This window comes from Xiphophorus hellerii, chromosome 4 (assembly GCF_003331165.1).
Source record: "Xiphophorus hellerii strain 12219 chromosome 4, Xiphophorus_hellerii-4.1, whole genome shotgun sequence".
Classification (NCBI taxonomy): domain Eukaryota; kingdom Metazoa; phylum Chordata; class Actinopteri; order Cyprinodontiformes; family Poeciliidae; genus Xiphophorus; species Xiphophorus hellerii.
The window spans coordinates 5,359,038-5,431,126 of record NC_045675.1 but is presented as its reverse complement, the minus strand read 5'-3'; the positions used below and the strand labels follow the sequence as shown (position 1 = coordinate 5,431,126).

At 35.2% G+C, this 72,089-nt stretch overlaps 1 protein-coding gene across 1 annotated transcript; it reads left to right on the top strand.

Annotated features, from left to right (window-relative positions):
• The first annotated feature begins 24,555 nt into the window (after positions 1-24,555).
• Positions 24,556-71,398, top strand: kcnq1.1 (potassium voltage-gated channel, KQT-like subfamily, member 1.1). Its single transcript, XM_032560104.1, has 17 exons — positions 24,556-25,024; positions 33,128-33,218; positions 40,641-40,767; positions 41,213-41,291; positions 42,776-42,872; positions 48,368-48,508; positions 53,323-53,433; positions 56,728-56,823; positions 57,010-57,126; positions 58,536-58,674; positions 61,160-61,216; positions 63,386-63,503; positions 67,029-67,104; positions 68,821-68,915; positions 69,126-69,172; positions 69,303-69,364; positions 70,241-71,398. The coding sequence occupies exons 1-17, from the start codon at positions 24,669-24,671 to the stop codon at positions 70,505-70,507; spliced, it is 2,076 nt and encodes a 691-aa protein (XP_032415995.1). The 5' UTR covers positions 24,556-24,668; the 3' UTR covers positions 70,508-71,398.
• The last annotated feature ends 691 nt before the right edge of the window (positions 71,399-72,089 follow it).

Genomic DNA, 72,089 nt, shown 5'->3' with positions numbered 1-72,089 from the left:
CAGTGAAAGCATAGCTGCATTGTGAGATGTTACACTTGACTGCACAACATGCATATAAGGCACACACAACTGAGGACCAGATGAGAAAAATGATTAAGTCGATTCAAGGCAACAGATCATATTTTAAAATGAAGATGTCTCTTGTTATATGACTTCCACATTCAACATGAAAAATGTAATTTACTGTGGACATGCATCAAAAGTGTATGTGCACAAGTCATTGTGAAATGAAAAATTAATCTCTGTATTTTGCTTACATGGTTCTTCTATGTTATTGCAGTATATATTCAATATTGTATATTTAGATTTGACTTTGGCACTTCTGTCAACATTGATGATTCCAGAGTTAACATCCACATTACAACAGGCCAACTCTACTATCTATATCTATTATAAAGCCCCAATATAAAACAATTAAAATGAAGAACATTAAAACATTTTAAGACTGGTGGTAATCACTCTGTTCACTTTCAAGAGGAATAGTCAAAGTTACTTCTGAAGTCAATGGAGTTTAGTATTCTTTTTATACCGCTCTACAAAGGAATTTTTCCATTATACCCCAGTAAATTATACCCCCAATCTCCCATGGCCTATTTTCAGAGATGTGGACTCTAGTTTCAGCCACACCTGGGTTCCACTTATTAGTCATAATAATAAAGACTTCAAACTTGATTTAAACTTGAACCCTAAAGACTTAACATAATGTTATCTTCTTTCAAATTAATCATTAGTCATATTAGCAGTCTTTATGTCATTTAGTGAGATAAAGACTAAATGACACTTAAAGAACTGTGGTCTGTAAGTAAGCTACATATAGTATTCATTGAGGCAGTATACTCTGCCTCAGTATGACTGTGTGGTTCGTCAGTCCAGGACAAAAAGAATGTGGCCTTGGTAGTGAAAAGGTCCCAGCGTATCGTAGAGAGTTCGCTACCTCATCTGGACTCATCCGCTGGCAGACTGTAAAGGAAGGCCAGTCATATTGCTGCTGATCCCACCCACTCAGAACAGAAACTGCTCATACCACTGCTATTCAGGAAATGTTACAGTCATATTAAAACCACAACCACCAGGCTGAGGGACAGCTTCTTTCCAAGAGCTGTGAGAGCCATCCGTCCACCCCACCTTCCTGCTGCTTCAACTCTGCTCCCACTCGGCTCCCCTGCAGACACACTCACACAGACTCATGGACCCCCTGCTCTCACATTCATACCCATTCATTGCACCTCAAAGACTGCTAGAGAGTTTTTACACTAACAGATATTCACATTGTTACATGCTCTTGCTGATGTTGTTCCTTCTCACCCTTGGTCATTCCTGTGGAGTAACTACAAATGCAACATTAAAAGTCAGTACAGTTTATGTACTTTAAAGTTATCTGCATATTTGTCTTCATACTTTTTACATTCTTTATATTTTTTCCCTCTTATTTCTATTTTTTCTTAATCACTGAGGACACCACTGCAATTTTGTGATGGTCTAGCAACATAATGACAATTAAAATCCCATGTCTTAATTGGCAACGTTTTACTGTTTATCAATTTAAAAATAATGTAAAGCAGCTCATCATATTAGTTTGTATCTTGAATTAAATGTTGTAAGGTTAGGTAATCATTTTTATTTTTTTTATAGTTGAGTTATGCTCAATTATATCTACTAGGATCCTGTACAAACTACTGTACAGGATCCTAACCCACAGAAGAGGAATGTCTGTTGGTTTTTAGCACTTTGTGAATAAATATACTCCTAAAAATATCTGTGTTATTATTATGGCATTTAGCAAACAGAAATAATTTGGAAACAGAAAAAGTCTCCAAATTATTATCAGATGTGTGAATATTCCCAATGTATGGGAATGTCATGTTTCAACTTTGAGTGATTTACTAATTATTTCCACTCCACTGTTCTACTTCATTCACAATATGGCCATTATGATATAAACTTATTAATATCCCATTTTCTACAAAGATGATTTTAGAGGATTGCTTCCAGTTTCATTGTTTTTTTATAGCTAACCATGATTTCTATGAAAGTTGTAAAATAAATGTTCTTAACTTAGAGAACTGATTGGTATTGAGGGATTACATTTTTAAAAAGATTCATAAAATATAGATTATTCAGTCATTATGTTAATCCATGAATTATTTTTGTCCTCGATAAAGTCCGTAATAATTAACCCTGGATGCCACTTTTATAGTTCAGTTATAACTTCATTTTCATGTTATCAGCAGGGAGCCTGCAGGAAGGATCCCGTCTTATTAAAGGAACTGAAATTTCTCAATTCTTGGATGAAAATATGTGCGCTTGGCAGAAGGAGCTAAGCTTCCTGAAAATAAAGAAGCCTGTGCTAAATTTCAAGCCACATTATGCCACTGCTGTAGCTGTCAGGGTGGTGGAATGTCTTTGGTTAGCTCTGTCCTGCTTCTGTCTCAGTCAGGGTTTCATCTCATATCACTTTAACCTCTCATTTTATGGCAAGCGGAAAAGTGAAGTCAACTCAGAGGAGCAGGAGTGCAACCCTCAAGCGTGCAGCAAAATTCTCAGATGTAGGTATAGTCATATGATGCTGTCACATCCAATCTGGCACTGGAAGAGCACTCAGACTTGAAGGACGACAGATTAGCATATGTATAGACTAAACTGTCATGGTTATTTTAATGAAAGGCAAGTAATTGTTTTGTGTTTTGTTTTCTAAAAGCAAGAATTTGTTTTTTTTTCTCTTCCCAGTCGTGTAACTCTGCCCATGAACGCCTTTTAAGAGAATAAATTAAATATCAACTAAGATATTTGGGGGGAAAATAGATAGTTCTGTCAGCTACAGCTGCTGCCATGACACATAAGAACTGCATTTTGCTCCACTCTCTTGAAAAGGCCATTGTGCCACATTAGTATTCCTCACAAGGTTTTCAAAATTAGGTCTGTCCTCAAGTAACACCACTGTGGTAACGACAAAACAAGCGTAAACCTTGAAAAAAATTCTGAAAATTATGATTCATTGAATAATGCACAACACCAGCTATACTTCAGTTAAGTGTCACCTATATGTCAATATACTTCTTGTCCCAATAGAAATGCCAAAATCGAAGCAGGGTGTGACTTCTATTTTTAATATCCTGTTCACATCATTTATTAATTCATCTCATATCTATGGATTTCTGTCTTTTTAAATAATAATTTTGCTTTGAGGAATTGCTTAAATATTTTCCCATAGTAATAACAAATGTTTTAAATAAAATGTGCACTAAGTTTGACAAAAAACTATTTTCAGAAAATTATTATGGTTAGCATTAATAATTTATGGCCTTCTGGCACCAACTTAGAAAAACTATGGAGGTGATTAATATCAATTCAATTAACCCATTCAGAAAAAAAAAACACAGTAATATTTATTAAATATTTATTTTCCCTACAAACCACACATATTAGAAGAATATGTACAATATACACCCTCTTCATGTACATTGTCCATAAATGTGTACAATGACTCAATGATGATCATAAAATAGGTTTATTTTTAGTACTGAAGGACAATACTGAACTTGAATAGGCTTCAGGCAGATCCTTTTGTAAAAAAAATGATAAAAATAAAAATAACTTAGACAACTTTTTGAATTTCTTTATAAAGCCCTTTTTTTCTAAATTAATTTGTCAAGGCTTTTTGGGGGGAGCCTATAGCAAAATATGTTTTAATAAATTCACATTTATTATACTTCTTAATCTATGTAGAAGACCTATTTAGCTTAATTTATTTATGGAACTAATTTTAATGATACAGAAAAAGAGCTTCACAAAGGCCATGCAAGATGATTACCTTCTAAACAACAACAATTGTGATTAAACTTGCAAATCCTGCATATAAATAAAAAGAACCTGATATAGTTGGATACTTGGAAATGCATAATTTACTATTTTACAGTTTTTCACTCCAGTTTCTAAGTACCAACTGTTCTTCATGTTTTGGTTTCTAACTGCTCCCACACACTTGATTCAAACTATTTAATTATCTCATCATAATGTCAGAAAGTTCAGAACAAGTATGATAATTAGTCAGTTTTAATCAGGTGTGCTGAGATGGGAAAACATCTAAAATATGAAGGACAGAGTGTCCAGAGACCTGGCATGAAAATGAACAGATTTTTGAAACAGTCAAAGAGCTACAGTAGTTAATGTTAGTCAAAGTTGCTCAGAGTTGCTAATAGGTCACTCAAAAACTTGTCACCACAAATTGCCCATCCTGCAGGAAACAGATAAAATATTACAGATTTTTGCAGTACGGTGGATTTATCATGCTGTTCCAAAACCCAGCCTTTGAAGCATCTCCTTTAGCTATGCCTTTCTCTCTATCTTTCTACCAACATTAGGATTCATGTTGAATTTCTTGTCCCAACATTTAAGTGTATCACATGTAATTTATTCCCTTATTTCTCCATACTTGCATGGGAGGATATGCTTCTGTATTTTCTTTCCTTTGAAAAATATTCACACACTCTCTAATAGCAAGTCAGGAGTGCAGGCAAACCAGTTCGATACTCGTGCCCACTTCTGTAGTCGTGCCTTTCTTATCAGCCAGAATGTTATTTTGCAATGTCTTGTTGAATATTGCATGGGTGGCCCTGGAAACCAAAGCGCCTTGAAGGCAACAGTTTTGAGCAAGGAGTCTGACAGACTCTTTTGCCAAGCTATGGAAAATAATAATTAATAATAAATTGAAATTTGGGCCACAAGCAAATATCTATCAAAGAAAAGTAGAAGCTGCTGAGTTGTCAGAAAAAAAACAAAAAAAACCCACTTGTGCTGAACTAAGCTGTACAGATTCTCTTTTGAAGACCGATCAAAACTCCAGGCAGGGCTTTCTGCTGGATTTACCCTGCTCCTCTGCAATATTCCCATTGGAATGCATAGAACATGGTTCTGTTTTATAGTGCTGGAAAATGTATAGCTTTATTTGTAAAACATCTTAGTTTTCTTTTCTAATCAAAAAGTGCTTCACCCAAAGATACATCATTATGAAGTACTTTCTCCTTATTCGACTTCGGAATATTACTTAAACTCCATAAACATCCGTTGGTTTATAACTGTCCTTTACATTTTGTTAAGACCATAGTCTATCTTTCATGTACCCACAGTTAAAGCTTCATTTTTTCAGTTTCTGGCATTGCACTACACACCTACCAATCTGATTCGCTGTCATATCGGAGGAACTAGACTGGACCAAGCTTCAACTGCCAGATTGATTATCATTAACAGGAGGAAATACCCTTGATGCTCTAGATATTTATATACACAACATGAAAATAGACATATTTCTTTTACCTCACTGTGTTAAATCAGAAAAAACTTCTGCTGTTTGATGTCTGTTGGCCAAAATAATTTCTATTTGACAAATGCCAGAATATTGAGAGAAATATATATATATATATATATATATATATATATATATATATATATATATATATATATATATATAAGAAGGTCAAAAACTCTAAGACTACAATGATTTTAAACAATTTGGGAAAACCCAGATAACTGTGTCACCTTGTTGTAAGCTTCTGGTTAGGTTCTAGTCAGCATTATTTCCTGTTATTTTGACTTTTAACTATTTTCTCTTGGTTCTTTCCTCTTTGTAGCTGCTTCATCTGATTTGGCATTATATTTAGTTGTTACACCTTCCTGCTGAGCTAGTGCTGACATCAACTTAATGTTCCCCTTCTCCTGCTGTTACCCTTTTATTTATCTTTAACATAGAAAATACTTCTAGATCAGTGCTTCTTGTTTGTTTGTGCGTATGTTCTGTGTTCTCACACCCCCAGTCGATCATGACAGATGGCTGCTCCCATTGAGTCAGGTTCTACCAGAGGTTTCTTCCTGTTAAAGAGGAGCTTTCCTTTCAACTGTCACTGCATGCAAGCACGGTATGAAGGATTACTACAAAGTCAACGGCACAAGGCAATCAATTGTTCACTCTCGTTGCCTGCATGCTCAGGATAAATGAATGCTGCCAGTCAATGGCTGGATGTATTCGACTAGGTTTCCTGAGATAGAAAACAATTTGAATAATACACTATATTTGACTGTACAGTTTGATATCTAGCATCAAATGGAATGCATAATACTACTGGATTGAATTTACTTTCTTTCTAAAGTGCTTTGAGATCTGATGACATGTTGTGAAATGGTGCTATGAATAAGATGAAATAAATCGAATTACATATGTTTTCCGTTTCAAAAATAAATGTGTCTTGGTTGATATACTTGAAAATCATAGAACAAAAGACAAAGACGTTGTGAAAATTCTCTCTAAGGCTGGTGGGAGAAACATTATCCACAGTGATCTGAGTCCTGTACTAACATGGGCTGAAAGTCTATAGAAAGAGCAAGAAAAAAAGTAACATAAAATGTTCAATTACAGTTCTCAAATGCTCTTGGGACAGATATTTTAATTTCTGGAGACAGGTCCCTTTTTCTGATTAAACTGAAAAAAAAGTCTTTGGTCCTAATCTCAGTCATTTTATCTAGACACCAAACGAGAAGGTTGGAAGCAGTTGTGAGGGTTAAATTGAGTTTTGGGTGCAGGAGGGATAACAAAATACATATTGTCAAGAGAAAAAAACTGTATGTGGAAATACTGTACTAAGTTAAAGTTTAGGTACAAAAGGCTCTTTCAAAATGGAAAATGACCAAAAGCATACCAAAATATGATTACAAAAGGACCAAAAAAAAGACACTATTTGGAGATTACCATCACAAAAAATGTGTGGACCAAGCTGAAAAGATGTGTATGAATACTGTGGCCTATAAGTGATTCAGTTCCATCCCTTCTGTCAGGACTTATGTTCCAAATTGTTAGCAAACTATTTTAAGAAGGTTATGGACGGATATCCAATGTGTATAGGTAAATAAAGACAATCATACCAAATATTTAGAAAATACTGTATCTGTGAACTTCCAAATTTGAAAGGTTTGAAAATTCTGTAATCCCCTCTCTTATTATTTTGGGTTTTAGCAATTTTTTAGTGAGGATAGAGTAAAACCTGTAAAACAGGTTTGCAGCAACCTAAGTGATCCACCCCTAAAAACAAATCAACAAAAATAAGCCCATAACTTTCCTTTACATTTCGTTAAGACTAAATGTAACTACACATAAGAAACTATGTGTAGTTGCTCCTAAAGTTTTTTTTAACTCCCATAGTAGATTATTGGTAAATAAAAAAAAAATGTTCAGGTGTTTAGAATTAACAAATTGAGTATTGTGCAGTTATAGAGCAGAGGGGTCATTTCAATGTATTGTGTTACATGTAGTTTTCATTGAAAATTGCACAATCTAAATCCAGATCTTCTAGAAGCTTTTTGAAAGAAACTGTCTTTATATTTTATTTCTAATTTTTCTGTTACAAATTTTGTGAAGAACACCTGGTCATTGCTGGTTTATGGTGAAATTGTTTTGTCTCCCTTTACAGAACATGGCCCCAAAAGTGAACACTGGAACTTTAGAAGCTCCAGTGGTTCTGAAACCAATACAATCAGTGTGTTTGGATCACTAAGGTTGCTAAAATCTTGAGAGTGTTTTGTTTTTTTCTTTTACCTACCATGAAATACTTCTAATGTGACACCTTGGAAATAAGAAGCTTTTTTATAGACCATCAATTTTATTTAAACAAGTTGATATTAATTTGCACTGACGGGGGGAATGATTGCTTTCTAATTACAAACAGATTTCAGCTATTGTATTGGCTTTGCAAATTTGCACATTTGTTCAACACTCATTCTCTCTATTATTCCACTTTACTACACATACCTTAATTATTGTATTAATTTGTTTAGATTTCTTTGCTTGTGAGAATTACTTGGATTGAGACTGACATCTGCTGTGAATTTTATTCCAACAGGTCCATAATAAATATGTTTGATGATGCATTCAATGCACCATTCTCTGTTGTAAATAGGCTATAATGTATCACATGTGCTGTACCTATTTATGGTTGCACTGTGTCTAATTTGCTGGTGGGACCAGATATTTTTCCAACATTCAACAAATGTGATGCATTATGTTGTTGTCTCAGTATGTCATGAATCAGTTCCTGTAAGTTGAATAATTAATAACATATTTATTTATTTTTTTTCCATTTTACCCCAAAATGCCTATTGGTGAGTTAATATGAGCCATCAGAGCTGCTGATTTATTCATATGATATATCGTTTCTGGGGTAATATATATGACCGTCACTATGACCGAAGACAGAATTTCCATATAGCTTTACATCAGAATAAAAAATGTGAGCGTATTCTAAAGAGCAGGAGCTCTACTCAACGATAAAAGGCCACTGCAGACCATTTTTATGGTAATTACATCCTTGTTTGTGTCTGTACTTTTTACTTGTACTAATGCATGAACAACAAAGCAAACATTAAAGACAAATGAGTATAAATTAGGATCACATATTTTTTGTTAGGGACTGTTGAATCTGAAAATTCTGTGGACAAGATGCATGCTTTCAGCTTCACAAGTCTTAATTTCCTCTGTGACCTTTTCATCTGTCAGACAAACTACTTCCAAGAGGAAAAGTGAACTGTTTCTCAAATAGACGTAGACAACTGAGAAAAGAGCACGGCTGCTTTTCGTCCTCAAAAAATCCTGCATGAAGTGTGATTTAGATATAATAGTATAATTTTAAAGGCATTCTTTTTAAGTTTCAAATTAGACATTTTAAGAAGTCAGTATGGAGAAGTAGATCCTATCAACATTTATCAATGATAAATTCCATCAAAGTAAGTAAAATGCTAGTCTCAACCTATTAATCACTTTATAACTTGATAACGCTTGATAACTTTATTAATCCAAATAAGTTTTGGATGCTTATCTGCTAATAAAAGTCTTCAGGCTCTTTCAGAATTTGTTTTAAAAGACTTGGTCCCAGTCTACTATTTATGAGGTCATAAATTGCTTTAATAAGCATTTTGTATCATCTGGTGCTTTGTCTGACTCTTCAAGAGTAGCCTCTGTGACTCCCTGAACAGTCTCTCCAATGGTTTCTGCAAACTCTTTTCATTTTGTTCCTACATTTGTGCAACAAATACATAAGGCCCTCAAAGCATAAGATCACAGAAACCCCCCAGACCAGACTTGGTAAAGCCATACTTTTTGAAAAAGGCATCTGATTTTGTACCACAGACCCTTACAATTATTTTTAATCTTTCAATCCAAACAAGGAAATCCCATTTGTCTGGAAATCAGCTTTCATTCCTCATGTCACTCTGGGTCACCACCTTAAAAGAAGTTGACTCAGCTGCTTCGGCTAACTACAGGCCAATATCAAATTTGCGTCTTGTCAAAAAAAATTTGAATCTCTGGTTTATGATCAACAATGTTTATAATCAAATGAACTTCTTTCAAATTACTAATACCTGAGTGACAGGCGACAGTGTATAATCTAATGGTCTGTTTTGAATTTGTGAGTGTCCACAAGGGGGTGCCACAGGGTTCAATATTAGGTACCCTCTTGTTGATTATGTCCATTAGCAAGTTAGGACAAAATATGTCAGATGCTAGCATGCATTTTTACGCTGATGAGACAGTTATTTCATTTTTTGGATTAACCCCCACTATGGCTATAAAATCTCTGCAGAAAGGTTTGTGGTACAGCACACACTTCCGCAGCTAAAATTGGTACTCATTGCTGACAAGACTAAATAAATGTATTTCACCAACACCAAGAAGGTGCCTCAAATGACCCCCACTGTGTCCTCTCTTAAGGGATATATTATTGAGGTAGTTCACGTGTACAAATACCATAGAGACTAGTCTTCTGCAGATGAAATATAATCTAGAAAAGTGATCTCAAGCTCCACCCCAGGGTTGGTGTCCTACCATTTTTAGATGTCACCCTGCCTCAGCACACCTGGCTCCAATATTGGCTCATTAGCAGATCTCTGCAGTGCTTGACTGCATGCTAATGACGTATGCAGGTTAGCCATTTAATTCAAGCTTTTAGGACCAGGGAAACATCTGGTCCTACACACTTGTCCTGGCTCACATCAGTGACCTGGCTCTTGAGTAGAGCAGTAAACTAAAGATTTCAAAGCATGGAAGATGTAGTAGGGGGAAAAGAAAAGAGGAAATTAAGAGAGAATGTGGAAGAAAAAAGAATCAGAAAAAATGCGTTCTAAATCGTGTCTTTTAGTTGTAGATATGAATTTTTTTTTCTAATAGTAGTACAATACCATGGGTGGGGGCCCATCTTATATTATCTTATTATATTATCTTGTTCCTTTATAACATGGAGCAGCGCCTCTGTATCTTTGTGTGTGAAGCCCAGTTCCTCTGCTCTGCATCCTCAGTCAACTATTGACAGCTTTATATTTTTAGGTCAATTGTCTTTGCTTTTCTCCCCATCCCTACTTGCAGAGTCTTTGTTTTTCCCAAATCAAAATATACACCAAACTACATTTGAAACACTTTCTCACCTTACTAACATTCACGGGAATCAAACTAAATGGAGCAATGCCATGCCATACATCCTCCTCCTCTGCTTCTGTCTTGATTGTACCATTTCATCATACATTCTCCAAGCCATTCACTGTTCCCTTAGGGCTTATGGGTCGGACTGATTTGTTTTTTAGAATGATGATCACATTTACAGGCAGCTCTTGAACTGAATTGCACAAGCAGAAAAATTGGATTCCCAGAGGGTTTGAAATATTCACAACATTGTATGTAGCTCCTTCTATTATCACAGTCTCACTCAGGGTTTGTCACAGGCGATCCACTTATAGACTGGATCCAATTAGTTTAGCAGATTCACATAAAGGGGTCTTAGTAAAAACACTGTGAGCCACAGTCAGTGTTTGGCTTCAGTGTGAATCTCTGACTGTGACTTACTGCAGTCAGTAAGATAAAGTACTGACTCACCTCAACTAATTTTTTGTCCTGTTTCATTACATGTCATTCTCACATTTATTTGTTTTTGCAGTTTTTTTTCATCTCTTACTTTCCTTTCTTGAGCTTGGAGATACATTTTTGTTCCTACTTATTTCATCTTGAGCAGGGCAGTGCTCTGTGATGTCAGGACAGAGAGGCAGAACTCCAAATCTACAGCACAAGACAAGATATAAAAGAAAAACCTTCCACACAATGCAAAACTCAATGGGCTGAGCATGCTTACAGTGCTCACTTCAGACGGATGCCCTGAGTCATGCTATTTGCTTTGCAAAGTCAATGAGGCATGGCTTATCTAATTTTTAGTTGTGCCAAAACCACAGTGCAATGGAATCTGTGTCATGCTTAGGGTGATGCTTGCAAACAGGATTAGGATTAAAATCTTTGTCATAGTGCATCTTGAATATCTAACATGATACGATAATGCATACTGTGTATTACATTACAGCGTTACTTCTGACGACATGATTTACCACGGATGTCCTCATTAAAATTTCTGCAAAATTTATTTGATCAGATGGGATTAAAATGTAAAAAGTCTTTAGATTTAGGTATTTGTATGTAATGTTTGCCAATAATACATATTATACTATTTTGTCAAAAATCTGGAAAAGTAAATATTGCTGAAACCAGTTATTTAGATGCACTCTTAAAAAAAGACAACATTTCTCCCTCATTGTCTGACATTTACTCAGGAAAAGCTTTTCCTATTTAAGGGCAATTATTGTTACTACTATTATTTCTATTTGCAAAATGAAAAAAAAATGCTCAAATTTCTAGAAAGTGTTTTCAGAATGTTTTAATATTGGGAGAAGCTTGAGGCAGCAAACTTAAAATGATGCATGAATGATCCATAGAATAAGTATCTTTTTTGTATGTAAACATCTGATTTCAGCTGTAACTGTGTCAGCTGCACAGACCATACAATTCAGACTTAGCGTAGCTTTATCAAATAAGGTTGGTGTGCAATGACCCAGTGCTAGGATGCAAACATTTTATTATTTGTGCAGGGATTCACAAACAAGCAACCTTTATATGTGTTTTCTCTCAAGGTGATGCACTTGTACTTGTTTGAGCATTGAAGAGCAGAATCACAAACTAACTCAGCTTTAGAGCCCCCCTCCTACAACGCCTGGGTTGAAAAAGTAAGGGATTTTTACCAAATGAAAAAGATACAATATTTATTCAGACTTCAAAAATCTACTTTCAGCCTATGTTGAAGTCTAGCAGAAGCTTTATTCATGTAAACAAGTCTAACAAGTTAGGGTTTTTGTTTATGGTGCCTAACTCTGTCACCCAAAGTGAATTCTTATTTTAGGATTGTATGGTGATGCTGATATTATAAAATGTCATGCTGAGATGTCTAATTTATGGAAAACTTCACACTGTCAGCACTTATGTCAATTATTTCTGATGTATGGCTGTATAATTGTTCTGTTAAAAATTAATCAAATTTAAGTTCTAAAAAAATTAATTAAGCAAAACAACCGTGCGCCACTGTGGAAATCGATCGACAGTTAACTCAGTATTAGTTGTACCTTTTAAAAATTACAGCACTTTTGTTTTTCTCCCCTCCAGGGGGTCTTTTGTGGGCTGTAGTGTCCCTTATATGAAAGTAGGCTGACAGGAAAGGGGGAAAAAGTAACGGCAAATGTCACCGGGTCCTGGAATCGAACCCGCGACGGCTACGTCGAGGACTCAAGGCCTCCAAACGTGGGTTGCGCTATCCCCTACGCCACCACAGCATGCCTCATTACAGCACATTTAATGTATTTTTGACTTTATTCATTAAAATGCCTTCAGTATGTCACACAGAACTATTAATAACTGCTTATATTTAGAATTTAATTTTCAATTTGACTTAAATAATGTATCTGCATGCTTCTCAGCATGAGTTCTGTCCTTGGTTAAATTGATCAAAAATAAAACGCTGAGCAAATTTTGAATCATCAGAATGAGGTATTATTAAATGTTCAATGTCTTTCTTGACAAATGTAAAATGAATATGAGGCATTAAATCAAGAACTTAGATGGAAGGAGCCCTAGATCCCAAGATCCAGATAATAAGAATTAATAATTTTTGCAGGACTGTTTTGCCCCTGCAGATTAAATAGCTATAACATGTATCCAAACAACATATGCCAGCATAAATACTCTTTTAAATTATGCAGAAGACTTTTTGACAAAGTAATCATTGAACTTGTTTGAAAAAAATTTTTTAATAAATGATGTCAGATTCAGAATCCATTTGATTACAGACAGCAGAAGTTGTTTACATTTATTCCGTTCATCTTTCATGTGTTCAAAATCGCCTGCAATCTTATCAGTTGTACTTGATTAGAAACTTCAGAAAGCTTCTTTGTACTTTACTTTTCAAAAATGTAAAACATTTTCTTACATTGATTTTATTTATGTTTGAAATTAATATAAATATGTCTGGGTGGATCAATGCAATCACAGTGGAAGACACACTGGGATAAAAGCAGGGCAATACATGCAGAAAAATTGGAGAGAGCAAGTATTAAAAAGATCTATAAAGAAGAACAGGGCAATTTTTTATCAGAATTTTAAAAATCAATGTGAGAATGAGAATCAATGTGAGTTTATTAATGGCTGGTAGAGTTAATGGTTCTGCCAGCCATTAACTTTTAACATGAAAATCTACAACTCTACAGTGCAGTAAGCCTAATTTTAAAATGCACCCATCGTGTCTGAAACAGTAAAATTGTAAATTAGCATACATATGTTTTGGTAAATGTGAGTAAATGGGGTAAGACCATGTTTTCAAGCTAATTAGGCCTTGGAACTATATGTTCATGTCAGTACAACGTATTTTTGATTGGTTTAACTCTAGATTAGCCCAACACCATCTTGGTGATGTCCAAAAAACATTTAAACACTTTTCTTCCAGAAATATGCCCTTACTATTAATAGTAACTAACCTGATATTTATATCATATAAGTAAACATAGACATAGTGTGGTGCTGAATCATGTTTGGGACAATCACCAGAGAATCTTTGTCTTAATAATTTGTCTATTTACACATTCCCATTTGTGATGGTAGCCAGTAGTTACTTAGAAACTTTGGACTGCATCAATGAAAAAAAAAAAATCTCTATATATGCATGTGTTTCTTCCAGCATCCACTTTATCTCAGTTCTCTATTTGTTTATCCACACACCTAAGATTGTCTAACATTTTGTAATAACCTCCTCCTGTATAAACTGATTTATGTGTCTTTTGGTTCATTGCCCATTGTCAGATTCTCTGGATTCCTTGGTTATTTCTTGCCTTCTACCGTTTCTTTCATTCTGGTTTGAATCTTATTTCAAGTAATCAAGGTCTATTTGCTTCTAGAAACAGATTTTCTTTTTGCCAGACTGCATTTGGGTCCTGCAGACTACACAGTATAATAATAACTTGAAGAAAGTATGTCATCCGTTGCACATCAATATATATTTTTTAAAAAGATTATATCAGCTGACAAGAGATATTGTCTCAGTTGACTGCACAAGGGGGAAATCCACAACTAACTGAACAGTGGGAAGATGTCGGCCTCATTCTCAGAGATCATAAATTTAAGAAGCCAATTCCTCTTCTACAGATTACTATTCTTTTTATCACACCTTTATCCATTTTTCCAAGTCAACAAACTAATGAAAGGCTTAAAAGTCCCTTTAGAATACGTCTAAGTATATTACAAAAGTCTCCAGCACTCCAAGCCTTTTGTCTCCACTGTGGATGTACATCCTCAATTGTATATTTTATAAGAGCTGAAAAACATCTTGAAACAGGGCTATGCTGTAAGTCTCTGCACATATTAGAAAAACACAAGCAAATATTGCATTTGCTTGGATCTATTCCCAGCCATGAAAAAAACATACTCTACAATACGCCTTATGCGCTTGTGACTTTTTACTGCAGAACTATAGATCTAAGGCTGTGTCAAAATATTCACACCATGGAAACAGAAACTATCCTAACGACTAACCAAAGCCATGCTGCCTGGGTACAAAATTCTGAAAACAAAGCTTTCTAATTTCTCAATGTTTGTTGCTGTTTCTCACACTTGCAGCATGTTTTGCCCTACATAAATATGCTCCCACAGCTTCCGCCTCTCTGTTGTATTGTAAATGAAAGGCTGCCCTCCAAAGGGGCACACGGCATTCGCAGCGTGGGGATCACTAGTGCCCTGAGGACACAACAGCAGCAATTACACTTAACTCCTGGCATTTGAGTGACAAGGGAACCGATTCAGAAATAACCTGTAGCACAGACAAGTGTTAAGTGCTAAAATCTTTGCCTGAGGGAGCTATCAGGGAGCTGGGCCAACACGACGACTGAGTTGAGCTACTATTTTGAAAAGAAACAACTCTCCTTCAAGCTTCTCAGAGGCTGCAACACATACAGCAATGTGCTTGCTGAGAAACAACACCCTAACTAGCTGAGACAACAAATCAGCATGGAGTATAGATTCACCAGTAAATCCCCAGCTGTGAAAGTTTGCTTTTAATGGCAAAGTGTTTCAAAGAGTTCTTTTTAAATTGTATCCTTAATACCTTGATCAAATATTTAGGTCCCTAACTACACAGGGGGTTATGTTCTTTATTGACATGTGCAATGTATAGCTTCTATTTAAAATCAAAGCAAAACACATATTTTAGGACTGGCCTTTAGTAATTCAATAATTACAGAATTCAGTAAGTCTGTTTTGTATTTACTAATATCTCAGTATTGAAAAGATCTGTTTTATTTTTGTTTGACTCTACTAGACGAGACAACAGTGCTATGGAAATTATTCTCTTCATTCAAGATTTTATCACAGTATGAAATCAATAATATTTTAAATGTTGTCACAATTTTTATATCTTTCTGCATCAAATGTTTTGTCAGTACAATTCCAATTCCAATGGATTTCCCTTAGTTCTACATTTTCCATGATATTACAACATGTCAGCTTTTGAGTCTCTGGTGTGACTACTAATTTGGACAAAATGTTTCTTTGTTTTTAGGCTCTGCTAGGGACATTGTGTCACAACTGACCTTATGAAAATAGCTCTACAAATAAAAACATATTTCAGAACTCATGCTAAAGGGGGTTGAGCTTAGGCCTTTCTTTAGTTTGCTGGCAGTGAAGCCCTTCTGTCAGATGTATTAGTTGTTTTATGTCTCAAAGAAGAAACTAATGTTTGGTAGTACAAATAATACTATGCTCATTAGCTGTAGATTGATTGTAGTGTTACCAGGCTTGGATATTAAACATATGTGTGTCCACAAAGCCTTGTGAAAGTATGTAGACCTGGTATTACAAACACTAACTTCAGTGTATTCTATTGGGATTTGATACAGCTATGCCCTCTAATTGCACCCAAGCAAGCACATCATCCTTAGAGTCAGATCTCACCTCGTCTGTTGAAGCCATGGCTCAGGATGCACAATTCTAGCTTTCTACAACATAACATTTCAAAAGTAGGCAAATGTTCAATAAAGAGTTGAGGTTTGAATAATTTTGTAAGGTACTGTAGTTTGAAGAGCTGTCTAAATACACAAATATTAAATCATATTTACACTGTATTCAAAAGAAATGTAATTAAAACACATTTTTAAAGAACTGAATTAAGGATATATGTCACACCAACATAAAGTAAATGTACTTTATCAAAATTGCAAAACATGATTTGAACAACCCTCAAACAGTAGACAGAGTCTTGTCAAATGTTTACAGGTACTCATTACGTCTCTAAGCCCTTTTGTTTCCTCCATACAGTTACAAATGTTGTGTTTGTCACAGCTGCTCCTGTGTCAGCCTCATCCCCAGCTTCCCTTTGTGTGTTTGTTTATGTCTCTTTCAGATGCTGACATTTCCCACCTGTCCACCAGCCACCCTCTCTATGTTTTCTCTGGCGTCTGGCATGATTCACAGCTGGTACTTCTATGCTGCTGTGTCTCAATCACTTATTATGTAGTAATCCTAAATGCGTTTGTAGTAGGGAGTGGCCCTCAAAATACAACAGTGGTAGCTAATAAAATAACTAATAATCTATTGTTGTTATGTCAATGCTATTTCAGAGACACAAAGTGAGCAGAATTTTAAAATTATGTTATTGTAATGAGCTTGTGTTTATGTTTGTATATTTTATTTATTTATTTATTATTAATAACATATGTTGGTTTCTTTGTGTACGTGTATGCAACCTTTTTCTCTTTTTTAAATAACCTTTCTGATCCTGCGAGATTGCTTCATTTCTGAATCTGATCCTTTAGTAATGGAATCATTCAGCATTTGTTGTTGTTTTCAGAGAAAAGAGGAGAAACAGAACAAGGCTATGATAAAGTCATTACAAGTGTAAACCTGACTGAGCCACATGAAATACTCCTGCACAAACAAAGCCTGACTGATGATGGCGGCGGTTGTCTTGCCTTTTTATTAGACATTCTGAAGCTGAATACAACCCCATACCTTAACCTTGTTGCTGACCAGGAGCATCTCCCTCTAGACACAGTTTACCATTTTTCCAAGTGAATACTTTTTTGATGAAAATGTAACATGACACTGACTCATGTTTACTCCAGTGGTCTCTGCAGTTGTTAGGTTTCAGGCCAGGAGGCAAACTTTAGAATGCCACACTTTACATTTTATTGAAGAACATCAACTTGAATGTGTGAACGTATTATGAAGGACAATTAACCCTGCTGTACCTTGAGATAATTTGCAATTCAGATTATCTCAAGGTAAAAACTCAAAGGATGCAATTTTTATTTGAATTGTGAGTATAACCTTATTACTACTATTATTACTGCAGGAAAAGTAATTTAACTGTATAAATGTCTAAGTCAGGGGTCTGCAACCTTTACAAAACAAAGAGACATTTTTGCCCTTGGTCTAGATAAATGAAACTCCTTGACAGCCATAATGTCATATAACATTTTGAGAGACAACTTTTTTTGATAAATTGTTATGCAATTTTTAATTGTGATCATTTTTAAAGAACCAACATTTTACTTCTATGTTTAGATCTTAAAATAAAGAAAAATGTAAACCATTTTCAAAAAGAGGATAGATATGTTTTCTTCTATGGAATGTTGATTCCATAAAATATCTATCTAAATTTTAAAATTTGTTGGTTCTGCAAATGTTTAGCCGAATTATTAAGAGCTATTGTGGAAGGCCCAAAGAGTGGGAGCCATAGGTTGCTGTTAATGATCAATGTAGGAGTGTATGTTTGGTTTCATTTCACAACTCCTATGGAAGCCAAAAAGGTTCCAGTGGCAATTCTTTATACCTACAGTATTTTAAAAAATTTTGGACAAACAGTGTTGGAAAAAAATGATTTTATCCTTGACAATTTTTTTCAGATTTTGCTGTTTTGTTACACTTACATGTTTCAGATAATTAAAAAAAAAAACAACTTTTAGAACACAGACTCCCATCTAAAGCCCTGCAGGCCTCACTTGTCTCAACTAAGATCAGTGGTCAACTATAGGAAAAGAAACTGGGTAAAACGGCCCCCAGGAAAGACTTCCAAGGCCCTTATCAAAAAGAACACATAGACCTGTTTCACATTTGCAAAAGTAAAACAGTCTTCATGACCCCCATGATTTTGGGAAAATATATGGAGTGGTGAAAGAGTACTTGGACTATGCAGCATGTCAGTGATCCAAACCACACCAATAATATGCTGTGAAGTATCATGTAAAGCTAAAGTTCCATAAGATCAGACCAAAAAAAACAAAACAAATTCCCAATTTATTTTGTGTGTTTAAATAAAACATTCCTGCCAAAAAGAGTGGTTTGTAAATCCTCAATGTAAATGGCTCATTATGAGTTATTGCAAATGTCTTATTTTAAATTTTGTTGCCAACTATCAGCTACTTTTTAAGCTGCTATGCATAGTTGTTTTCCCCTGATTTAAAAAAAACAACAAAATTTAAAAACTGACATATCTAACTATTTACTGACCATTTTTTCCTGATAATTTTTTTTTGATTAGCTAAAACATTTATGTAGTGTAACAAACTAAGCAAACACAAAAGTAATTGAGCAAATTCCTTTCCCCAACATGGTGCCACGTTTGTAATGGTAAATCTTTTCTTCTTTCTACATCTAATAGAATTTTAGTTTGTTGAATAAATGAAAAATGGCATGATTAATCAAAAAACTTTTGAAAACACACTAAATTTAATTATTTCAGGCAAAAAGAATTTTTAATTGAAAAAATTGATTGTAATAGAGCTCTGGTTTTAAAATCAGAGTTACATTCAACCTTATATAATTTGTATCACAAACGCCTAAAAAACATCTATGAATAATTCTGACAAAAGAATAGAAACTCTAAAAGAAAAGAGGTTTTCAAACTCTACAGTATCTGTGATTGTCATGATGGAACAGTTTTTTTTATCAGAGTTAGATTTAGATTAGTAGTATTGATAAGCAAGTAGATAAATACTTTTATGCACTGATTCTCTGAACAGTAAGTTTTTTTTGCTAGTGAAGCTAAATCAATAATAATGTGACTTTTTGGAATTACTGCATTGATACATTTTTACTTTATAATCTTTTACAGTATATTACTTTTAATTATTGAATGATGATTGGATATATTCTATTTTATGTACTAAAATGTGTGCCCTCAAGACTGTATATTGTATTCTATAGTTACAAGACTGATGCTGCATTTGCCTTGTGTTGAGGTTTTTGGTTCCCATTTTTTACCCTGACAACAGAAAGAGAGATAAAAAGAGGGACTTTTGTTGCCACTGGCACTTCATGTCTAGTTGGTGAAAAGCAAGCCTATAAATTACAATAATGTGTTATACAGCCTTGAAAAGGGTGTTTCTCATGCATTTAAAGTTTTTGATGGGTGTTATATAAAACAAAATGTAGATACTTTTTAACCTAAGCCAAGTTTTATCTCAAACTTATTTGAAAAATCCAAGTTTAGAAGGAGTTTACACTTTAAATACATACTTGAAATGTTAGAGGATGTTTTTCACATTTCTCAGAAAACAAAGATTGAATAAATTTCAAATATACAAAATATATAATTTGATAAACAATCAAACTGGATTGAAACATCAGTGGAGTACTCAGAACAGTTGTGTTCTTTCAGGACCGGTAGTGACAGGCTGGTCACATGAATGCAACACAGACTAACAGCAGAAAAAAATCATTTCTTAATTTCCAATCTAATGCAGGTCAAAGCAGGATAAAGTTGTACAGTATTGCAATATTGTTTCATCAGGCTCAAATGGAAATCAATGAAGGTTGACTCTTTGTTTTCAGGTTTCTAATGTGTTTTTAGCCTGGGGATTCTGCACACTGAATGAGGGTTGCAAAGGATACAACAGCTCTGCTCTTTAGATTCAAGCAAAAGCGAGAACAGTTTCAAGCTGCATTCAGAAAAGTCTTTGGAAACGAATAGTCTTGTCATTTCTGGTGTAGAAAAGGAGAGTTAAAAGAAAACAGCTACTGAACAAGGCCACTGTAGCACAACAGAGTGAATTTTGTGATGCACATGATTGAGACCCTATCATTATTAACTGGGTTATATGACAAAATAAATAATCTACAGTAAAACCCCATCTTTGCACATCATATACCTCGGCTTTATTAGTTATAGCTTTACATGAATAGGCTTAGTCACTGGTACTTTGTTTGTATGGCCATAGAAAGATAGATCCCATTTCCTTAATGTGTTTCCATTACTCAGAAATACAGGCACAATAAAATTTGAGATCCCATGACTAATTTCTATTGGCTGTACTGAACATTTGGATAGAGACTGTTTAGAAAGACTCTTTACTCTGAATACAATAAAACATTTCTACATGGTACATGTTAGTAAGTGAAAATATTTTTTAAATAGAAATTATTCAAATTAGATAACATAAATAGAAATTGTGCTTTAATATTTGTACTGTTTTTGTTGTTTAAAATGACGCTACTCTTGTTGTTTCTGTGGTTGTTTTCTTCTTTTTTTTTACTTCCTAAACTAAGTTAGGAGCTGCAGTCTCAGCTGGCATATGAAATCCCATAATCTCACCTGAACCACACAGTGTAAATACAAGTTAATATCACATTTACAGCTCCTTGTGTCCTTTAGGAAGGTGGAAAGCATAGCCCATCTCTACTGCAAAGGTGTAGTGCAAACTCAAACAAATAAGAGTGATGGTGTAAACAAAATAAAGCTTAAGAATCTTAAATACAAAAGCATCTTAAGAATGTTACAATCTATCAGAGAGGAAAGAAATAAGAAGAATAGAAAATGTTAGTATAATTATACAAATGGCCCTGGTCGAGGCCAGGCTCCAATGATACCCAAATGCAATTCCCCTCTCGGTGAAGGACAGGACCAATTAGAAGCCTCCTGTTGTCTTTTTAAGCTGAGCCTGGCCATCTCCCAAGAACCAAAGCCCAACCACCAGGTTCTCACTGGCAAGGTCCCACAAATGTCTGACTCTATGATTGTACATGAGTACCTCTATTCAGTACACAAAATGCAGAGGCTGGCTGGTGTAAGCATAAAAAACCTTTCACATCATACTCTTGATTCACTGTATATCTGTGTACTTTATGTCTCACAATCAACTGAAAGGATCAGATACAGAATAAGGGGATCAAAGTGAATCCTCAATAACATATTTTTGTTTCACCACGAGTGGAAGGAAGTTGTTCCACACCCATAATAACTGTGAACTGTAAGGCTAAGACAGGAAGAAGAGGAAAAAGAGTGGTGTAGTGACAAAGCAAAGTCTGCAATAGCAGCACAGCCCATGGGTGCAAACAAGACATGTCAGATGATCATCCAGTGTTCATCTGATCTCATTAATACATTGATCAAAAGATCTTGATGTGGATAAAAAATGGGACCATAAAACAGTGAAATGCCCAACATTTATTGAATATACAGTATATTACTCAGGTGAATGCTGCTCAACTGCAGATTATGACCCTTCGGTTCATCCCATGGGAATGATCTGCAAACACACAGGGCCAGTGATCTCACCAAATCATCTTGTATAATATGAATAAAAAAAGATCTGCAAAAGGGGATTTGTGGCTATGTGTCTTTTTGAGGATGGTATTTCTGAAAAGGACCTCTTCTTTGTCATGCAGGAGGTTTGGCACAGAGCATGAGCTCGTTCTCATCAAAAGGAGTCAGTTGAGGTGTTTCGGGCATTGACTCAGGATATTTCCATTTGGAGGTTTTCCAAGCTTGTCCCACTGAGAAAAGACCTGGAACAGGAAAAACAAATCTTCATCTGTCTCTCGTTTTTGGCTTGGGACGGTGTTTGGATCCCCCAGAATAAGCTGTAACAAGAAAAACTGATATCTGCATTTCTCTCCTGGATGTCAAAACCAAATATTGGATAAAATGTGAATACAAACTGCACAGTTAAAAACATTTATTTTGTGCTCACTATGGCAACGGCCCTACCAAATAACGATGTTTTTAAACCCTGACTCAATATTCTTGTAGAATTTTTTTATTTTAAAAGAAATGTGACACTTTTTACCTTTCAAGTGGGCTTATAGATGATTGGATGAGATTCCAGCTTTTAATCCCTGACCAGATGACCATTGTAGCTTTTCCCTTTTCTCTATCATTTAGCTGTGATAGAAATGGTGACTTTCAAGAGCAATGCCCTTTCTGTACAACAGACAAAATCTCAAATGATAGGGAAGGCATCCTGCTGCAAAAGTCTGTATGTGTGGTGCTTAATACTTACCTGGCAACAGATCCTGTCATCACATAGACGACACTCGACTCCTATTAAAATGTGCTCCGGGGGAGCTTGTTTCCTCTCCGTTAGACTACCTGAGCCAAGGTCACAGTGGGAGAAATCCACACAATAACCTTGATAAAATTACCTCAATGGGTTTTTGCCTATCAATATTGTTACCAGGCAAATAAATCTGCAAACTGGGACAACCAAGGATATATAACATTAACTTAGCTCAAAATAGGATCACATTTTTTAACTTCTCTGATAACTGAAGATTTTCTTTCCGTTTTTGTTTATTTATTTTTTTTGCTTTTGAATGTAAGCCAGGCTAAGAGGAGGAAATGTGATAAAATGATAAGTCATAGCCATGTAGATGGAATTCTTTGTACATTTGTGACCACCATGATCTTCCTGCTTATTTGCAACTTTAGTTGTGAATTCCATGAGTGAAAGATACGGAGATGGAAACTAAATCTACAATAGTCTTTTAATCATGTCAAAAACTTTAACTCAAGAGCTGTTTCATAGTTCTGAAGTTTTTGAGAAAATTTAACTCATAGTTGTTAATCGGAAAACCACTGAACAGAAATTGAAGTTGTAACACTAGACATGTTTTCACTAAATATACAGAACCTACAGTGCATAGGTTCTGTATGCATGCATACTGAACAAATAATGAGTTGTTTTAAACCTGAATACCTGCAGAATATTTTGGTGCAGAGCTACACAGAGAGGACTCCTCGCTATGTCTAAGGACTACTATTTGGGAACATTAAGGATTCTTATAAAACTACAGTGATGATGAGGAAAGAAAGGTTTATCAATAGGATTAAGATATACATGTGGTAGCATGTAGTAGCAAGCCAAATATAAACATCACAGATACTGGTAAAAAATAAATAAATCAGTGGACATCCAGATGTGCTGCCTGCAGTATTCAATTTCCCCAAACTCTAGTACAATCCTAACAATGTATGAAACATTGTTAGGACTTCAGAATGTATCTAGATGAAAGACATTAGTCAGGCCCTATTATTTTCACAACCAATTGGCTACAAATTATCGCTAAAGATCTAATGATGAAGGAAATATAGGCATTCCAGTATCCTCTAGTCTTCTTAAAAAAAAACAAAAAAACATTTCCATGTTATTGCTGCAAAATCTTCATGAAATCCATGACTGGTTCTTAAATGCAGAATGCTTGTTGCAGCCATGGGGTTTAGAACTTAACATATTTGAAGAAGAAATTTGATCAAAAGCATGTGAATAAATAAGAAAAAATAGCAAAAATAAAACAACTTTGGTTAGTTTTATTTTCCCTCTGTGATGTCAGCAGAGGAATGTGTTCCTGAAAGATTAGGTTTAATGATCTACAACTAAATACAACAAATATGAAAGTTGACCATAGCAAGCTGTTGTAGAGGTGACAAATTATATCTAAAGTGAGGTTAAGGGATTTTACAAAAGTCTTGCCAGTTAACTCTACAAAAATCTGAGTTCAATAGCAAATTTGAAATGTTCATTTATTTAGCCTACTACAAACATTGTATAAAAAACGTCTACTCTTTGGGAGGAAAGTGAAGTAATTAATGCTTATTCTTTGGAGAGGTCAGAGTTCATCCTCTGCATTGCTTTTCAACAGTACAGCCATACAGTTGGCAAATGACCGAACAGCTGGCGGCTCATAGCGCACCGCCTGGTGACAGAACTCCGGGCTGATAAGCGCTCTAAAGAGGTAAGGGACACCCATTCAAGTCTGGGACCTGTCATTTCCTGAACAACCCAGAGAACTGGGAAGTTATTTCCAGGAAGAGAAAAAAACGTCCTTGTGATCTAGAGCATTAATAACAGAGTTTATAGCCTCCTCTAGTTTTATGCGTCTTGGTGCGATCAGGCGCGCAACAGAAGGTGTGCGCACATGGGCAAACATTTGTCATTTTAACTCAGTGACCGGAAAAAAAAAACTGTGAAAAAGTTAAGCTATAGAAGAAAGAAAGAAGATCGAGATGTCTACTTCTTCTACTCCCGGGCGGGAGAACACGAAGAACTCCAGGAAGTTTTCAGGAGTGGCACGTGGAAAGAGACCACCGGATTTGGAGCTCTCTGAAACCGCATTCAATGGGCATGAATCAGGAACAGCTGCGGGGAGCAACGACACAATACAAGGAGAAGGCAGCTCCCGTGTTGAAGCTCCCCCTGGTCACCTGGACCCCTACCTGTCTCATCCCCGGATGTCTGTGCGGATGTCGGTGTACAGCACCGGGGTTCGCCCAAATGTTACCCGCGCCTACGTCCAGGGACGAGTGTATAACTTTCTGGAAAGGCCGACTGGCTGGAAGTGCTTCATGTATCACTTCACGGTGTAAGTGTTTTCTTCAAATCTTCTTTATCTATAAGCTTCTGGATCCGCGGGGTATTTCGTGGGATTATTACAAACAGATTCAAATTAAACAGGGAGTTAGTTGCACTTGCAAAGTGTTGCATTGGAAGGTCTTACAACAAAGAGCTGTTAATCTTTTGAATTTAAGGAAGATGGTGATCAGATAGCCATGCATCTCCAGTTTCCACTGGGAAGAATGTAAGGACTAGGCTGAAAATAAATGTGATCCATTAAAATTTATGAAACGTTGGGGGCGCTGAGATGACACTATTACATATATTTTTAATTTGGAAACATGTTTTTTGTCTAAGCACCAATCTGTATTTAATTATCCAGAGATGCATTGAGGATTTACTGCATTGTATTCAGAGATCCTTTAAAAAACACACATAATCTCTCCTGCCAGATGCAATGTTATTTTTTTTCTTTCTGGTTTCTGCACATCAAAGATGAAATATCAAGTAAAATCACTGTTTATGTTTTGAATTGATGCAATCCACTTCCATGAAACTCACAAGCTTTAAACTGGATGCATTTGATGGTAACCAGCCAGAGGTTTTGGAATGTGGGATATGGTTTTCTAGCTCACCCCCATGTGTGCTGTCCATCCCTGCTTGCTGGCACTGATAGCGGGCAGCTAAACTTGGCAGGGCGCATGCTGTGGAGGAGGCAGCGGCCCGGTCTCGCCCTGCTACCCTGTGACCCTCTGGTGTCGGTGGGGACACAGAGGAACGCGGCCTGTCGGAGCGGGTTAGAATCTGAGTGACTCAAAGGGAACATGAGCAAGCGCAATGCAACTCCAGCATATTTAAACGGCAAGTTCACAGAGCATTTCAGTAAGGGAATTATATGGTTAAACACTGTCTTTGTTCAAGAGAGACCTTGAATTACTGGATTTTTAAATGATATTTCTTGAGAAACAATTTTCCCGCTTTTGTTGCGTATAGTTGTTGGTTTTCAATTCTGTGTTTGTTTAATCTGCTTATGTTTAGAAAAACTGTGCTTACTGACTAGTTTAATTACATTATTGGGGTCCAATGTTTTTGTTTGCTGCAGCTCATCTACTTTCTTTATGACAGCATTCTTTGCCATGTTACTGGAAGGTTCTTGTTTCACTAATGTTATGACTTTATTGGCCTAAGGGTTTAATGAAATTGGCCTTTCCCTGCACCCCCTAAAACAAATATGATGTCAATGGCTTTTGTATTGATTGCAGACGCTTAGCAGTGTGAGACACTGTAAAAGGTTGGTGAGAGTGATGCAGCAGGTTGTAGCATGAAATTGCACATTTGTGCTAAAAGTGGTGATGGAAGGTCTACATGGCTGATTTCTACGTCTCATATTTCCAAATGTGTTTGTGTTAGCCGGCTGTGGATAGAAACAAGGTCAGAGTTAAATAAAGGATATATTTCATGGCCCCTTCAATTGACATTACGGGAAAATGCAGCTTTGGTTTGAGGGACAATACAATTGAATTCACATTTTCTGTGGAAACATATGAAACCTCACGTGGGACCTTGCAAAAGCATTTATATATCTTGAACTTTTCCACATTTTGTCAATTTCTCACCTCAAACTTTAATACATCTTTTTGGAATTTTATATGATAGCTCAACACAAAATACTGTATAACTGTAAAATAATAAAATAAATAGATAAAGAAATATGGAGGCACATGGTTCTTAAAAGGTTTTTTATGAATAAAGTATAGCATGCATTTGAATCAATATTATTTAGAGTCCCATTTCAACAATAAAAATTCAAGTCTTTTGACTTATTTTATGAAACTCCCTACTTTGCATAGGTCTAGACTAAATTGTTGCCCTTTCTTCTTTGCAATACAGTTGAAGTTCATTTAAACAGATTTAGAATATCTGGAAACATAAATTTTGAATGGATTCTCAACTGGATGGAGATGTGGACTTTGACTAAGCCATTCTGAATATGAACATGTTCCCATCTAAAGTTATTTGCTGTTATAGTTATATGTTTAAGGTGGTTGTTCTGCTAAAAGGTGAACCTCTGTCCCATTCTAAAGTTATTCCCGTACTTGGACATTTCTCTCAGGATTTCACTGTATTTAGCTTCCTTCATTTTTGTTTTTATTAGTAAAACCATTTTGAGGCATTGCATAACTTTCGATTTACATCCCAATTATAGACTAATTTGCATGTGTATCTTTTAAAATTCCAATAAAATACACTGAAGTTGCATAGAGTCTGGGAATATTTTGTGATAAAAATGTGGTAAAGTTCAAATGGTAAAAACATTTTAGCAAGGCACTGTGCAAATACTTATTATATAAATTGTAGCTAGATCATAATCAGATGTACTGAATATTCTGAGTGTGACTGATCAACATACAGTTTTGTGATATGAAATCTTCCTGCAGGTATCTGGGGCTCAGTACAGAACTTTGTTTTGCAAATATTTGATAGAACAGCAGCTATGAACAACCATGGTCTTGTCATTGACCCAGAACTCAAACATCAAAGTGACCCAAAGCCTTATCAGAGTGTTTCTTGTGTGTTTGCACTTGGATATACAAAGGTTTGGTGATACAGTATACCTTGGGCTTTAGATCTGTTCCATTATGGTAAATATTATGAATAACATGTTTTATGTACAATATATGTACATAAAATATGTAAATATGTACAAGTACATATTTAGCTTCATGGAACAGATAAAATCCATTGCAACACTGCAACATAGAATGATTAAACATATTTTGTTCTCTTTTTGTTTCAGCAAAACTTTTTCTTTGTGTTTCTGTGCGAGTGACAAACAGCTAAATGGGATGTTTTGGTCAGCAGCAGCATGGATGCACCCCACATGCTGGGCGTAGATGCGTCAGCTGGGAGAGTTAAAAGAAAACGGATATCTCAAAGTGTTTTCCAGACTCAGCTCTGTTAAACTAAACCACTTATTCTGACAAACAGTCAGAGGGAGGAAGTTCAGACATGCATCAATGATTTAACAAAAAGACTAAGAGATCACAAAGCGTTATCCGTCTTCATTAAAGACACACTTTGACTTACTGTTAGTATTTTATTTTATTGTTTACTGCAATTGTGTGATTTTCTGTTTTCAAATTCAAGGTGCTCCAGCTGTTCCACACCTTGTCAAACTTAACCCCCAAAATATCTGCAATTTAACTCAACAGATGCTCACATTTTCAGTGAACCACAATAACAACATTCTTTCGCCTATTATTTACATACTGACTGCACTTTGGACTGATAATTTGACAAAGACTTACACCATCTATGTTACAGCCTTAAATCAATTTAGTAATTATTTCTTGATGGAATAAACATAATAGTAGCTAGTGACATGGTCAGTAGGGTAACTCCCAGTTCTTACTTTATGCTTTTCTACACACATAGTACAACAGAGTGCAAGTGAACCTGTCCATCAATAATAGATAGGTGGAATGCTTTGAGCTTTTGTTTAGAGTTCAGTGGAGCCTGTGCTGCTGAGCCAATGTATTATTTTGTCCGTTGCTACACCAAGCTCTTGGGTGCTAAAAAGAGACAGAGGCTGTATTTTCTAAGGGCCTTGAGGTAAAGGAATTGTAGTATGATGGAGCAGTTAGTGGTGAGGTAAAGACAAGTTAGAAAGTCTTTGCTAAATAAATAGTGAAGCAACAATCAAAGCTCAGGATTGTTTTACTGTTTATGTTTATCGTCATTGCAAATGACATAAAATAAATTAGATAGGGCTTCACTGAAAAAATAGCTATTGCCATATCAAAATGACTATTTGGAGATTTCCTTCTGCTGTTGAGTCTCTTTTTTTCCACTGCTTCTGTCACACATATAGTGACATAAACATGCATTGACGAGTGGTTAAATATTTATCACAGCTATTTTACTTTTCACTTTCCAGAAGACAAACAGACTTTCATTTACATATGCAACATCCTGGGGACAGAATTTAGGGGACTCCAGTGTCATTTTTACTGTGTTGTTTTGTCTCCATGTTTAGTCATTTCAGACAGGACCATCTGCTTTAGTGGTGTTATCCAGCAGTCCTGAGCAGATCCCTCCTCGGTCTTTTATCTGTGTTGACGTGTGGTGTGCACGTTTTTGACTGTATGTGTATGTGTTAGCTCAGAGGGGGGGCATTTGGATTCCTGGCTGGACTTCAATAAACGGGAAGCAGTAGCAAGAAGTGATAAGGGTCTTCATGGTGCAAACAAAACTGTTGCTACACATACTTTCCATCAGGTCTACTCGAATAGGATTAACTCTGTGATTCCTTATGATTCTTTAGTAAATGTTGAAATCTTCAAAGACAAGACAAAGGACCAAATTCTTCTTGATGTCATAAAATGTCATGCTTTATTCAAGTATCACTTTTTGGTTTAAGCATACACTATTACAGTTTCAAAGGTTTATGCATTTTCTGAATTTGACATATTGGCAGTGTTTAAATAAAAAAAAAACAGGTAAAAAATTGGTGTTGGGTAAAATTCCTTGACTTTGAAGTATCACCATGTGTCACGAGATGGACACAAAGTTGAATTGTCTACTTCTCCATTGTTCTGCATTGAAGCTTTTCTGAATTGATTGTCTTTTCCATTGTTTTCTTTTATAAGCCTTTCTGTTGCTTTTTCTTATTTGCTGCCAATTTCCAGAAATTTATTTTAGCTATACCTTCAACTAATGGCGTTTCAGACATCTTAAAGCTGTTCCCTTGGTTTGACTCACTGTAATTCACCAGGCATTTTGACATTTGTGACTTTTTACCTTGATATTTCAGTCTTAATTGTGAAGATTCAGTCTGCAGCTGTCACCATTTTAAGGTTCGAACACAGATATCATCCAGGTGCACTGAGAGGATAATGTAAATGTTACAATTTCGATGCTCACAGTTATGTATGGGATCCATGTCCATCTGCTCTGCAGTGATAACACAGAGTGACTCTGCAGTAAATCTAGTTAATGTTATCATTTCCAAACTCAGCAGTGTTTTAACAGCCACATGTTCTCTGCTCTGGAGAGCAGCAACTCATTGAGATGGTGATTATTCTACTTGTTCAGTAAATTACCATTATCTACTGTATGGGTTAACAAGAGTAATGGGGATCAAAGAGACAATCTACATAGTCTCTTTATTAATCCTGAATCTTATAGCAGTATGAGATATTGATCTGAAAGTAACATGATCCACAGAATCTGATAATGTTTCATTAGCTTATAGCTTTTTAGCTATGTCAGGGTGAAACTTGGCTGAGTGTTTCATTTTTTACAATGAAACTCTTCACTGAGTTTCATTCATACAGGATTTATTTTGCCTGAAGATAATGTTAAAAACTGTTACTTCCTAAGACCCCAGTCTGAAGGAGCAACGATTACAAGAGGTCCAACGCTTACTGTAAACACTGAGTAGGGTCAATTTTGACCAAGTATTAAAACAGGCAGCAACTAAAACACTAGCAAAAATTATACATAAAAAATTCACGCTCACGTTCAATTCTGTAAATTTACTTGTCTGTTTCCATATCAACCATAGCTTGGTAATCTCTTTTTTGGGTTTAACACTACCAAGACTGCAGCATGGAGTAAACTCTGGGTTGTGCTACATTTTCTCTGTCGAAACTGGGGTTCATGAAGATTTTGTTTTTATTTTTAGAATTACCTTATCAATTCTTTTGGGGTTTTTCAACACAGCAAGATACTACATCCTCTGTTTTTAAAATGTGATGTTCTTAATTTCTACCCTTGATTCTAAGAGATGATTGCACTAATTATATGCAGATAAGGTGCAATGCAATGCTTAAAATTCCAGCCTTTTTTATTCCACAAACAAAGCAGGTATTGAAATGATCAAAGAGGAAGGGGGTAAGAATAAATTTTAAAAAGTTCTGACCTGTCAAGTAATTGCTGAGTGATGCATGTTTCTAGTTCACTGCTGCAGATTTAAAAAGGCAGGGAAGTCTATTAGATTGCAAATATATTATATAACCACTTTGCAAATATGTACTGCACATATTTGTTTTACTTTGTGAAAAAGAAACCTGCTTGTAATTATGACCTGGTAGTATTACTTACTAATAAATTAATGTTGGGAAATATCTACCTTTGTGTTTAGTTTCAGAATTAGAAGAACACAGTCAATTAACCAAAGAATCAATTCTATAGTTGCATCGATTACTGCAACAGTGTCTTCTTAGGTCTGCCTAAAAAGTCAGACAGATCAGACAATTTTCTAATGACTACTTCCACGTCTAAGCTTATATGGCCTTAAGCCAGCTTCTTGAACATGACAGTGAGTTCACTGTACTCCAATGACATCCACAGTCAACAAATCTCAATCCAATAGAACACCTTAGGAATGTGGTGAAACAGAACATTCCTATCAGGGATATGCAAGCAACCAATCTGCAGTTGCTGCATTTTGCTATCAAGTCAATATGTACTAAAATCTCTGTGGAATGTTTCTGACACTTTGTTGAATCTGTGCCATAAAGGATTCAGGCACTTTTGAAGGCAAAAGAGAGTCTAAGTGAGGTGTATCTAAAAAGTCAGTGTATTTAGCTATGCCACGCGTTGATATGGTAAAGATGATGTCCAAGAAGATCCTGTGTTTATGATAACTCAGAAATATGGGACACACATCATTAAATATTGGATGATTCCACATTTTAAGGGATGTGTGGAAACCCTAAAGCTAGGATAGGCTCCAGCTTCCTTGTGACCTTGACAAATATTAGATGGGTATAAAAAAAGAATTGATGATGTCATTACAGTAATTTCTTTTACACTCTTGTCAATAATAGACGAAGAAAAGCATCTGGCAAATTGTTTCTTGTCGGCTGTTATGCAAATCACATTTACTTCTAATTCCATGTTAACTGCATGCTGCTTTCTATCTAGGTCAATGAATCACAAGTATAAAACAAGCCTTTGGATTTATTCACAATCTCCTATTTCATTCACTTTCGTTCAAGCTTTTATCCTCACATTTCTCACCACCTCTTGCCAGCAGAATAATGAGTTTGTCCTTCCTTCAATGTCAACCTTTCTGCAAAATTTCATAAAAAGTTCATTTCCTATTTTACCTGGTAAATAGCTGAACCGCTGAAACACCTTCATCCAAATTGAGCCGTGATAACAGAGACAAAACTGAAGCAAATGAAATGAAAACAGGAACTCTGGCCCTACTTGATGGGTTGAAACACATGAGAGCAAGGAGATAAGTTGAGATGGGCTCGTGAGTTATATTGCAGTTCACCCTGCTTGCCCGACTTCCTCTTCTTCGATTGAAATTGAAAAGGATCCCTCATATTGACTTTTATGAACAGCTCTGAAAAATGATATACACAGGGTAGCAGACTGTATTCTGACTTTTATTTTGGGTTGCAAGTTACTACATCTGAATTTCAAAAACAAACTGCTCTTTTTATTCAGATCTCATAAACATGTTCATAAAAGACTCGTGAAATCCAGTTCATCCCTAAATTTGTAATCTCTAAGAGTCAGAACTGGATTTATATTGATGCTACTTCTTTCTGTGGTGAAGTGTCAAAGCAGCTTCAAGCCTCTACTTGAAGAATTGCATTTTTTTTTCTTATAAGTAGCTTGAAGGGTTTTGAACATCTTTTTGTTGTCACATTTGAAGCAGTTTTCAACTCGAGAGGGATTTTGGTCAAAGAGTAATTTAGTACTTAGAGATAATGTAAGTGGGTTGTAAAATTCAGCATATTAACATGCGACACATTCTGCATGTTCTTTGCATTTAAATGCATACATTTTCTAAAAGTTCAGTTTTCCTTATAGAGCACAGTTTCCTCAGTTTTTTGTCAGATACTTGAACTAAACACCAAAGTTGAGTTAAGGCTTTTCACTTTTGATCAGAATCTGAAACGTTGACATAAATATGAGCAGGGATTGAGGAGATTCATGTTTGCCTGACAGACTGCAAGCAACATAGAGCTTTGATTTGAGAAGTGTTTTTTATTGGTGTAGAAGGTTCAGTTCAGCTTAATTATAGACTCAGCTCCCACAGGAATATAGAAAGTGACTTCTAACATAAACAACATTTCAATCAAGACATTTTCTGCTTTGATCTATACAGGTTCCTCATAGTTCTGGCCTGTCTGATCCTCAGTGTCCTCTCTACCATCGACCAATTCCAAGCTCTGGCTCACACAACTCTCTTCTGGATGGTAAGTTTAGATTCAAATATTCTGACATTCCTAATAGAAAAATACAGCAAAATGAAACTGCAAGTCAAGTGCCAATGAAACATAAAGGAGGAAGAATATAAGGCTGTAATATAAATGCAATGTCAAAACATGAAGATGCTACTAATAACAACCCATAACCATTAAAAACACAACAGTCATAACATAAAAATATCCCTTTGGTCTTGGCTACAAATCCTTCATGTGCAATCTCCATCTGAGTATTAAACTATTTTTGAAAACATTACAAACTGTGATAAACTCAACTTACATGGAATACTCTAAGTTAAAAATGCCCTAAAAAGCAGTAATCATTGGCATTTAAAACAAAGGTGACAAAAACGTCATATTAAAAACATATTATATTGGCTCAGCAAGTTTATTTTCTCTGGAGGGATGATAGTGCACATAGTAGCTATTTTTGATTCAATCAGTGATAAAAACAAAGAAGGATTTCCTTTCGATCTGCACATCCACCAATATCATCGTTATCATCGAGCTTTGTGAATTTCATCTAGATGATTAGCATCACCTCTAACTAAATGCTATGTAAGGCTGTGTTGTAGAGCAAAGAATAACCCTCCTGAAGCAGAGCTTGAAGGTGAATGTTAAAATCTCTGCAAGGACAGAGATTTTAACATTCTGTGAAAGAACTTGCCTTTCAGTGTGGAGTTTATATCTTTTGTTTGTAAATGTGTGGGCTTTTCTCGAGGTTTTCCGGCTTCCACCCACAATCGAAGACTACTATTTGATTATTCAGATTGCCATTATGCATGTGTTGACGGTTGTTTGTCTTCTCATTGCTTGGAGTTTATCCTGCTTTACACTCTGGATAGGATTAATCAACTAAATAAAAAAATATGTGTGGATGAATATGATGTAAATATGAACACTTCCTCTGGGATTGAATAAAGCTGAATTCCAATGTGGAGTATGCCAGTGGCAGGTAGAAAACTGACTTTTCTTCCTCACAAAAAATAATAATTACCTATTCCTTGGATGTAAATTTCAGTATTAGTTTTTGTAGGTATTATTTGCTCAGTTGAGCTAAGATTAAGTTCATTTTGGACTTCTGTTACTGGGTTGTTAATAGGTAATATTTGAATATTAAATGTTTTTGTTCCCATTAACTGTATGTGGAAAATCATTGTAAATCAATGGAAATAAAGCCATGGAAACATCAGTGTGCAATTAATCTATATGATGTGTTTCATATAGATCAATAAGCTTTGAAATAAATGAACTATTCATAACATTCCATCTTATTGAAATACCATGGCATACAGCAACAAAAAATACACACTTAAAGTGTGAAGGTCTGTCAACTGCACTGCATGAATCAAAATCTAAAGCTAATCTGGAAGGAAGAATATCAACTTACAAATTGTGTTGGTGCAAATTGATTGGGTAATTGTAATAATATAAAATCTGTCAATGAATTGGTTAAATGCTTAATATAAAAAAATCACAAAAGTCAAATCTCATGTCCTTAAAAGTAATATTATTACATACAGGTTCAAAAATGTGACTCAAATAAAACTGTTTAAATGGAACTGCATAACGGATTTTTAAAAACAATTTCAGTGTGTCCTGCTGGCTTAACAGAGCTAACGCAACTCCTCTAAAATCAATATTTAAAGGGATAAACTTAACCCCAATCTTCTCAGCCAGAGAATTGTTGGGTGGTGGCGGAGTCCCTCTAACTCAGATGAAAGAAAACCCATTCAAGGAATAAAAAAGAGCTGAGGATTTGCTGTGTGTAGAAATGAAGAGTGCTGCACGTGACAAGTTCACCTTGGATTGAGAATATTTGGATGAGACGAGAACGAGTGCTTCATGAGCTGTTATATTAGAGTGCCAGATCCTAGAAGTATATTATCAGCTTCATGAGGAAAACAGTAAAACGTGATTGTGTGAATGGGATCTGTAATTAAAATGAAGAATTGTTAATTTTATCATTATCACACAATTGAGAAATAAGACATTTCCTTTGCAAAAATATTTTCCACCTTAGGTTTCCCCTCAGGAGATGTTTAATCTTCCTATTCTTCTTCTCGACTCAGATAATGAATAATTAATATTTACGACTAAACCTCTAGAAATCCCAGACATTCATCTGTTTTGTTCTCTGACCCAGGGGGACTGTTTAGTACTTGGTGCTTTCTAGTTGGGAGATTTTCTCTGACCCCCAACCCCTTTCATTCGTTCCTCCTCTATGACATAAGCCTTTCTTTTTGTCTTCCTTCTTTCTTCCTTCACACTCAAGGTTAACAGAGACCACACTGTCCTGTGCTTTGAGATGCAGCTCTGGCTGATGTGCTGATGTGCCTTTGGTCAGATGCTTGGCAGTCTGCTCCAAAGATTTTTTTTTTCCACTTTTTAGGATGCAAAATATGGGCCATTTAAATAAATTAGTCAAATTTCACAGTGAATTGTAATTCTGAGCTATACTCCCAATGCCTTGGTGAGATATAAGATGTTTCACTTCAAATTTTAATTAGTAATAAAGATATTTTTTTTTTACCCATTGCTGATTTCCTTGTCTTCTAAGAAATTACATTAGTGGGAGTATAAACAAAGTTTTCATGTAAAATGATGATTGATTTGGGTCAAAGATGTTGCCGTGAGGAACCCTGGGACTTAGACTCTGTGTGGGGGAAATGACTTTGGGAGGAATCCTAGATTTATTGTTCTCCTTGTGGCTTCTGTAATGAGAGAAAAGGAAGAGCAGGAGCAGTAAAAGGTGGGCCTGTGATCATTATGTGACTTAGAGGTTAGAAAGATGTATTGGTTTTAGTCTTTTTAATTGTTATATCTTTATTCTCAAATATCTGTCTTTTAATGGAATTCTGAAGAATTCTCTGGCACATTCTAAAACTTTATTTTATGTCCACATTTAGCAAATCACAAACACAAACTTAAATGCACTATATTTGTACTTTAATAAAAAAAGAGAAAAAAATCAATCAGCACATTAGAATGAATTGAAAAGAATATGATACATGACTTTGAGATTTTTTTAATTGCATGACTTATTCCAACTTGATCACTACAGTGAAATCACTAGCATGGCTGTATATTTTGCCATGGATGAACATCAGACTATGATTTGCCCAAGATACAAAGGAACACACAACACATCCCTGATGGTATGGTGATTAAAACGAGGTCAGAAAATCTACTAGACTCCTTGCAGCAAACATGTGCAGTGACTTCCGCTCCAACTTCCTCGATTATCTATGAAACTGGCTTCACAAGGCATTAGTGTAGCTTGGGCACCAGTGTTGTATATCTGTCAAATAGATTTCCACTGAAATCATATAAATGGGTCAGTCTTCACAGTCTTTTCAGCAAGATGTCCCCTCAAGCTGACTTTTTTCACACAGCTGTAAAATAATTTCAATTTAAACACAATGTGAGTTGAAATTCAGTCATTACAAAAGTTAGCCGCATAGCTTAGATCAGTGTTTCCCAACCCTGGTCCTCAAGGCACACTGTCCTGCATGTTTTAGGTATTTCCTTGCTTCAGTCCAGCTGATTTCAATTGATGACTGATTAACAGGCGTTTGTTGAGCTGCAATCAGCAGGGAAACCTCTAAAACATGTAGGACAGTGTGCCTTGAGGGCCAGGGTTGGGAAACACTGGCTTAGATCACCTATTTCTCAGTTTGTGTGGAGATTAAGTTTGTTACTTTAACACACTTGAAGACAATTTCATATCGACATCTTAATTTATGATTTTGGAAAACAGACATGTCTTTATGCAACATAGTTCCCCATATATCTATAAAACTGCCATAAAATAAGACGGGGAACTTTAATGATGTAGGTTCCTATGGCAACTATTAGGATGTTAAATACACAGGAAGCCTAAAATAAACTTCAAAACAATCTGAAGTAACTTACATTATTAAAATATACAATTTGACTTTCAATTATGACTAAATGATGTTGTATGTGTTTTGATTATATCTAAAATCTTGTCACTAATTTAATAAATGGGTTTTAGATTTTTGAGTTGCTAACCTTTTTTTTTTTATTAAAGTACAAATATAGTGCATTTAAGTTTTTTTCAAAAACAGTTGCTGCTTTTAAGTCGTAACTTGCAAAGAAAGCAAAGAAAATATTTGGCCTTTGTCTTTCTTCTGCTGTAAGCAACATTTCCAGTTCAAAGGTATTCCTCTATATTGCTCATCACACACTTGCAGAACATTTTCCTTCTGTACCTTCTGTGTTAAATTATGTAAAAGACCTAATAAAATACAGATGAAGATACAGCTAAAATGTCACTGTTTGGTCTGACTAATTTGGCAATTTGTGATTACACATTAGTTTCCTTTGACTCACTTAAATCTGTAAGATTTAATTATATTTGTACTTTAACTAATAAAAAAAGAGAAAAAATCAATCAGCACATTAGAATGAATTGAAAAGAAGATGATGCATGACTTTAACACTTAAATGGTTTGTTCATATTTTTTATCCCTTGCTGTTGGTTTGTTGCTTTTTCTTTGGAAAGGCAGCTTATTTTTCAACCGCGAAGTAAAAACCACCAGTGACTAAATTAGAAAATGAAGCAGTAGGTTGAACATTAGCTTCCGGGATTACAATTAAACATATTATTCATCCAATTTTCTTTTCAAACGGTGCTATTTTATATTCATTGACTCTGATAAAGAAAGCACTACTAAGAACACTGCTGAGAAAAATGTGCAGTTCAACATGGAAACATCATTTGTCAGAACCCTTTAGTGTTCTCCCATCATTCACGCTGTAGATAGTGTCATCATAAAAAAGAAATCGAAGAGGCTATTGACTTTCTCTCAGTTCTTTTTCCTTGTGGCTGTCAAATATTAAGACATAGCTGGATGAAACTGCATTTTACAAAAGATCATTAATTTCTACTCACTGGACTCATCTCTTGGTCCTTCTTTATTGTAAGGTGGCGATAAACTGGGATGAAAATAAAATAGTTGCAGACCGTTGTGTTGAATGTATTCAATCACCATGAATTTAAAAAAAAATGAACAGGTGGAATTACATTGAAGTATAGAAGTAATATCTGTAAGTGACACAAACATGTTTTCCAAACTTTGTGGGTTAAGTTTTTAGACTGTGTAGAATGGTTAGATTCATGTTCATTCTATGCAAGATTAAAAAAAAAAAAAATCATAACATTGCTATTGAATAAAAAGGACAGACTACCTATATTTTTCCATTACTGAAAAGACCTTCCAATCTAATTAGGGAAAGATATGCAGGGGTTTGTCTTTTAATTTTTGTCATTTTCAATCATCCTTTTATTTTAGCTATGCTTAGGAAAAAAATGAAAATCTGCCGTTTTTGCACCAAATTGTTCTAATATATGACAGGAATGTTGCAAAGAATATTTCCTTGAAAGAAACAGTTCCTAGAAATATCAAAATGTTCAACATCAGATGTTAAATTGCAGTAGGGAAAGGGCTTAAGATTTTAAGTGTCCATCAAACAGAATAATTAATTTCCACCTGAGGAGGGCACTAATGAATCATGTTTCCACCAACGCAGAGCTTACTCAGCACTGGCAGCAGGTGGAGCTGTGTGCATCAGCAAGGTGAAGACTTTTGGACAATAGTTTTGAGAGAAGACCAGCGATTAGAAAGTTACTTCTATCCAATAAAGTCATCTGGGAAGGACTTGAAATATGCAGTTAGTAAGATTGTACAACAGAAAGCCGCTGTAATCTTAATTTCTCAGATAAATTATCCACCTGAATGTTTAGGACATCTTGTTAATCATTTGCCTACAGAAGAAAAAAACCTATATATTCTACTTCAAGTCCAAGAGTAATGTGTGGTCAGGCCTAGATACTAACATATCGTAGCGTTGCTTAGACCAATAGGACCAACCAGAGATAGCTGGTTAGAGCAGCTCCAAAACTAAAACACATTCTAAAACAAGAAGGTAAATCTTGTGAGGTGTTTCCAGTCTGTAGCGTCCAGTATCAAATGTAGCTCAACAAAGATACAGTGATGACCTGACAAAGTCAAAGTTCACTGAGGCACATGGGGAGAGAAAGCTGGCCCATGTGATCTGATCCAACACGTTAGCTTCTGCAGCTTAAATCACCAAATAAGTTAATCATATAAGGGCATCACAATTTTTGCATATGTTTCTGCACAGCTAGAGACCTGCCCGGGTCTTAACACTGAAAGAGATTTTCATGGATTTTTGAGCAGAATAGTGCTCTCTAACGTATCGCAAAAATGAAGAAATTGGGTCTGAGGAGCGTAACTTTAAGTTTGAAGTCTTAGTGAGAGAACCATCTTGTTTTAGAATGTGAATGTGTTCTCCTTACCTTGAATGTGCAGGTTACTATCTATAAGGTGCAATTACTACAAGTATTATTTTGTCCCCAGTGCAATAAAAGCTCTTAATCAACTATGGCCAAGATTAAGATATTTTATAAAGTTTAACACTTATATTCCTTGTTATTAAGTATTAGAACTAAACCAATCCAGGTCAGATAAAAGTTGATCCAGAACTGAACTAGATCAAGTTAGGGTGTATATTATGAATTCTTTAATGAATTGGATTGAAATTGGAATAACTGGTTTGAATGGAATAGGTTGCATGTTACCAGATATGAACTAGCCCTGCTTGTTTTATACAGGTTGCTCCAAAATAAATTTGTCCCTGATTTGTCAATATATATACATATTTGCATTGTTTAAACACAGTGCTAAAACTTTTTCCATGGCACCTAGCTATAGATGTCACCTTTAAAAATGACCAAGCAGCCACTAGATATTATGCACCAGTAAATCAGAATTAGCTACATAAAGACAGCAGATGAATCAAAGGACAATTCCATAATTTGGTGCCAGTTAAACATAAACAAATTGCTTATCTGCTGAGGTATACTCAATAATTAGGTCATATTCTGTTGCTCCATCCATCTTTTATAAAAATCTATGCCTCTGTTTACATCGGGAAATCACAATCTTCAACGGTAATAATTTGATAGAAAAATCAGATGAAAAACAATCTGAAGAACCCTTCTTTAAAAACAACACAATACAGATAAATTCTTTGAACAAGTATGTCTTAGTCACATATTAATCAGGCACAAGTGCACTGCAGCCGAGTCAGAACTCATCAATGAGGTGACACGAATGAAACATTAACGAATGGCGTCTCTTCTGAGGGAGAATCAATAATCCTTAATTAATTGTGTTGACAAGATTAAGACACTGTGAAAAGCTTTGCAGAGTGCTCACATTTATAATTTAAGCATATTTGTTTTAAAGCAAAGGAGGTACAAACCTGAACAGCTGTTCAGGTGCTGTTGCACCAAGTAACCTGTAACAACATCTGATGTTTGTTTTTCTGTCCTTCTGTCTCTCTGCCTCATTTGTCTAACAGGAGATCGTCCTTGTGGTGTTCTTCGGTGTGGAATATTTCGTCCGCGTTTGGTCCGCAGGCTGCCGCAGTAAATATGTTGGCATCTGGGGCCGACTACGCTTTGCCAGGAAGCCAATATCTATTATAGGTGAAAACACAATCCCCATACACTTGTATTTCTCTACCCATGCACACAAGCAGACATGTCACTCCTCACCCACTCTTGCAATTTTTAAACAATAACTGGCAATGTAGCCTGAGCCTCTTCCTAAAATGAGATAGTTAAGACAAATTCGGCATGAAATTAAAACTGTCATTGCAATATTTTCTTATGTTTAGATTCTATTGTTGAGATTTGTGCCTCCAGGTGCTTATTCTCAAATGTGCCACTGTGAATATTATTAATACTCACCTTCACATTTTACCTGATTAATATAATTACTTTGAATTTAAAAAAGCCAAGTGTTTTCCTTTTCTAATATGTTTCTATCCTAAAATAAACCTCTATTGTCTTATTGATGAACAACTCCAATATGTTCATGTCCCTAACTATGCCAAATTTAAACAGAGATTCATGTGCTTCATTATCACAGATCTGATAGTGGTTGTTGCTTCAATAGTTGTGTTGTCAGTGGGCTCGAAAGGCCAGGTTTTCGCCACCTCTGCTGTAAGGTAAGTAATTCTGTGTGATCAGGTAGAAAATGTAAGACATAAACTCTTTAGAGTCCCAGTTTTGAGTCCCAGCCAGGACCCTAAACTCTCCTCTACCTTGGTATAAATTAACAAGGTATAAATTTACCTTGTTAATTTATACCATACTTGTAAATACTTTAGTCCTATTGTGTGCAGGCATGCCTTGCAAAAGTATTCATTTCCCCAAAACTTTTTCAGGTTTTTCAGATTACATCCACATACTGGAAAGTATTTCAAAGGATTCTTATGCAACAGATCAACACAAAGTAACATATTTGTGAAGTGAATGAAAAAGAACAAGCCTGTTAACAAATAGAAATCTGAGCAGTCTGGAATGCAACTATATGCAGCTCCCCAATACTTTAAAGTCAATACTTTGAAGATAATCTAGCATTCATGTTCCAATCAGATTTGCATATCAAGAGGCTGAAGTATTTTCCCATTATTTCAAAACTTGCCACTGTTGTATTTTGCTTGATCCGCCTTCCAATCTGATCAGTTTCTTTGTTTATTCTGAAGAAAAGCTTACTCACTGGATGATCCTTCCACTACCATGTTTTATTGTAGGGATGATGTGTTCAGGGCAATGTGCATTGTCAGTTTTCTGCTTCATATAGCATATAAAAACCAGAAAATCTGAGCAGAGTACTCTGTGCTTGGTGTTCTGCATCCTGGCTGTGCTTCCTCTATTTGTCAAACAGTATTTCAAGCTGCTAACAGGAGTTCTATCGGTTTTCTTTCAAAAACTCTTTTCTTCTTGCCACTCTGAAATTAAAATCCGATTTGTGGCATCCATGACCAATATTTGTACTGTCAACAGATTCTTCCACCTGAACTATGGACATGTGGAGCTACATCCACTGTTCTTATTGGCTTTTCAACTGCTGGTCGTTTTGTCTGGTCTTTCAGTTAAAGTCTATAACTAACAACTTGGTTTGAAATTGTGCCATACTCTTTTAAGATGATGGATTTGACAATGCTCTGCAAGATCTTTGAAATCTGGGCTATTATTTTAAAACCGAAACATTCTTTGCACGTCTTCAGAATGTTATCTCTGACCTGTCTGTTAACTGAACACAAATACACCACAATTTTCAGATTTTTACTTGTAAAAAATGAGTATCAGGTAAAACCTTCCTTTCACTTTACAATTTGGCTCTTCTTTACATTGGTCTATAACATAAAATCCTACATCATTACTGAAAAGTTTGTGGTTGTAACTTGACAAACTGTGGGCAAGATTATGTTGTAGGAATAGCTTTGCAAGGCAATGTAGAGCCCCAGGTTAGAGTGGCAGCTGTCCTCCACATGACCCTAACCTTAAAATCATTTGGTGCATTTCATTAGCAGCTTACTTTGTGTAACATTTATTATTACTTCCATTCTATTGTCTGCACTGGGATGTCTACTTGTATTTGGCAAACATATATTGTCAGCAGGTAAAAAGTGTTGCATTTTTCCAGAGGGATTCGCTTCCTGCAGATCCTGCGAATGCTGCATGTTGACAGGCAGGGAGGAACCTGGCGTCTCCTGGGCTCAGTTGTCTTCATCCATCGGCAGGTACAAAATCACAGCTCTAAATGTGTTGTATATTTCAAGTCCACAGTCATTCCTGTCACTGGGGTTTCAGACTATTATAAATAAACTGGGGACTCACCATCTGGGGAGTAATAGCCTCTCCACATCATGTACTATTTTTCTCACTGTGCAATGAAATAGATGGTCTTCACGTGAATATACATCATACGGTCAAAACAGTATTCAGAGCAGAGAAGTACAAGAAAAAGCTCAATTATGAACATGGTTGGGTTTTTAGTTTTATAGACACATTAGCTGGAAAGGATTATGTCTTTCTCCAGGGTGTCATTTAACCGAGACACAGAGGTGGCTGTGATTATCCCCAGTGGCCATGGTAGCTGCCTTTAATGTCCATATGAAAGTGATGAGTGATGAGCAGGGTGTCAGGAATTTTACTCATTCAGGGCCACCTGCTGTTCTTCCTTGCCTTCATGATGAATATATCACTTATAGCTGCTGAGGATTATCGACAGCTGCTGACCTTAGATATGAAGGCAGTTAATATTGGTGCAGGGCAAATATCAGAGACCTTTTCCAAACAGTGATTGGTGATGTTGACAGCTTTGTAAAAACGTTTAAACAGATAAAACAAGATGTTCACAAAGAGTACACTTTTAAAATTGACAATGCCAGATGGTGATCTAATAAGTACATTGTTGTACTTTTCTATTAATCTTGAGTAATAACTTCATCAGGTGTAATATCTGGTGCATTTTTATAGGTTGTTAAAAGTTACTTATTAAAACAGTATAAATACAAAGCAAATGCATATGAAGCCAATGTACGATAAAGCAAAAGCACACTGTCTATTAATCTTATTTATATACTCATGTTATTCAAGTTATACTTTCAAAATAATCATACTTCAAAAAATGTTACAAGAAGGATGGCTCTGTGCCACAGTTAGTGGCACTGCTGAAGAGTGATGGAGATCTGCCTTGGTATGAAGGTCAACCTGGGGTTTACTTGGGGTTTGCATTCATGCATACTAGGGCTGTAATGTTTCCTCGAATGATTTGAGTACCTTGACTTACTTGATTAGTAAAATTTCTCAAAGAATATTTATCTGCCTCGAAGCTTCGTTAAATTATGTTTAATTATTTAGCACACTGTGTTCCGGCTGGGTCATTATTTGTGTTGGGCAGCGTTCTCACTTTCACCTATGAGTTGTTGCTAGCAGCATAACGTCCAATTTGCCGTTTTATTTTTTAATTTTTATTTTATTTTTTTATTTTTGTATCATTTTTCGGGGAACAAATAAGCATCCTTAAATTGACTGGTGCGACAATTGGAGTACAACAGCCTTTCTCCTCCTGGAACTTGCTGGTGGCTGGTTCAAGGTGAACGGAGGGAAGAGCGCAGCAGGTGTATTTATACAGATGAGCATTTTGGTTGGGGAAAATTGAGCAAACATTGGCAAACAAAGATGTTCATAAAGATGAAGAACACACCAGACAAATCAGAAAAATATGCTGTGAAGTTTAAAGTAGTATTACATTATAAAACAATATTCCAAGTTTTGAGCACTGTTGAATCCATCATATTAAAATGTAAATAGTATATCTTAGTGGCAAGGCTACCAAGACATTGTCATCAAGTATGTTTGTCATCTAAGTGACATACATGGCAAGAAGCACATTAATCAAAGAAACAGCCAAGGTCCATGATAATTTAGCAACATATATTATTAGTCGTTTATTAGTCTGAACATGACATGACTATGGTAAAACATGGTAATGTAAGCATCATGGTACAGCAAAGCTTTTTACTCACCAGGGACAAGGAAGCCGGCCAAAGTGGATTTAGGTAAATACAAGACGGTCCAGGAAGAAAACCTATTAGAAGCTGCAGAAGACTTGAGCCTAAGATGGAAACTTACCCTGCAGCAGGACAACAGCTACAACACTTAGCCATTCACCAGTGCTACAATCAATGGATCAGATCAGCGTATATTTATGTTAGAATTAACCAGTCATTGTCAAGACCTCAATCTAATTCCGAATCTGTGACAGATCTTGAAAGTTGATGTTTGCAAATAGTATTGATGTGTCTAAGCTTGAACTATTTTGTGAAGACGAATGGACAGAAAATTTTGCCTTTACATATGAAATGCTGATCAAGACAAACCACAAAAGACTTACAGCTACAACTGCAACAAAATGTGTTTCTGGATTAATGAAAACATAGACATGGCACACTTTAGATTTCATTTTGTAAAAAAAAAAAATTTAAAGAGACTTCTTCAACATCATGCACCTTGTGTTGGTGTATCATAAGAAATACGAATAAAATACATTTAAGTCTATGATTATAATGTGACAAAATGTAAATAAAAGGTAAATCAGTATGAATACTTTCATTATTCACTGGAGGACTTCACATGCCATTAATATTGTGCATAATTCATATTAATGACAATTTTTATATATTTTTGTTTAATTACCATATAAATCCATCACAGTTTTCCTCCTTTCTTTTGAAAACAGCTGAAACCTGATGGTCACACAAAACATGGACATTTAATTCAAAACATGTTCTCCACAGACAGAAGCTATTCACTATCCAACCCATGTTTGCCATGGACTCAAGGCTGTGGAAAAGGAAATTTGAGGGCTTCAGCATCAAATTACTCTCACATATATGAGCTGGACCCAATAATAGGGCTCAGCCTTCACACATAAACACCAGTGGAGTCTAATAGAGGAGTGTGATTACGAGAGTGACTCTCTGAGAGGCCTTGTAAAACTCAGTTCTGATTAAAGGCATCAGCAGTCCATCTGTGTCTTGTGAAGGTGTTGTCTCTGTGAGAATTGCACTTTACTCATTTCATTTCAAATTACCTTTTTAAGAGTAACATAACCGTATGATATTCCAAAGCCCCATGTAACCTCCAAAACCACAATTCAGTGTGTGGTTGGATATGTTGTAGAAGTCGGCTGAGTTCTGCACTCTTCCTGTACTATTTTATGAATACTAATACGTTGCAACACAATCTTACAATTTATTTGCCATGTTGGTGTTGAAAGCTGCAGTTTCTAGACTGACAATAGCATTATAATTTTTTTCTTGCTTGCAAATATAATTTTTGTGGTTTAAGTCTAGTTTGGTCTCTAGTATATGGAAACGTGTGTTGTTCAGTAGAAGTTGCCAGGTGAAAATGGCAACAACACATTGAATAATGGTTAGAAATCTGTTCAATACTTTAATCCATTAATTTTTTACATGTTTTTTTGGTTTGTTTTTATGACAAGAAGAGTTTTATCTGGGTTTGTGTTGTTACCCAGATAAAACTATTCCATCTAAAGCAAATGGAATAGTTTTACTCAACAGGAAGTCATTCTAAATAATTACTACTGAGGAGCATGATTTTTAAAGCAGATGTTAAATTGCATAGTAAGTGATTATGCATCAACGATATACAAGAGTTTTGCCTCCTGGGCAGATTGTAGTTAGTTGTTTATTGTGAATATGGCTTAAGTTTTTTTTTTTCAATGCAGCACATGGGGAGAGAGGAGTGCTCAAAGTTTCTGGCTAATTGAGGGCATGAAGCAAAGCTGCAGGGGTAGATATTGTGTTTCTATTATTCCCTCTTTTCATTTGGTTCCTATTTTCTGCTGTTGCAGGCAGTGGTAGTAAATACTTATCCACTCAACGAGCAATATTGGTCGTGTGTGGTGCCTTCCACAGTTTTTTTGTTTGTTTTTTCAAGCTGCAGTGCAACAGCTCAAAAAAAAAACATCAGGACATCAGCCCTGAGTAATTTTAGTCCAAGAGACTCAACACTAAAATCTACAAACATTAAAGTTGTGGAAAGTTTTCTGTTTTTAAGAGTGCAAGGAGGCTCAGTTATTCAGTTCATCGATGGAAATGATGGCGGTGCAAACAAATGCACAAGTTTTCCTCCCTGGTGAATTAATAAAATGAGAACATTCTGAGGAACCTCGTTTGGATTCTATAAAACATTTAACTTTACATTTATTATTCTCTAGTAGTGGTTTATACTCACATGCCAATATTGAAGGGTAGCAAGGGTAGCAATAACTTTTGATGTAAGGCCTTTAATACATTTAATTTAATAAATCAAATCATTTATGTGTGACAATAAAGCAACAAATGGAAAAATCTTCTTCATAAAGCTGTGTATATATTTGAATTTGAAAGCATTGTTTTTATCATGATGCGTTTGTTGGTGAACTCCAAAATGCAGACAGGGGCTGGGAGCATGGGTCATGGTGACTGTTCTATTATGAAAGAAAATGATGAAAAACTTACAAAGGAGCACTGGAAGTTAGAGCAGAAGAAAAATTAAAAATCCAAGAGAAATGCTAACAGGAAGAAATGGGGGGCGGGGGGGCGACAACAACAGGGCATTACAGGAGGAACCAGCAAGGAGTGTTAGCAAGAGAGGGGTTTAAAAACTGCAAGGGTGACCGCTGGAACAAAAGACCTGGACTGATTAGCTAACAGGTTGGAGATATGAGAGGAAAGAGCAGCCGACAGTACACACAGGTGACTAGGAAATAAATCTAACACTAAAGAATAGCTAGACATAAAAACAGAATTATACTAGAGTAACGAGAAATAACTAGGGACAAGTTATGCATCAGACTGATCAAATCAAAGAAAGAAGGAGAGTCAGGAACACAATAAGCAAACCTCAAAACAACCCAGCTTAGAAAGATAACAGTTTTATCTTTCGTCTTTCTGCTTCAGAACTAAGTTCTGCACCATTAAGTTGGCATAATACCAGAACATATTCAAACTTATATACAGAACATATACAGTAGCCGTCCTGTATATTTTTCCTTGACTGTAGGTAGGTTGAGATAAAAACAAAATGTGATTGTCAAAAATAAAGCATTAATTTGAAAGTTTCTAGTAACCTGGCCAAATCGCAAGCTTATAGAAAGTCGAGACTCCAGCAGCCCATTGCATGAGGTTAACATTTTTAGCAACCTCTCAAAAATATTTTTCAAAACCATGCTATCGTACACCCAACAACTAATATTTCAATTTTAAAAAGTTCCCAAGGCAGACACTAAATTTCACTGTGAGAGAATGTTATTGCCTTATTTGTAAAAGCATGGACGTGGATAGAATGACATCTGTCCTGATGTTATTCTGTCATCAGGACAGAATGACTGTCTAAAAATCTAAGATGATTTTTAGGCTGATGTTTAATGGTTGGCAAGTGAATAAAATGCCCTTTTGAAAGGGCAGTTTTTTAAATTGATGAATGACTTAAGAGAGCACATGGGATAGAGAGATATTTTAATCTTATTCATATACAGTGTTTACATGAATATTCAAATCCATATGCCATTTGGATAACACTTATATATGAAAGACCATTGAACAGATAAGATTGATAAAACTGACACCTCTGGGAAGTGATAACTATCAGAGAGTAGTTTACCTTAAAAAGATATTTGGTTTAAGATTGAAATAACTATTGTTTTGCTTCATGTGTATTTCAGGAGCTGATCACCACTCTGTACATTGGGTTTCTGAGCCTGATCTTCTCCTCGTACTTTGTCTACCTGGCAGAAAAGGATGCAGCTGATAGCACAGGTTCCACTGGTTTTGGAAACTATGCAGATGCGTTGTGGTGGGGAGTGGTAAGACTACCTCTACTGATTATGACTGTTTGTATATGTCTATAATTATGGGAAAACATAATCACTCAACTGTGGTACATATGAAGAAAAGTAGCTGAGTTAATGCATGTGATTATTTGATCATCAACTAAGGTGACCAACAATTGCTGTTGTCCATAAATCTAAGAAATGCTTTTAGGCTATTTCATCATTTTGGAGATTTAAAAAAAAAATTCAGTGGATGTCTCAACAAATTTACAGCAAAGTCAGACAAAGTAGTATTAAAAGAAAAAAAAGAAAAAACATCAAAAGACTCTATGGCTGGAATTTATCACTCTAGGCCTAATGGACCAGTTTCTAGAATGTTTTGCAGTTATGTCTGGCTCAACACACCTGAATCAAATGAATAGTATTTTACCAGTCTGCAGAAGCCAAGGTTTCAGCTTTGTTGTAGCTTGAACATATCAAGATGTTGCAATGGCCCAACTAAACTTAGGACCTCAACCTGATTGAATTGCTACTATGGAACCAAAAGAGAAATGTGCATAAAAAATAACTTTAACATAGTGGACTAAAGTTTCCAACTACAATGTGAGATGTAAGGTTTTTCCTTGGTTTTAGTCACTTTTGTCATAAAACAATTTTTTTGATCGATTATGGCAGTTTTGATGATCACATCAATTAAGAGTACATAAATATGAAATGCAGCCTTTCAAATTACTATTTAAAACGATCAAGACAATGTTATCAGACACTTGTTACAAGAAATAAACACATGAAGATCTGTTTTTCAAAGTGTATTTTCAACATTTGTAATGTTATTTAAGTTACTCATCTGTTGGAGATTTTGTGCTCCCATGTTACACTTCTTGTCTGCCAGTTCTAAAACCCGGCAGCAGGGTGTTGTTGATCATCACCTGCTTAATCACAGAGTCTTCAATTTGCAAACACCATCTCATCATTACAATAGTCATGTGACTCTACTGAGTCAGAGTCTCATCTCTGGTGCATATTCACTCAGTGTAAAAAACAAGATAATGGAACACAGAGAGCTACATTTTAAACTCGTTTTAATTTATACAATGTTTGATCAAATGTTGTAATTAGGACTGCATTGATTTGTAACACCTTTTAACAATTACAACAGTTTAAACATAGAAACTGCTAATCTTTATTGAGGCATTTTTCTATATGACCCATAGCTAAATGGGTTGATTTAAATAAAGATAAGCAGCAGCAAAGTAATGTAATTCATTTACTAATAGGTCCTTTCATAATGTAAAATTCATCTGCATTATTATCTCATTTAAAAAGACACACATTAACTAACCACTTGAAGAAATATTGAAGCTGCATCTTTACAGCATCCACTGTCCAAATTATGATTTATTGCAGTGTGGATAACATTTTAGTTTTTGCATAAACAAGCTGGTTACTTGTGCGATTCACATTGCAGAGCAAGCAGATAAAATGCCAAGTTGCTAAAGATGTGCCTAACAGATTATGTCACTTCGCTGCAGTGAGGCATTCTTTTATTTTTTGGTAATTCCCCATTAAAATTTGCTTTTTATTGCTCAATGAATTGTATTTTCTGCTTCTTTCTCACTAGTTCAGGATTGCTCTAGGTGCTAAAGGCAGTTTGAAGAGTAGTTGAATGTCTAATTTCATATGAAAAATACCTGATAGCTGGGTATGGCTTCACTTATATTGTTGAATAATAGATTTACTTCTGATCTTTGATTATGATCGTATTTTAAAAATATTGTTCTTTTTAAAGAACCCTTGACTACCCTGGGGCTGTATTTCTTCAACTGTGAGAGGTCAAACACAGTCTGTGTTCTCTCTGTGGTTTTGTTGTTGAAGTAGGTGTGTAAACTCGTGGGTAGATCCAGTGGGCTGCTAATGCAGGGACTAACACAAATAGTGAAGAGAACATGGGATGAACTTCAGCTTTCTAAAAACTTAAGGGACTCTTTTAAAAGCACACACATGTTCAATTGAGTCGATAACCTTTCTTACATAAATAAAAGTTTTGGTTGATTGATTTTTTTTTAATCCATTTTCACACACAATGGTTTTGTTTTTGGTTCTTCTACAGCAGAAACATGTGAGAGAGAACCAACGAGGTAAAAGTTCAACATTGTGGTCAGGAAGACTGGGGATTTATTACAAAGAGCAAGAGTTGTTTTGAGTATTTTCCTCAAAAATAAGTTACTCTGCAGTTCTTCAGGAAGTGACTGTAAGCTACACAAACAAGCAAAGCCATACAACATAAAAGGAGTGTTAATAATGCAATACCCATGCTAGACCTTGACAGGTTTTGGCTTAAGGCCTATAAACTATTCCTGTTTTTTGCCTTTTGACCATCAATACAATAGTTCATATTTTATATTTATGTCTTCATGGTCAGTGAGAAAAAAAAACAGTTTAAAATCAAAGAGCAACCTGTAGATAACATGAAGCCATCTAATTTAACCCTTTACAAAATTGACAATTGAGTATCTTTGGAAAGCCATTGAAATCAGGTCACCACAGGTGTTATAGATTCCACTCTTGCTTCTTTATTCCTTTTAAAATATAGGCGTCTATCTATTATGGCTGCAAACCAAGTAACAAGTAAGTTGTGCTTTTACAATTATGAGAAATCTATACTGAAACCAACTTTTTCTCATCCTGGACGTTTTGATGAAGAGGTATGTGTTGTAACCATTAATGTAACAAAAACTTTTAATGTAATAACTGCACATGATGTAATAATTTGGCCCATTTAAATGGAATAAAGTGAATTACATTTTAAATGCAATAAAACATTTGTTTTTCACAGATTATCTATCTCATAGATTACTCTCATGACATAGTGACAATTTCAACAAATATCTAAAATATATATATATATTTTTTTTTATAAAAAAAAAAGTTATATAATGTAGCTATAACTTGCAGGTGTATTGACATGTTAGTATGTTACTTGTTCAAAAAGCATTTTACATTATTGGCAAGCTATTACTTCATTGGCCTAGTTATGTTTAAGTCGGCCATGATTATGTTTTTGGCAGTTATTACAATATTATCCATTATTATTTTATTTGGTTGTTGCCAGATGTAAGCAGCAGGAGAATTTCCCATGCAAACTGCTTTACTGCAGTGTCTCTCTAGTGGCTTGTGTCCAAAGTCTGCATTGTTACCTACTGTACTAGCCGACGGGTGGGGGTATTTCCCAGCAGATTACTGTGTTACAGCTCCCAAATATCAAGAGGCAGTTTATTCAGCACACTGCCTTAGTCAGCTATGGAAGAACTGCTGACAGACAACTAATAAATCCAGTTCAATTCACAGACATTGTTATGGAAGCAGTCAAAAACAAAAAATCTCTTCATGACATGTGTAAATGCTCCATGTATGCCTAAATAATGAAATATTTTATTGAATAGGAGAACATAAGCATTATAATGAAGATAGGACAGGACTATTGCCTCTTACAATCAATTTAAATAATTCATAGATGTACTAAAAGCATAGATATTTTAAGGAGGAAGGATATTCAGGTGTTATAATTATCGCCTTGAACTAGATGTGTGCTTCTGATCTAGCCAACAACGTGATTGTTGAGAGAGAAAAGGTACAGCGTATTTACAGAGCATTCATGCAGTGTTTTGACCCTTCAGTATTAAAAAAAAATGTGATGTAACAACCAAAAACTTTTGATCATCATCAAAATATCTTATGAATGTTGACCCAACAAATAACAAATCCATTATTAAAACAAAGCCACAAAATGTTTGCTAAAAGCCATACAGCAAGCAAATAGTCTGGTCAGATGGCAGAAAAATTTAACTTTTTTGGCTTATTTGCAAATCATATGTGTGGAGCAAACTAAGTTTACAGGTCACCCTAAACATAATGTTAACATTGTGGGACATGGTCATGTCAGCATATAGTACTGGACAAATTTCTCAGAGCTGAATATGATGACTTAGCTACCAGGTATTAGAGGCTGTGGAACACTTGAAACTGGGACAGACGTTCTCATATTAGCAGGACATGAAGCCAGAGCCAGAATGAAATGGTTCATATCAATCTATATTTATGTATTTGAATAAGAAAGCCAAGTCTAAATCTAACTGAGAACATGTTGCAAGACATGTAAATTGATGTGTACCTTCTGCCATTCAAGTCAGCTTGAGTTGTTTTGAAGAATGGACTAAAATGCACAATTATGCACTTTTTTGTGGGAGTTAGTTTATCATATACAATCAAAAGATAAGAGACTAAGTTTTTGATCTTCACAGAATGTGAAAAAATGTCAAGGGAATCCATGGGCGGTGCACTGTAGGTCAACCATGGTGTTGTGACAATTGGCAACTAATATAAGCTGTTCTTTTAATCTTCACTGAGGAAACCTAATGTCCTAGTGTGAGGTAGTATAGTCACACTAGGACTACAGTCAAAGGGTCAAAACAGGTCAACAGAAAACAGCATCAGCTGGCAGTTCCAGGATCTTCTGGTGAATTTTATTGTTTAGCATTTTTTAGGCTCTCAAATCTATCTCAATCATCTGAAATCTTACTGATCTTATTCCAAATTGGCAACACACCAATTACACACATTAAATAAATCAGAAATATGTATAAGGGGCAAGAGGAAAACAAAAACTGAACCACTTTGTCGCACGTTACATGTCACATGGTTTGTCACACAACTGAACACCTGTGAAGAACAGGCACATAAGAACTGCAATGAATTTACTTGCATGATTGTATTAGTGGTTTTATAACAAAAATCTCTTGTATTTATAGTGGACAAACATTTTTTTCTTCTATTTTTCTATTTTAAAGGTGACTGTGACTACAATTGGCTACGGAGACAAAGTGCCTCAAACCTGGATTGGAAAGACCATTGCCTCCTGCTTCTCTGTGTTTGCCATATCTTTTTTTGCTCTGCCTGCAGTAAGTGGATGCACTCAGTATGATTTGTTGTTTTGTGAAAATGCAAATTATGGATATCTTCATTGTGAGAGTTTGGTAGTTAAATTATTGTAAGCCATAAGCCATAATTATGGAGAAAAGAAAATTGAGTACAACAGACAACACAGCTAACATAACTAACAACAGTGTAACTGTCTGTCAGAGATGGATTGCCTATTCTACCGACAGATGACAGCAAGATAAAAGCCATGAGTCAAAATAATTTACATGCAACTGAAGTTCACAGGTGTTTTGTCTCTCTGTGACTCATAAGTCACTAAATTATAGACTCCCAGGCATGTCAATCAAGCCAGCTTTGCTCCCAAACATTTCTCTGTTTGCTCTCTATAACACTGATCAGAAGAAATTTACCTGGGGGAAAAGTGTATTGACATTCATTATGGGAACTTATGGTTGAAAATTGGAGCCTGTGCTTTTGAGATACTGCATGTAAACACACATTTCCTTTTTTTATTTAGTACAAAATGAACAAAGGTCTATTGAAGTAGACTAATATTGAACAGGAACAGTAAATAAGCTGAAACTAATCAATAGCTCAGGCATTTGTGACTGACTGGTTGCTGACCCATTATGACCAGAAATTAATTATATGGCACAGCCATGTTTCTAAATCCCAAGAATTTTAAGAGCAATTTCTGTTCAGCAACTGAAATAATTATTGATCACTCCAAGCTATCCACACTTAAAAAAAGAATTGAGCAAATTAATCCACAAATTAAGACTTGGGTAAAAAGTTTTTAATAACACATGGATTAAGTATTAAACACATGAAGAATATAATATGCAAAAAGCTATAAAAGGCAAAGAAACTAACAGAAATATGTCGGTATTTAGAAATCATTCCTATGTGCAAATCAGTATCATATGATTTAATATTGACTAAAGAAAAAAAAATATTATCAAAGTATTGCACAGTGTAATATGGCTGGTAAAAGCAAAGAGGTATATCTTCACAATCAGGGATGTCAGTAACGCGTTACTGACGTCGGTCCACTTTTTTCAGTAATGAGCAGAGGTGTGACCAAGTCACTGTGTTGCAAGTCTCAAGTAAGTCTCAAGTCTCTGTCCTCAAGTCCGAGTCAAGTCTCAAGTAAAGAAGGCAAAAGTCGAGTCAAGTCTCAAGTCAGGAACCTTTAATTTCAAGTCATTTCGAGTCGTTTTTATTTTATTTTTTTTTTATAATTTGCAATTATACATAAAATTCAAATAATAGACCATTTGTTCTTTTTAAAATATGTATTTGAGGTTCATTTGTGATCCTCTTATTCATCTGGTATTCTTCAAATCTGTCAGAAGTAAACAGATGTCAGAAAATAAATTACAGCCATTCATGAATTACATTTGACTTCAGTTTACTCCTTCTATTCATAAATAAACATCAACACTACAACAATCATAGTTTTCAAAAAATGAAATAAGTATAAATGAAGTTATCACAAGTAACCTCAGGAAGGTCTGGTGCATTTATTTTTCTGCTTTTATTTCTAAGTATGTTAGTTTCAGTCCTCCGTAAATATGGGACAGATATTCTAAACACAAAATTTTTTTGGGACAGTCACTGTATTTGGTCTTTTTTTTTTTCCCAGCAAAGCTATACTACTTGGAAATGGGTTCTGTGCGACATGTGACAGTCACGCCTTAACTTAACAGTCAGTGCATTAAGTCAAAAACAGTTGACTTAATGCACTGACTGCAGTAAACAATATATTGTCAATATAATTTCCCAACGTAGATGTCTTCAAATACACCAACCATCCTTAGATGATACTAGACCCGGCTCATCATCATGATGGGACAGAGAGACTCTGTTCCCTGTGTTCAGGTCCAGAATCTGCTTTCTGTTCCGGAGCCCCGCTCACTATCCACCGGCTTCCTGAGCTAACACGGTGCACATTATTTGTGGAGGCATTTGAAGGACCGGATTTATGGTAAATCATCACCAATTTAACCCGGAGTACACATGCTAACACGAAGTTAGCTAAAGTCAACTATCTTACAGCAAAAGAAAAGTGCCACCTACCGATCTTTGTGAAGCTTCAAATGCCGGACAAAGTTGGACGTCGTGGCATCTCCATCCGATATTCTCTTCTTGCATGTTTTACAAGTTGCAGTTCGTTTTTTAGTCGAAAGTTCATAACCTACGTAGCCAAAAGAAATTACTCGCGGAAGCATATTCGAGCGGTTATTTCGTATTTCGTTCCCTGAGCTCTGTAGCTTTGCCGCGTTTTTTTAAACGTCCAAATCCTGTTAATTTGATTGGTTGTGCTGCAGCTACGTACACACACATACATAAGGAGAGAGGAAAAACATAGTGACGGTCTGCGCATATTGATACGGAATGAGTGAAATTAATTAATGACGCCACTTTATAAATAATGTGTTTTAAATTTTAAGACTTTGAGTAAAAAATATCAAGTCTTTTCAAGTAAACAGCTTCAAGTCGAGTCAAGTCCCAAGTCAATGGCATGAAAGTCAAAGTCAAGTCCGAGTCTTTGAGCATTTTTTCAAGTCAAGTCTCAAGTCGTGATTTTAACGACTCGAGTCTGACTCGAGTCCAAGTCATGTGACTCGAGTCCCCACCTCTGGTAATGAGTAATCTAACGCGTTGCTATTTCAAATCCAGTAGTCAGACTACATTTACTTATTGAAATTACTTTGCGTTACTATTATCTTTTGTAATTTTATTTCATTTCCTCTACAAGTGACCGCTGTTTCTATGCGACAGTTATCAGCAGCGACAGAAACATAAACGACAGAGGGAAAAGGGAGATGCTCATTTTGTTGCTGGAAAAACAGGAAGTATTTTGAGTTTCGCTCGCCAAGTCCGATTATTATAAGTGGCTTTGGGCTTGTTTTTTTTCTAAAGTCGCTTGCAGGTTTAATGAGTCGCGGTTTGTGGTTTTGGGGCTTGGAAATAAGCAGACATAAACCCCAGAATTTGTCTGATATCCAGTTAGTTTTAGTCAGACTCTCCCTGTCCATCATCTCCCAGATGATCCGTCCTGCTGTGTCTTTGTTAATATATTACCTGTGAATGACGTCGAGCTTTGCGTTGCGCTCCAGAAAACTGCAAACATCGAGACTAATGAACAGCGCAATAAACGTGAAAACAGCCACGAATGAATTGTGACGCGTGATGTTTTTCCAATAAACATTTCATGTGTTTGGCCCACATTCATGCTCATGTTTGTGGGATTAAAATGAAATTAATAAGCAAAAGGAAAAAAAAAATCTCCACTCTGTTGTTTTTCACAGGGAATTTTAGGTTCTGGCTTTGCCCTGAAGGTGCAGCAAAAGCAAAGACAGAAACACTTCAACAGGCAGATTCCTGCAGCTGCCTGTCTCATACAGGTATTTAAAAAAAAAAACCTCAAAGGAAACCTCAGGAAACCTGGGGGACTGAATGGTCTCACAGCCCAACTTTTTTTTTTTACTGAGAGCAAACTTTCCTGCATCTTTTTCTGTCTTTTTTAAAATATGGTCAAGGATGAAGTGTATCCATCATTCCAATACATTTCTATTTCCATGTCTCTGCAGACATCGTGGAGATGTTTTGCAGTGGATAACTTTGATTCTGCTACATTCAAGCTGTTTTTGAGAAAGAAATCCAACATTCCTGCCTCCTCTCTTTCCAGCCCCAAGCAAAAAAAATCGGTTAGTAATCATTTTAAGGATTTCACTCCTCTTCACTTCCTACCATAATTTCAGATACACAAAGGCAAATAATGTAGTTTGAAGGGAATAACCCTGGAATGCTGTGGATTGTAAATTAAGACCAGTACAAGTGTGAAGGTGTATCTCTTTTTCTTTTTTTTTTTTTTTTGCTGAATGTTTTTATTTTACTTCATGAATATTATTCTGTGCTGTGAAATAAGATAAAGAAATAGGACAGCAAGTAGAGCACCATCACCAACTACATTACATAGACTTCAGGGGGTTGAATAAAAATACTGAGTAATTCAAATCCCTTGATACTCTTCAAACTGTGTCATACATTCCATTTCTTGTGGCTTGGATTAAAAAAAAGTCATACTGGATTATGCTGATGACTTGTGACATTTAATTCTTTTTCTTGAGGTAGGTGCATGTAAGGGAGCAATGTTTGTATAGGTTTCAAAAAGAGAGAAAACATGTTGTCATATAGAATTGTTCTGGTTTTGCTTTTTTGTCTTAATTACTTATTTAAGTTCATCAAGCAGTTCTTATTGTCAGATAGAGATACACTGAGTAGATACAAAATGTTTTGTTTTTTTTATTTAGGTGAAGAAAACTATTGACACCAACTCACTCAATAACCTTCAACTTGTCTTTGTATTCCTTGATACTTTGCTTTTTTCTTACAAAATAATTTGACATTCACAACTGTATATTCACTTATATATAAGCCAAATGCTGATGATTTTTCTTGCTTTTTCTTCCTTTTGTGACCAAAACTTCTCTGACTAGCAATGATGTGTCAAAAGAACATCTGGATGGGTCATAAAGTGTTTGGTTCTATAGATCTTTTTTGCCTGGGGGCGCCTGGGTGGGTTCTCAATGAATGTGTTACTTACAGCTTCTGTCATTAGATCCCATCAGACTAAGCTATTAAGCAGTTTCACATGTCTCATTGATGTCCTGCTGAGAGGGACAGGTAGGGGACTACAACTGCTTTAGGCGAGTACTGTAAAAGTCAGAGGTGTGACTTATCTTCAAAAATGTTTAAGTGAAAAAAAAAAAGAAGTGTTGACTAAGCAACAAGATATATCAGACTCACCATATATGTCAATGGCTTTAATGTTATGGGTGATCTTCTATATATACTGTATATATATATATATATATATATATATATATATATATATATATATATATATATATATATATATATATATATATATATATATATATATATATAAAATGTTACTACCGTGGGGAGTGTTTTTGTTCCAGGGGTCAAAAATGTCACCAATACATAAGCAAAAGCAAAATAAGCAAAATAGCTTATTCTTTGACACAAGGTCAACTTTGTTTTGGGGTTATGTCATTTAAATGTCAGAGAAACACATTTTTTACTTGTGCAGGTGAAGATGAGGAGGAAGCTGAAGAGTACTGACAAGGACAATGGTCCAGCTTCTCCCACTGTCCCCAGCATCACCTGTGACTCTGTCTTTGACAGCGGAAGGGAGCTAAGTTCAGATGTTTACAGCACTGTTGGCACAGGTACTAAAACGGGACATAGAAAACATAAAGGTTACACCACAGCATTAAAAAAAATTGTTGGACCCCTATTCAAGTTTAGAATACTGAATATTTACTTCAGGCAATTTACTACTGGAAACTTAATGTTTTGACAAATAATATTAATTCAATTGTATTTATTTTCATTGTAATGTGCACACACATCTATTAAAATATCCCGTTTTGTGATGTAAAAATAAAACCAAGATGTGGGAAAATGTGTTACGATCTGATAACACCGAAGTTGGACTTTTTGACCTTTTTTTTTTTTTTTTTAATGTTTGTACACAATTTACACCAAGAAACCCCCAATGAAGCATGACGTTGGAAGCATAATTTTTTAGGGCTAATTTGTTCATGTGCAACTGGGAATTATGAACAATTTCAAATACCATTAAATGTAGTTTTATTTTTTCTATCAAAACGTTGAACATTTTAAACAAATCATAGGCGTACGGTTCCACAAATAATGCTTAACAATATTATTTGGACTCTTCTTACTATAATAATTACTGAGGATCAGGTACTTAATTTGAATATTAATTTGAATATCTCTAAGAACATAAATACAAATCTCATTAATTCTTGATTTACAAAAGTCATAAATCATCTGCATGATGTTCATTGTTGTTTGCCTCCGTCAGTGTACCCTGCCTTTGCTCTGAGGTAGTCAGGATATATTCAAGGTCAACAATGACCCTACCAAGCTTAAATCTGCTACAGAAACAGTTTTAATTCTTTATGCTATTCCATTAAATAATATATATATATATAAAAGCTAAATAAATTGAATAATATGAAAAAGAACAGTTTTTTATTTATAAATACTGTTTTTCATACATAATTTACACTTCATATGACATGTCTTTTATACACAAACACTAATGTTTTATTTTGTAGTCTCCCTTTCACTGGAGAGACATGTTTATATCTGAATTTCATCACCTTTTCTTTATTTACATCATTTTTGGCATTTAGACACTAACCTAATTCCATTTGCTGCAGTTTTGAAAGTGAAATGTTTTCCCCCTTCCTCTCTGACATTCAATTCTGAATTTCTCTATTGCTGCTGTATTTTTTTGTAGCTCAAGCATTATATGTTTTAAAAGATGAACAAAGTTCGAGACATAGTTTGCTAGACACTGTTCACTTTGAATGACTTTTTGAAGTGATTTCTTTTTTTCCAGTTCTTTGATTATGTAACAGATGTACGGATGGACATTCTTATCATGTTTTGAAGAATTTCTTCTCTCTTTTAAAAAGATCCAAAAGGAAAAAGGGAAACATCACCTTTACTATTCACAAACCCACATACAGGGAATTAATGGATGGGTCTCTTCACAGTGGAATAAAATAAGATATTAGAGGGGGCTGCCTGTTTCAAAAGCAGATAAATATGGATACTTTTAGCACGTCCATAGCATGTAACACCTAATTGGATGATGCTCTTTGTGGTGTCTAGCTGGTGACCTTTTTCTTTTATACCAGGCGCTAACATGAAAAGCTGCTTAGATGTCTGACTGCGGTACCAACACCGGCGTGAAACTGCAAATGGTTTTTGCTTTGCACTCAGTTCTCTGTGAAACAGTAGAATTTAATATTCCCTGTTGTACAGATGTATATGCTGGCTGAATGTTCACAGTGAATCACTGTCTTTGATAAGAAGCCAAATTGATGCAAGAGGTCAGGCTCTATGTCTAACATCTATAGCATGCTGCTTTTAACTTTAATGGATTTTCTAAATTACCACTGCTGTGTGAGGATGGATGCTGACTGAATGATGACATGTGCATCAGCTTCCCATGGTTCTCTGCTAGCAATACCCGTTTAGGGTATTTGGCATAGGCTTTTTTGTTTAATAGCAACGTAGATATCTCTAATTTCACATTCTGTCAGTTGTCAAGATATCAAACTGGTGCTCAATTCAAAAGATTATATGAATAAAGCAGTAAATGGTGAAACTTTATATGTTATTAGCTGAGTGCAGTAATATATTCTGTTTATATTTACCTCATTAATATTTCCATCTAAGGTTATTTTGGTGTAAAATTTGGTTCAGGAAATAGTGATGAAAAATGTATTTTATCATTGGCAGAAATGTTTCTTTTATTTCTATAACTAAAGAGAATTGATGAAGCAGAGAGTTGAGGCACCTTTTTTCCTTTTTCTGTATCACTTGATTTTTTTTTTGCTAAATGTAGTTCTGATTGTTCCATTCTCTTACTTTTTGTCTTTCTTCACACTTCTGCTGTTATGTTTGTGTATCTCATTTGGCAGGAAGCCAGCCACTTGGAGGACGTGGTGAGCTGCTGTTAGTGTCTATGTTCTGCATGTGTCCTCTTCTTTTGGCTTTGACTGCTTTCCCTTTTCTTATTTATACCACTAATAGAAAAATAGAACTGTGTTGCAAATGCTATATTTTTAAGCAATACAGTTGCAGTTATGCTCATGTTTGTGTGTGCCTTAGACTGCCAGGAGTCATGGACATCTTTGTCATCTCTGCAGTTCAGCTCATCACCCCCAGGTAACTTTTTGTATTTTCTTTCACATTCATCATCATCAATGACACCTCTGTGAAGACATGGGTTGGTGGGTTCACTTGACCCATAACTGAATGTTTGTCTTTATTTCTGATCATTCAAAAACTCTGCATGTCAAGGACTCTAACACAACCCCTTGACAAGCAGAGTATGCGGTTTTCTTGACTCTGTAAATGAGAGTAAAAATTTGCTTGTCAAGAGAAAAGAGCATGTCAAGTTACATTTGTTTTAGCTTTCAGCACAATTAGGACCTTTCCATTCCAAACCCAGCTAAAGCAGAGGCACTTCACACCATTTTATTCTTCACACATCAAAATCATGAACCTGTTGAGTCACACTTCTCCAACTGGTGTGGTTGCTCTTAGTTGAATAATCAATGTGTTTCTTTGCAGCCTTCCTCAGCAACAGTCAGAGCTCTGCATTAATTAATACTTAACTATTTTGTGTTTCTATTTCCCACAAAAATGACAACCCCACATGACCAATTATTGTGATAAAACTGTTATGTTAGGCTTCATCAAAGAGAAAAACGTGCTTTACTCTCAGTAGGGTTTCTCATAAGTACTGAACCCTTAAGACATACTGACAGACTTAGTGTTTAGGATGAAAATAAGCTTTAAAAAAGTTGACTTTGTTGTTTACTCTTTGACTCCAAACATTCTTAGAATTTTACATTCTACATTAAATTACTGGAAAAGACAAAAAATATTGCATGAAATGATTTTTTTTTTTTGCTGAAAAGATTTCTGTAATGACTATTTGCAGAGAAGCTTTTGATCTGAATACTGAGGTTGACATAAGGTCTAGTATGCATGATTTGGTGTCATCTCAGAGTGCAAACGGGAAATTGAAAGTAGCTGAATGCTGTCCACCTACTCCCAAACTGTGGTGGCTGTGAAACATGCAGAAAAAGGGAAAAAATAGAAAGAACCACTTAAGAGTCAGTGTTTGTGTGTGTGTAGTTTTTTCCTTCTGGGCTGCTGCAGAGATGTGGTGCAGCATGGCAAAAGGCCAAGGAGAGTGAAGGCATCATACAAACATGATGATTTTTACACAGTTAAGCATAGTCACTGTTAAATTTGTTCTTTCATCCAATAACTTACTTTAAATATTACACACTTGTATTTTGTGCTGGTATTTGGAAATTTTTTGGTGTCTAAGTCAACAGATTAATTGAACTAATGTTTATCATATTTTGTTATTGAATTAGCTGTATAAGTACAGCTCTCAATGACTTTTTCTTTCAAATGAGAGCTATATGAGGTGAAAAATATCAATTTCCAGCATTATTTCATGGTAAATAGAGGGTCTGTGGGAAATAAAAATGCTTTCCCCTTTCTATAGCATCAAGTTTGTTCTTAAAATTAAGATGGAGCAGTAGAATAGTGCATCCAGCTTAGTGCGAGACATTCATAAGATAGGACAGATTTTAATTAACAGAACCTAGATAACTTGATGGGATATATGATATCATGGACTCCATCAAATACCTCATTTGACATGCCAGATTAGTTCCTACACACAACCATTCTGGAAGAACCCTGAGGAGAAGTCCAGAACAATAAAGTATCCCCAGCAGATCCAGTCAGAAAATCAAATTACTGAGGAAACCAGTCAGCAGATCAAAAACACAACTTTTCTTTAACGCTACAGACACTCTATAGACATGTTTAAATAAGCTGCCGTTTTACTTTTTTGAATGGTAGCTATAAAATATATTATTATTATTATACCTACATAACATGTTTGAATGTTATTTTTATTATTTGAGATTTTTCTTGATGACTGTTAACATTTATTGTTATCATTAGTAGTAATAATAGTATTACAGGCTTTCACAGTCTGTTACACCTGCCACAATGAACAGGTCCCTTCCCAGATCATTTGGGATTTTACGAATGTGCTGTAAATGTTTTTCTTTGTCTTTCATTTTTGTTCTTGTTGCCTTTATGTACCTTTTTTGCAAATACAAACTAATTTTATGTAATTTCAAGTAGCACATCATGTAAAGATCTCTTAACAAAATATCAAAAAAATACTGAAAAGTGTTTATAAATACACCTGTATCTGATCTGCTTTCAAAACTAAACAAAGCTAGTACAGAAGATGTTGCCCCATTAAAAACAGTTTACTTGTTTTTTGTGAATTTACAGTAAAAAGAGGTCCCAGCCTTATGGCCATTCCACTCCCAAGAAACTGCAGCTTTGCTGACGACCTAGAGCTGGAGTTTGAGCGAGAAAGTGATTTGGCTCCTGCCAGCACAGTATCACAGTGAGTTGCCATCACTCTGCTACAATGTTATTGCATTAGATCAAACCACACAGTGTTAATCAGTGTTTATGTGTGAGTGAATGTTAAGCATGAACTGGCAAAAGATGGTCTGCTTGTATTTGATTTTTTATGCTATTTGTAATTAACCTTTGCATTATGCCAACCCCAAAGGGCTCATGATTGTGTGGTAGAGAGAATCCCTTGTGTTTTCTGAGGCACTTACACAGCTAGAGACTGCCACTGATATAAGGAAGTGAGTGTTAAGTAAAGGCAGTATAATGTAGATGCACCGTAAGTGAAACAAATGGAGCGACAGTTCTGACCCGTGGGATTCACATTCTAAATGGTGGTGTAATGATGCAGAGCGAGAACTGCACGCAGCCGTGTTGTTGGCACGATAACTGTGCTCTGCTGGCTCCAAAATACGTAACCAGCTGTTCTCACAGAGAAACGCCACATCAAATCCCATGCTAAATTGAATCATTATGAGGCAAAGTACTATTTCTAGTAATTGTGGTGAGAGAACACAGTGAAAATGAAATCCTTATTGGGTTCTTTTTAGTTCCAACATACATTTCCAAAATGTCCCTATTGTGTAAGCTCAGTACATAAGAAGAAAAGCTTTGCTATGTCTGTTACAGAAATTTCAAGAATTCTTGCAATGCATTGATCTAAAAAGAAATCACATTTATTACAATTAATATTGCAGTATATCATTATTTTGAAATTAAAGACTTCTGGGCTACTGAGAAATTTAACATTTCTTTTTCTAGAAACAAAACAAAATACACAGACATACTGTATACTAAAAGTAAAATAACTCGAAGTCAAGAAAAGTGCAAGAAATAAAATTTAATAAATTATAACTCAGAATCAAATTTCTCGTTAGATTCATATGAGATTCCAATGTCACAGGAATCTAATTATTATTATTATTATTATTATTATTAGTAGTAGTAGTAGTAGTAGTAGTACTAGTTGTTGTAGTATTTCACATTAATATTTTTGTCTGAATTTTGCAATGTTCTAAGCAAAGCTTTATATCATCTTCTTACAAGGCTATAATATGATATATAAAAAAAAAAACACAGCCATAATTTGTTCACATGTGTTGCAACCACATCAGAGAAAACTGAAAAGTTCCCCATAACTTCTAACTTATGATACTTTATTTTATTGTGGTCATGGGAGGTAATTGTGACTGAGTTTTGACAGTGTTCAGTAAATTAATGTTTAATTCAGCCAAGTAGCAATTTATAGCTCTGTCAAGGTTTCAACTTTCTTGATGTAGTTATAAAGCCTTGCTTTTTCATTCAATCTTGATGTTCCATCTGCAGTAATTTAGTTAACCCTCTTTCATTGTTCCTTGACAAAGATGAAAGAGATTCAGTTTTTGATCTCATGAACTATGGCATCATGATCAAAAGCCTGTGTTGTGTGAAGCATGGCCTATAGATAAATCCCCATTTTCTTTGTATCCAAGTAAGCAAAAGGAAGATGTATACATAACTGTTGCCCCTAGTGATGTACTGTAACATCCTTGTCAAACTATTGTATAGCTGCCTTTTTTGCTTCAATGCTGAAGAAGACACATTGTCATAGGAATCTAAGGCTCCAGCATCTCTAGTAGTCTGTCTGTTACAGTGCATTTGACACTGTAACAGACATCGCTTGATCACTAGATAAGCCAGGTTGCTGTGAATTTTTTTAGATAAGTCAAAAAATGTTGTCGCATCAGCACCACAGCTCTCTCAAATAATTTATATGTTACATATGTGCCACTCATACAGAACTGATATGTCTATGTGTTATGTATCCCAGCAGTGACAGAATAATTTTTGCTTAATCTCACACTATTTGTAGATCCTTCACTTACCTTAGAATACCAGAAGCTTGAAACCGAAAGCTAAACTGATGACATTTGTGATAAAATCTGTTAATAATCTGAACCACCTGAGGGAACTCTTTCTCTTTCTTTCTCTGACAGAAATGAGCAGTTTCCCAGATACTCAGTTGATCTCTAAATTTAATGAAATAAAAAAAAGAGACAATAACATAAAGGTAAAAGCAACTTTTTATGTCCTGACGTATCAGAATTCCACATATATGAACTATTTCCATGCACTACAGCCTGTTTGTGGTGCGACACTGATTGTCAGAATTAGATGCTACATTAATAACCTAAATAATATAAGATGCAGAGGTATTTGATGCTTATTCTACTTTGGAGTATACCTAGTATTCCATTTGTTCTCAAGAAGCATTGTATATAATATTAAATATTATTTAATATTTTTATTTTAGTTAAGGCTAGGCACTTGTTATGATCGTATATCCCTAGTTGCCTTTAAACATATACCTTTTTGTATAATTTTACCTAAAAAAATGAAGCTATGTAATTTGCTAAAAGATTTTAAAATATGGTTATTTCCTTTTATCATTGATCATTAAATATACACTTTTAAAATTGAGTATTCCATTAGACCTCAGCATGTAAGACGAACTCTAATGACTGGAGTTGATTAGACTGCGGGGGGTTATTTAAAGACAAAACCAACTCATAACCTGTTGGCAGACATGAAATAAATACAAAGAAATTAGTTCTTATTTCATTTTCACATTTATCACAAGAATAAGGTGTTTTAGGCAATCAATAACATAATCTCTGCAAGTTTGTGGAGATCTATTGAACATAAAGAACTATTTCTTTAAGGATGACAATGTTCTTAATCTTGGCGTAATAAGTTCATATCACAACATTCATTAGAAAGAAATGCCTTTACTATTCAGACAGCACTTTGAAAGCATTTCAATATCTCCCTACTAAATTAATAGAAAATTGGATTCACTGCCTGGGCTTTCATTATATCAATAACCCATATTCTTTTTATGATGGAAATGGTTTCTATAATAGCTCAAGGATTAAATTATTGACAGTTCACTATGTTAATTTGACCAAATGTTATGATAGTCAGATGTGAAAATCCAGCCTTTTCAAAGTCCATAATGAAGCTCTTAAAGACCTTGTTCTACAGCAAATGCAACTCAACAAAACATGCGCAGCTCTCCCACCACATATCCTAACTGACTGCTTTTACAGAGTAATGAACACTGATGGGTAACAGCTTTTCAATAATTCCCACAACCTAATAATGCAGGCTAACTGCATCATAATCACTGTGGGCTTTTTACTATTTTTCACCTGGCTTTGTTCTCACTGTTCATCGCCTTGGTAACACCAAAAGGAAGCAAGGTAATGAGGGAGAAGCTTTGATGTAGACTGTACAGGGAAGAAGAGCATGCTTGATATTTTTCTCTAACCTGATGAGTTTTGGCATAACGTTCATCTTTTCTTTGCTTTTTTGTGATACCTATTTCCCTGAAGAAAATCAAAGGAAAAACACAAAGGATCCTGCTTTAATTTAATGTTTTGTTCAGGAACTTTTTGTGTGATGCATCCACTCACAAGGTGTGTTGAGATATCAGAACTAAGAAGCTAAACTTTTTTATAACATGTTGTCACAGATTGACGGAATCACACCGAAAAGCCATTCGTGTCATACAGAAAATGCGTTATTTTGTGGCTAAGAGAAATTTTCAGGTAAGAGCATATTTTTTTAAAATTACTATACTATGTTTCTTTTTAACTCTTGGTATCCTTTTTTATCATAATGGAATACCTTATAATTAGAGAAGTTATTTATATATATATAATTTTTTTTATAATTTTGTTTCTTTTTATTTTTTTACCAAAATAGGTCTACAAAGTAAACGGATAGTTAAAAAAGCATTGTAAGATTTCCAAAAGGCCTATTTTAGTTTATTATTTGAAAAAATAATATTTTCAGCAGCTATTTTAAATGAGTCCAGGCTCTAGATATTAGAACACGGGAAGGTCAATCGTCTGAACAGAGCAATATCAGTGACTTCTATACCTGGTCTTTGGGGTTACGAGTAGATTTTGCATTGAGGACCTAAGAACTGAAGTAAAAGTATATGGCTTTATTCATGAATATAGAAAAGGTGTTGTCCTTGCATGATCCTGAAAGATAAAATCTGAATTTTCAAATTAATTCTTAAATGAACAGATGACAAGTGTAAAAAAACAAAAACAGGAGAGATGTAGGTTGTTTTGTTTGTTCTTACAGTAGAGATTTGAACCAGCAGAATGTTTTCAAGGGCTTTTTGTTGACACATGTGAAAAGGGATCTAAAAGTAGTGTAGGTGAGACAAAACAAGCACTGGGTGACAATATTCCCTATGCAGGAGCCAACCAGATTAAAAACAGAGGTCGGGAAAATATGAAGAGGATTTCATGTTTTTTAGAATAATGCTGATGTCTTAAAACTTTACAACTGTGAAGGATGAAAATGATTAGGAACCAAAGTACTGTAAGCACTTCCAAAGTTTATATAATCTTATTGACAGAGGTATTATAAGTTCTTCAAAGTGAAAATTATAAAATCTACTCTGTAATTTAGTTTTAACACATGTTCTTCTTAAAACTAGAAATATTATAATTTATTCAAGAACTGTTCTGTTTTTGATAAACATGACTGATTAACCAGAGCCAGTACGTCTAATTTAGAGCAGCACGTGTGATGAAATGATTGAATAAAGGCGTTAGGATCATAGCCATGAACTGAGTTCAGGTCAACTAATGCTGGAAAAACATCAGTTGCTGACTAATTAAGAATCTGTTTTTCTAACTTGAATTTACAAAGAACATTAAGGTGCTCATCAGAAGAATTTAAATGCAATGTCTACAAAATAAACTACTTTGTGAATGCTTCATACTCATACTTGATTGGCATTAAAAAAAGAGCTTAAAGTGTATGTTGAGATAACTGTAAATCGTATCAGTTAATTCTTCAGCCTTGTTCTATAGCTACAATGCAGCAAACACATTATTGTATCTTAGTACTTAAAACCCTATTACCGATGTAGTTGTGTGAGCAGTTTACAGGGCCCACACATCAAACAGCAATGACCAGCATTTTTCTGATCACAAGAACTCATCAGCAGCAAACTGTAAATGAGCTCTTACAGGGTTTCGTCCACACTGGCCAATTAAAGCAAAACTGATATAAAAAAAATGATGTGTGTACAGAATTAATCTTTAGTGTGTGGGCTGTAAATGTCCCCAACGCAGTAAATGCACACCAGTCTCGGCAGCAAAAAAAGACTAAAACTTTTACAGTGCTGTTTTAAAAAAAAAAAAAAAAACTGAAACCAAACTAATCAACCTGTAAAGTGTAGGTTTTAAATGCCATTTAATCAATAATTTAGTCAATATTTTTATGTTTTTGTTTTTTAGCAAGCCCGTAAGCCGTATGATGTGCGCGATGTGATTGAACAGTACTCTCAGGGTCACCTCAACCTCATGGTGCGGATCAAGGAGCTTCAGAGAAGGTATACTCTTTAAGTAAAATGAGCTTAAATTAATTAGTTCCCTTGAGTAATGAAATGTGTTTATGGTGTATATCTTATTGCAAGTATATCAAGAAAAACAATCCTTCCCGAAAATATCTTGGAACACGGCAGAGTGTGAGGGTGACAGAGGAAACACAGAGGGAATCTATAAATATTCTTCTGACGTTAGCTCTCTATTGTTTCTCTCAGACTAGATCAGTCTTTGGGGAAAATGACTTTGTTCCAGACGGGTTCAGGTAATAAATCACTACACTTCTACCTGAATATGGATTATATTAACTGTGAAAAAAAAGCATTTCACTTAATGTTCTCTTTTATTTATTTATTTATTTTTTACACTTCATTGCCTAATGTCAACCTCTGAAGACCGCACCAGAGATAAAGGAAACAACTCCATTGGATCAAGGCTCAACAGGATGGAGGACAAGGTAAGAACTGTGTAATATTAGTAGAAATTTACAACCCTTCTTTTACTTCAAGTGGTTTGCACATTTTTATTTATTGTTTTTAGATAAAAGTCTTGTATTTAAATCAGACAATGTTCATTTTGTATTCATAGGTTGAGGGCTTTTATGAAAGAACAACTTATGAATGTCCTCTTGAGAGAATTTTGACAACACAGTTAACTTATTAAATGTTAAACACAATTGAAAGTGGTTTTGGATATGCCAACAGTTGCTTTTTTTCTCCCATCATTTGTTATAATAAAATATGAAATGTGTGTTTACTCTTTTTTATTATGAATTCAAGTAACAAACTTGAATATTGTAGATATTTTACAAATATGAATTGAATTCACTACCCACAATTCCTCTTACAAGAGTTAACGGACACACACTTAATAAAGCAATACATGACAAATAATTCATAAATCAGATTTTTCTAGAATTCCTTAAGTTATGAAGTTTCTTGTTTATTATCAGAGGAAATGCTCTGTCTTATTATGTACTGTATTTAACATTTTCTCTAAAACATTGTATACAAAAAAATGCAGAATATATTGTGCAATCCATAATTTTAAGCTTTATTGATACTTGGATATTGTCATTGAATATATATCAAAAAGAGTTTTATTTTTTTATCATTTGACTTCTTAGTTAACCTTTTGATAAATTAGACACATTTAGATAAATTAATTTAACCAATTAAACTGTTGCATACTGGCATATCATTCTGGCAATAAAATTACCGGTATGTGGCATTTATTCCCAGGATGCTTGAATGTAATCTTGCGATGGAAACAAAAACAACCCATCTAGTTCTAAATATTTCATTTTATCAATATTTTTTTGAAAATCTCACAGATAACACACATGGATCAAACGCTGAATCACATCGCAGAGTCCCTTGCCTTCCTGCTGGACCAGAGGGATGTCGGTGGTGGTGAAGTCAGAGGCCGGCTGAGACCTCGGCTCAGACGAACCTGTAATGTCCTCCACAGCCAGGACAGCCTGCCGACTAATGACCAGCTGTCTTCTTCCCCTTCATCCTTCTCTTCCAACAACACCAACACCATGCTGTGCCCCAACCCTCCACTCAGCTCCACTGCCAGTCAGGATGAGAGCTGCTGAAACTTGAAACCAGACATCCTGAATGCGCTTCACAATGTTTGCTCATCTGTTTATGATGGGTAAAGACGCACTGGACATATTCTCCTGTCTGTGACGAGCATATGTAGCTACAGCTGTTTGCTGAAATACTGACATGATGACATTTTGGCAAAACTCTTACCAGGACATGTGGCAATGCCTTTCAAATTATGTCTGTTGGGCAACTTCCATATAAGCTCTAACTTTGATCTATTTAAAAGTATTAAGATTTAAAATGAAATCTTTATTCTAGCTGTTTTTGTTTCTAAAATTCTTGTGAAAAAAGAAAGCTTCAATATTTAATATTGAATATTGTCTGTATCATTTTTATTTTATTCGTAGTTCTCAAATACCATAAAAGCAAATGACAAAACGGTTTTAAAATGTTTGCATAGTCATTATTTACTATTTATTTCTGTAGCAGAAAAAAAAACTGTAAACAGTTTTGCTGTCAGCACAGACTTGTTCAATTATATTTAGAAATTTACATTTTGTGAGAAATTTGAGGGCATCTTACATGCATCGCTTAGGTCAGGGGCCAGTGAGGATCAAGATACAGCCATGCATTTGCTCCTTGGTGGGACTGACAAAATAACAAAATACTATCAATCCACCTTAGTACTTAACAGGTACAGCCAGGGGTGAACCATTTAAATGTTATTTTTATAAGCAAACTTACCTCTTGTCTTATTTGCTGCTAAATGTGATGCTGAGGTTTGTTATATTACTACAATAAAAAGTGTCACAGTAATGAAAAAACTATCCAGAAGGTTAATAAATCTCCATGTAAGTATTTTATGTTAAACAGAAGCTTTATAGCAGACTGAGCAGTTGTCTCAGAAGGGTTTTTGGCTCACTCACCTTACTTTTCCGTTCCATATAGTAGTCATATATAAATACAGTACAGACCAGAAGTTTGGACACACCTTCTAATTCAATGGGTTTTCTTTGTTTTCATGACTATTTATAAGGCAAGAAATCCCACTTATTAACCTGACAGGGCACACCTATGAAGTGAAAACCATTTCAGGTGACTACCTCTTGAAGCTCATCAAGAAAATGCAGAGTGTGTGCAAAGCAGTAATCATAGCAAAAGGTTGCTACTTTGAAGAAACTAGAATATAAGGGGTATTTTCAGTTGTTTTACACTTTTTTGTTTAGTGCATATTTCCACATGTGTTATTCATAGTTTTGATGCCTTCAGTGTGAATCTACAATGTCAATAGTCATGAAAATAAAGGAAATTCATTGAATTAGAAGGTGTGTCCAAACTTTTGGTCTGTACTGTATACAGTATATACAGTATATATATGAAAAACTCATTGAACAACCTTTGCTATTTAATTTTAAATTTTGTTTTTTTTTTACAATTGTCAATGGCACCTTAAAAAGAGTCTGTAGCCGTTGATTACTGAGGGAAAGTTTTGTAACATTACCTACTCTCTCCTAAAGTTTGGCCATGACAAGAGCTAACATCCTGGGTATTCCCAAACCTGTTTTTATTTCCTTTTTCCTCTGAATCATTTAGCAGTTCACAAGCTAAGACAATGTTTCCTTTTAGGTA

Excerpts from the sequence above, each read along its gene's own strand:
- kcnq1.1 (XM_032560104.1), top strand. The coding sequence starts at position 24,669 with ATGTCTACTTCTTCTACTCCCGGGCGGGAGAACACGAAGAACTCCAGG. Across the intron at positions 42,873-48,367 it reads TTGTCTTCATCCATCGGCAG|GAGCTGATCACCACTCTGTA; the intron begins GTACAAAATCAC and ends TGTGTATTTCAG. Across the intron at positions 68,916-69,125 it reads ATCAAGGAGCTTCAGAGAAG|ACTAGATCAGTCTTTGGGGA; the intron begins GTATACTCTTTA and ends TGTTTCTCTCAG.